General features: G+C 32.8%; 9 protein-coding genes across 12 annotated transcripts; 6 read left to right on the forward strand and 3 right to left on the reverse strand.

Moving 5' to 3' along the window:
* Positions 1–15,312: 15,312 nt before the first annotated feature.
* Positions 15,313–17,474, forward strand: LOC122601981 (protein DOG1-like 3). Of its 2 annotated transcripts, none has more exons than XM_043774712.1 (2): positions 15,313–15,785; positions 16,894–17,474. In XM_043774712.1, the coding sequence occupies exons 1-2, from the start codon at positions 15,318–15,320 to the stop codon at positions 17,224–17,226; spliced, it is 801 nt and encodes a 266-aa protein (XP_043630647.1). In that variant the 5' UTR covers positions 15,313–15,317; the 3' UTR covers positions 17,227–17,474. The 2 variants fall into 2 exon arrangements, 1 of the variants encoding a protein (XP_043630647.1); XR_006324133.1 differs by lacking the exon at positions 15,313–15,785 and adding an exon at positions 16,526–16,563 and having other exon boundaries at positions 16,894–16,956.
* Positions 17,475–21,179: 3,705 nt separating this feature from the next.
* On the forward strand, positions 21,180–22,876 carry LOC122600991 (protein DOG1-like 3). Its single transcript, XM_043773770.1, has 2 exons — positions 21,180–21,719; positions 22,232–22,876. The coding sequence occupies exons 1-2, from the start codon at positions 21,243–21,245 to the stop codon at positions 22,604–22,606; spliced, it is 852 nt and encodes a 283-aa protein (XP_043629705.1). The 5' UTR covers positions 21,180–21,242; the 3' UTR covers positions 22,607–22,876.
* A 731-nt stretch (positions 22,877–23,607) lies between these two features.
* Positions 23,608–26,948, reverse strand: LOC122602326. Of its 2 annotated transcripts, none has more exons than XM_043775022.1 (5): positions 26,085–26,948; positions 25,885–25,998; positions 25,194–25,361; positions 24,539–24,631; positions 23,608–24,090 (listed from the first exon to the last, which is right to left on the reverse strand). In XM_043775022.1, the coding sequence occupies exons 1-5, from the start codon at positions 26,826–26,828 to the stop codon at positions 24,004–24,006; spliced, it is 1,206 nt and encodes a 401-aa protein (XP_043630957.1). In that variant the 5' UTR covers positions 26,829–26,948; the 3' UTR covers positions 23,608–24,003. The 2 variants fall into 2 exon arrangements, with proteins under 2 accessions (XP_043630957.1, XP_043630958.1); XM_043775023.1 differs by having other exon boundaries at positions 23,608–24,095; positions 26,085–26,947.
* A 2,482-nt stretch (positions 26,949–29,430) lies between these two features.
* On the forward strand, positions 29,431–33,395 carry LOC122601554 (polynucleotide 3'-phosphatase ZDP-like). Its single transcript, XM_043774307.1, has 10 exons — positions 29,431–29,661; positions 30,501–30,560; positions 30,986–31,039; positions 31,451–31,504; positions 31,651–31,836; positions 32,019–32,078; positions 32,242–32,295; positions 32,379–32,432; positions 32,569–32,772; positions 32,962–33,395. The coding sequence occupies exons 1-10, from the start codon at positions 29,431–29,433 to the stop codon at positions 33,019–33,021; spliced, it is 1,017 nt and encodes a 338-aa protein (XP_043630242.1). The 3' UTR covers positions 33,022–33,395.
* Positions 33,396–34,167: 772 nt separating this feature from the next.
* Positions 34,168–40,211, forward strand: LOC122599175 (polynucleotide 3'-phosphatase ZDP-like). Of its 2 annotated transcripts, none has more exons than XM_043771632.1 (14): positions 34,168–34,623; positions 34,963–35,022; positions 35,583–35,636; positions 36,138–36,191; positions 36,330–36,533; positions 36,719–36,778; positions 37,522–37,596; positions 38,125–38,181; positions 38,274–38,350; positions 38,491–38,572; positions 38,992–39,108; positions 39,206–39,327; positions 39,795–39,864; positions 40,000–40,211. In XM_043771632.1, the coding sequence occupies exons 1-14, from the start codon at positions 34,303–34,305 to the stop codon at positions 40,045–40,047; spliced, it is 1,401 nt and encodes a 466-aa protein (XP_043627567.1). In that variant the 5' UTR covers positions 34,168–34,302; the 3' UTR covers positions 40,048–40,211. The 2 variants fall into 2 exon arrangements, with proteins under 2 accessions (XP_043627567.1, XP_043627568.1); XM_043771633.1 differs by having other exon boundaries at positions 36,165–36,191.
* LOC122599173 lies at positions 40,184–42,347 on the reverse strand. The gene has a single exon (XM_043771631.1). The coding sequence runs from the start codon at positions 42,178–42,180 to the stop codon at positions 40,348–40,350; it is 1,833 nt and encodes a 610-aa protein (XP_043627566.1). The 5' UTR covers positions 42,181–42,347; the 3' UTR covers positions 40,184–40,347.
* Positions 42,348–47,895: 5,548 nt separating this feature from the next.
* Positions 47,896–53,076, forward strand: LOC122600176 (rab3 GTPase-activating protein non-catalytic subunit). Its single transcript, XM_043772847.1, has 8 exons — positions 47,896–48,485; positions 49,924–50,061; positions 50,163–50,354; positions 51,128–51,189; positions 51,282–51,436; positions 52,022–52,170; positions 52,247–52,378; positions 52,680–53,076. Exons 1-8 carry the CDS (start codon positions 48,132–48,134, stop codon positions 52,848–52,850), a joined length of 1,353 nt encoding a protein of 450 aa, XP_043628782.1. The 5' UTR covers positions 47,896–48,131; the 3' UTR covers positions 52,851–53,076.
* Positions 53,077–54,152: 1,076 nt separating this feature from the next.
* Positions 54,153–56,148, forward strand: LOC122600065 (peptide-N4-(N-acetyl-beta-glucosaminyl)asparagine amidase A). Its single transcript, XM_043772721.1, has one exon. The coding sequence runs from the start codon at positions 54,194–54,196 to the stop codon at positions 56,009–56,011; it is 1,818 nt and encodes a 605-aa protein (XP_043628656.1). The 5' UTR covers positions 54,153–54,193; the 3' UTR covers positions 56,012–56,148.
* Positions 56,149–62,549: 6,401 nt separating this feature from the next.
* On the reverse strand, positions 62,550–68,957 carry LOC122600779 (protein LIGHT-DEPENDENT SHORT HYPOCOTYLS 10-like). Its single transcript, XM_043773540.1, has 2 exons — positions 68,132–68,957; positions 62,550–62,803 (listed from the first exon to the last, which is right to left on the reverse strand). The coding sequence occupies exon 1, from the start codon at positions 68,752–68,754 to the stop codon at positions 68,158–68,160; it is 597 nt and encodes a 198-aa protein (XP_043629475.1). The 5' UTR covers positions 68,755–68,957; the 3' UTR covers positions 62,550–62,803; positions 68,132–68,157.
* Positions 68,958–71,358: the final 2,401 nt, after the last annotated feature.

A 71,358-nucleotide genomic window follows, 5' to 3' on the forward strand; every position in this document is an offset into this window, starting at 1 on the left:
CAAAATAACTTCGTAAATATTTAAATCATAACATCTTAAAAAGAAAATAAATATTATATAACTAATACCAATATTAGTTGAACTTCATTATAACATTTTGCTCGTTAGAGTTTAATATGTAGATATAATATGTTTTGTCAAGAAGATTCTTTGTTATATTTAAAGTAACAACTTATTTACATTATTTTTGTAAGGTAGCTACTTTTAAAATAAATATTTAAATGTTTTCACCCCATTAACAATAATGATTCAGTTACACTATCAATCTTTTTTTAAAAAAAATATCTTTATAACTTTTTACATAAATTATTTACACCACCCGACTCCGTCTCCACCACCAACAGTCGCCCCCATCATCACACTATCAATGCCATAATTACCACTGCATTGCACGAGTATCGTACTAGTTACCATGAATATAAATGAGATAACAAAATTATCATTATCAGAATTAAAGTCTCATTTATTGTAATAAAATGAAATTCGTATAGTTGATTTTGTCCATAGTCTATTATATAATGGTAACATATTATACTATATGTATATAGTAAATCAGGTTTCACGTGCGAGACCAAGTTTTATTGGTAATATGTAACGTTCTATCTATTGATGGGTTATTTGTAACACCACATAATTTTAAGCTATTATAATAATGGTTATAATATTAGTATTACTATTATAAAATGATTGTGTTATTATTTTAGAAATAGTAGATGACTGTGTATATGCTACATATCGTATTATATAAAAGTCAAATATTTTAAGTATTGAGACTTATGTTTGAAAGTGTCGGGTGTTTAAATGATTGAGACTAAAGGGACTAGTAGTGTCAAAACTCAATTAATTATATAGAAACCGACTTATGATGTATATATATATACACACATACATATATCTATATTTCTAATTCTACCATTCTTAAGCTACTAGAAAGAAAAAAAAAAAGAAGAAACCAGATGAAAGAAAGAAAGAATAGCAAGGATAGCTTATTTCAAGTCTTAATTATTCTCTTGAATCTTATTTCAAGTGTTAATTCAATCCATAATCCAAGGTGAGTATGTGTTCTTGAATGATTAAATTAAAAGTTAGGATTTCTGGTGATTTTTGATTAAAGTAATGGAACTAATTAATTAAATCAGGAGTTTTGCTATTATGATATTACTAAACATCAAGGAACCATTAATTTTGATTTTAAAGAATACTTTTTAAAAAAAGATTATTTTTGTTAGTGATAATGATTATGTAAAAGATGAAATTGAATAAAAGGTTATTAACCCATGGTGGTGGTGGTTTGAACAACTTCATTTAGATGTATTAATTCTAAATTGAAGCTTTGTTTTGGTAAAAGTTACATAAGTTGAATTATAGCTATTAGTTGCTAAATGGTGAAGTTTGACCTTAAAAGTCAAACCGATTAAATGAGTCCAACATGGATAAAGTGGTGTTAGGAAGTTAGTTGTGAATAAAGTAGGGTGGTAATTAAAGAATCGACAGAGATAGAAGATAGATAAACTAGTAGTAATATGTGATTGTTTAACTTAAAAAGTCAAACTAGTTTTGTTAAGTTAAATTGATTAAGAAAAGTTGTTGATGTGTTTCTATTGATAATTTTATATGCTAATGTGTATAGGTGACGAGTTGGAAGCATTTTTGATGATTATTGCTATTGGTCTAAAAAGGTGAGTAATATGAGGATTAGACAAGTTCGATGACTTTATGACCCCGAGGTGTCATATAGTCATGGAACAATCAAGTTGATGTTGGAACCACGTTAGTATGACCGTCACTGATCATTTATCATTCCTGATATGATAATTGCCGATAACTGAAATCCCTATGTCTAGTAAATATATAATGGGCTTATTTACTCTTAGAGACTGTCACACCCCGACTAAGGCGGAAAAATCGGGATGCAAGATAAAGTACACGCGCACATGGATGTTACATAGGAATAACTAAATGTATGCATAGATTAAACAGAGATAAACAAACACATAGTTCAAACAAGTAAACATAGAGTACAACCCTAAGTTTTAGATGCAATCAAATAAAGTACGAGATAAGCTCTCACGCAGGGGAAGAAGTCAGGCATGTGCCATCAAACACATAAGTACACATGCAACACCAAAATCCTAGCCTGGTCTGCTACAGGACATCATGCTAAGCTCCTTAACCTCCTCTAATGCGATTCACATGTTCACCTGAAAGGAAATACTCAAAAGTGTCAACACAAAGGTTGGTGAGTTCGTAGGTTTTGTAAACAAGTGTCAAGTATGGTGCCATGCCGAAATATCATCAAGATCCACACCGCAATATGGCTATCAACTTACTTATGATAGCAAGAATCAAGTATCTCTATGCCACCAGCACTTACGGTATACCAGGCCTAACGGTGCAAGTATCAAGTATCTCAACTGGTGCCTCCATCTCCACCATAAGTATCAAGTATCAAGCATCTCAATCTCCAACATAAGTATCAAGCATCAAGTGTCAAGTATCAAGCATCAAGTGTCAAGTATCAAGCATTAAGTATCATGATGCACATCATACAGTACAGTCAAATAGCCATAAATGATGATAGACATAAAGGCACGAGTATCCTTTCACCCCAAAATTCGATATATAAGTAAAAAGGGGCTACGAAACTCACAGTGATCTGGTACAAGCACAGTTTATAAGTACAGAGAACAAACACCAAGCTAGATAGGTTTTATCTATCAAACTCCAAGTACACCTTGAAGAAAACCTAAATATAAATCATACACATATTAATTCATGTGGTTAATTAATCATTGAAATAACCTTGATGAACTGATGATTTGGTCCATTGAAGATCTTTGAACGTTTTAACTCAAAAAGAGTTTGAATGAACTTTAAATATATGAACTGGACGTCTATAAACTCACACATATATACCTTTAAATGTTAATTAGTTGTTTCATATCTTTATTAATGGTCCTTCGCTTTAAGAACTCAATTAGGGTTTGCACAATGTTGTTTTAGATCGATTCATGAACTAGCTTTGAGGTTAGGAAATAGCCTTAGGTGAGATTAAATCGTGTGATAATGATGTTATGAAATGATTTGATGATTACGGATCAAGTGTGGTATGATATAGAACGAGTACAAGTTGTTTAATGAATGCACAAGGTCGTTCTAGGGTTTGGAAGTACTCAAGATCGTCTCATGTTTTGATCAGGATCGTCCTAGGGTTTCAGAGGCACCAGATCGTCCTAGCTGACACAAGATCGTCCCATTGGACTCTTAGCAAGATCGTTTTAGCAGACAATAGGTCAAGATCGTCCTGGTTGCACTTCAAGATCGTCTTAAGGGAACAAAGGCTCAAGATCGTTTTAAGTATTTTGGACAAGATCGTCTTAGGATTTCAATGCCAAAATCGTTCCATTTGCCAGCCAAGATCGTCTCGCAAGATCGTTTCAGGTTCACAGGACTTAAGATCGTTTTAAGTGATTCAAGAGCAAGAACAAGGCACATGATCGATTCACGATCAAGTGTTTGAGCTAAACCAATCCAAAGGATCGGTTACCCATTAAACGTTCCAACACACCACAACATCACACAAGAACAAACGAGCAAGAACCAAAAATCAGGGGGGCTGCCCGGGACGATCTTGACAAGATCGTCCCAGGGAGATCGTATCATCATCCAAACAAGCTGAAACAAGAACTTAATTTATCATGAAGATCTAGATCGATTCCGGGACTTGTTTGAACATCAAACTAGTACATATATACATAATAACACTAACCATTAACACTTTTAACGATTTCAAGACCATCTATAACATGTTTAAGGTGTGGCACATCAAGAACAAGTTTTCCCTTATTTTCAAAAATGCATTTTGTAGATTAAAGCATGTTATGACCCAAATTTGTTCACAAAAAGATTACTAAACACATTTAGACAATAAACCCATTAGTTATTAACACGTTTTTCATATCAGAATCGGACCAAATCATCAAGAACATAAAAAAAGTACACTTTTATTTTGATCAAAAACTCAAAATTTGTTGTTGTTACCTGAAATCTGATGCTAGAAGTATGTTTTGATTATCACAAGGATGCTAAAAGTACAAGAAATTTTGGTTTAACAACTCAAAATCAAAAGATGATTTTAGTGTGTTTATGGTGGCTGCACTATGTGTTTTAGAGAGAGAGTGAAGAAAGATGGAGAAGATGATGAATGAAGCTCTCTCTCTCTAACCCTCTATTTATAGTTTTCCATTATTAAATGATCTTAGTAAGTTTAGGGACTATTTGTGAATATTTTAGGACTAGAACTTTCATAAATACGAACGTTTTCGACTTGAAACCTAGTATTTTATCGTATTATATCCTAGACTCGTCTTATAATTCAAGGTTTAAGATCAAATTGACATTCATGTGAGCACATATCTTAAGTCTAAAGCACGTCAAGAACTTAGATGAAATTTGAGAAAGTTATTTACTACATTTCTAAGACGGTTGTTACAGAGACGTAGTATAGGGTTTCTCATTAGATGATTAGAACTATGAGGACTAATGTTACACACATTAAACACCAAAGGGGTTGAATGTGTAAATACCCTCATTATAAATAAAGAGTCCTTAACCCTAAGTTAAGGCTAATCCCTACACACATAATACCGAATTTATCATCCCATTATTACTCAATCATCTTGTTATGAGAACCCAAAATCAATAGCAATTATGCTATGCTCTTACAGGTTCCCAAGACGATTGGGGATGTTTTATCACTCGAATCGAATCATATTTATTCCAAAATGTGGTATCAGAGACAGGTTACGAACAATCAATCGTGATTTGGTTCGAATTTGATGAATTTCGCGAACTAAAAATCTGCAGAATAAGAACTCCGTGCTGATGTCATCACGAACTAAAGCCCACTTCGTGCTGATGTCATCCTCGCGCTGGCATCATCTCGTGCTGACGTCATCATGGCTTCTGTAGCTCCTCGCTTACGTCATCATGAATTCGCGCTTAAGTCATCGCGAAGTTATGCTTATGTCACCACTAACTTCAGCTTAATTTCATACATGACTTAAGGAAAACCCGTGCTTACGTCATCACGAGTTTATGACTTCATCGTGCTGACATCATTACGAATTTGTGACATCTTCGTGCGTACTGTTCACGACTTACTGATGTCTTCGTGCTTACATTATCACGAATTATTACATATGTTCATGTTATAGTAAAGATGATCTTAGCTGATAAATGTGTTCGTGCTTCCTATTTTACCCTATAATTATGTGGCTAAATTTGTCTCTCATTTTTCAAAATAATTTCTTCTAAGACTTTTTTGCCATAGGACTTTAAGGGTGAAAATTTCTGGCTCTGCCCCTTGGACCCCGCTTCCAGGGGCGCTGCCCCCGGACCCCCGTAATATGTGGGGGCTTCGCACTAATGTACATGGTTTTATCATTTGTGCCTAAAGGTCAAATGTGATTTTCATAGTGCTATCGTTCTTTTCCTTTTGCATAATGAACACTAAGTATATTGATTATGCCCAAAGGTGATTTAATACACTTTTGTGTGCTTAAAGGAATATTTTCATGCATAATATACACAATTCTTAATTTTGTGCCCAAAGGTCAAAAGACAAGCGTTGTGTTGCATGACCTAATGCTCATTTGTACTTAGATATTAGTTACTTCTGCCCAAAGGTGATGTAAATTCTAAGTAGAGCCTTATGTTAACTTATTGTTTTGGTGTTTACAATAGGTTTACTTATCACTAGCTTCATTAGTATAATGGTCTTAGTCTCATTACTTTTAGAAACATTACTTTAGCCTCTTACGTATTTTTAGGCATTACTTTAGTTCCATTATGTTTAGAGACATTATTTAGTCTACCTTAGTTATCTAATTATGTCATTATGAGGAACATTATTAATAGCCCTTATGTATTTTAGGCATTACTCTAGTTCCATTACTATTAGCATTAGTTGGTTTGCCTTAGATAGCTAATTATGTCACTATAATCTTTTTGCCCTTAGTTTTAGGCATTACTTTAATAATCTTTTATTGCTTGTATCATAAATTAATATCCTCGTTATTTCCACTGTAGTACCTAACTTAGGCATTAAGCCACTTATTGATGCAAACTTTGCTTCATGAAAAGATTGATTACCTATAACTTTGGAGATGCTAGACCTTAACTATGTCATTCGCCATAATAAATCCACTGCTATTACTGCTAACTTTTCCGCAGCTCAGAAAGAGAATTTTAAGAAAGTGGGAAAGGGCGAATCGCTTGTCACTAATGATGGTCAGGAACTTCATCAATTAAAGTATTTGTATAAAGCGTATGCAAGTAGCTTAAGAACAAAGGAAATAGCAGTGTTTGTGAAAACATAATGAATATGACTGACACAACTCATAAGTTTAAGAGTCCTAAAATGGAAGTCTCTGACAATTTTCTTATGCATTTTATGATGACCTCATTGTTTGCTCATTCCGACACCTTCAAAAAATAGATATAATGCTATGAAGGATAAATGGTCGATGAATGAACTAAATAGCAATGTGTGTGCAAGAAAATGTTCGTCTTAAGTTAGGCCAACCTGTTCACCTTACTATCGCAGCTAATTCCATTAAGAGGAAAGATATGACAATAATAATACTGCAAATAAAGTTCAAAAGGCTAATCATGGTGTTGTTGCTTCTAGCTTTAATTTCTTGACGAACAATCTTAACTGCAAATTTTGTTTGTGCCCAGATTGCCCTAATATCAAGGAGTGGCTAGCTTATAAAGGTAACTTATTTCATGTAATATTTGATTCTTTTTATATTTGATGTATCTATTAATACATGTGTGAGTGATTCTAGTTCTATGGTTCATGTGATTAACCCAACATAAGGATTCCATACAATTCAGAAGCTATCAAATGACCAAAGAAAGCTTAGACTTAGAAGGGTTGATCTCTTATATGCGAAACTGTGGAGACTTATGATTTACATATAAACACTTGAAAGCGTATTAGATTAGTGAATACCTTATGTGTACCGAGAATTTCTCGAAACATTGTGTCTATTTTTTCTAGTCTAACACCTTGAAAGTTATGTATTAATTCATGGTTACGACGAGATTACCATTACTCATAATAATGAATTTCTTGGTCATAGTTTCTTTGATGGATTGTTGTATCAGTTAGAACTAGATCATAATGTGTCACAGTCTTTGTTGTTTTCTAATATTGATGATATAACTAAAACAAAGACAAAATCACCTAAATAATTTGACAATTCCTCCATGTTGTGGCATAACACCTTAGCCACATCTCACGAGTTCGCATGATACGACTCATAAAGGATGGAATATTACATTCTCTTGACTTTAGTGATTTTGAAACATATATTCAATGGCTTAAGGGATTAAGAAAGGAGCCATTAGAAGTTCCAACTTGTTGTAAATGATTCACTCTGATGTTAGTAGCCCCTATCCCGCAACCATCTCAGAACATACATCACTTATTACATTCATTAACGATTATTCATGTTATATGCACCTATATCTAATTTGAACCCTTAGAGACTTTTATTGATCTTAAAATTTTGGTTTTAAACCAACTTGATCATAAAATAAAAGTTGTGAGATCAGATAGAGGAGGTGAGTATTATGGTTGACATATTGATATTAGTTAAGCTCTTAATCCTTTCCATAACTTTTGAAAGGAACAAGACATAAGTAACCAATATACCATGTTTAGTTCTCCTCAACAAAATTTTATGTTGCTAAAAGGAGAAATAGAACCTTAATGGACATGGTGAAAAGTATGTTTGTCAACACTAACTTACCTACTTTCCTTTGGACTGAGGCCTTACGCACAGTTGTTCATATACTCAATAAGAGTTCCATTAGAATCTGTCCTTAAGACTCCTGGACAGAAAGGAAATTGAGTCTGAATTATATGAACGCCTGAGGCTGTACTGCCAAAGCATAACTCTATAACCTAACTTAAAGAAACTGAATCCTAAATCCCTTACCTGTTTCTTTATCGGTTATTAGTTTTATTGTCTTTCCTACTCTACTAGTATTATTGACACGCAGTATGTCACATTTCATGAGAACTGAGAGAACAGTGGGAGCACGACAAATCATAACTTAAGATTTGCTGGAAGTACAAGAAGCGGGGGGAACTTCTCGTCGGTTATTATTACTCCTTCGATAACTCCTCTTGTACCCAACGCTGCTCCTAATATCACTGATCCACTTTCTCCTAATAAAAATAAAAAACAAACCTAATCCTTCTAATCAGAATACTACTAATGTTAAAGCATCTTCATAATAATGCTAAAGCATCTTGGAAAGCTTACTGAAGTTGAGGACATTGGAAAGCTTACTGATCCTACCTCTTATTAAAAAGCCATTAATAGCGATCATGCCACTTAGTGGAATTAAGCCATAATTTAAGAGCTTAGTTCCATATAGCATAATGACGTTTGGGACTTGGTTGAATTTCTTGAAGAATCCAAACCTGTAGGTTGTAAATGTATCTTCAAAACCAAATTAGACCCGAATGGGAACGTCAAAAGCTATAAGTCCATAACTAGTTGCGAAAGGCTTTACTCAAAAGGAAGGAATCGATTATCAAGAAGACCTTATCTCCTGTCTCATAATGATTAATTCCTTAAGTATTGTCATGGCATTCATAACTTATTATGATTTAGAGTTACATTAGATGGATGTCAAGACTACTTTCCTAAATGCAAACTTGCATTAAGACAGATACATGTGAACCCGAAGTTTCATAAAGTAAATAGCACATGATCTGCAAGTTGAATAAGTTCATATATGGGTTGAAGCAAGCATTACTAAAATGGTACCTTAAGTTTATCGAAGTCATAAAAAGGACAAGACTTCCTGAAGAATCAAGTGGATTAATGCACTAATCTCAAGATCAGTGGGAGTAAATTTACAATCCTTGTTTTGCACGTGAATGATATTATACTTGCAAATGACAACTTGGATATGTTGCATGCATGAGTCAAAGCGTTTACTTTTCGCAGAATGTCGACATAAAAGATTATGGTGATGCCTTTAATGTCACAGGTATCGAAATACATCGGGATAGGCGTAATGATGTTCTAGTTCTTTCTCAAAAGACTTATATTAAACACATCTTAGAACGCCATAACATGCAACAGTGCACACCCACTATAGATCTATTAGTAAAAGGAAACGTATGTGATTGTTTCCAAAGTCTGAACATTGAGATTAAAGAAAGGGCAAATTAGGATGATACATTACTCGTAAGTAGTTGGGAGCATTATGTACGCTCAGGTCCATACTCGTTCAAATATCACTTACATTACCGGTATGCTTAGGAGTTAACTATTTAATCCCATAATAGCACACTGAAAAGCGGCTAAAAGGTTCTACGATATCTACAAAGGACCAAAGACTACAGATTAACTTATAGAAGAGGTGATAACTTAGAAGTAGTAGGATGTTCTAAATGCAATAAGAAATCTACTTCTGGATGTATATTTATGATTAGCTGGCAAACCTATCTTTTGACGGAGTCATAAGTAGAAACTGACTACAACCTCTACCATGATGGTTGAACGTTCAAAATTTCATGTCATGAGATGTTGTTAAAGAACCTGGTCAGTAGACTCGAAAGTTGTCAACTTTATTAGACCATTGAAGCTTTACTGTGATTACTCAGCTCCCGTTATTCTTTGAACAGTAACAGTTCAACTGGTGCTGAGATGTATCTCGATACAAAGTTTCTGTTTTACGTTAACGGAATGAGGAAAATGTTCTTTGTATTGAGTACATAAGTACACATAATATGCTAGTGGATCTAATGACCGTAGGTCTTCCTCCTAAAATCTTCGTAGGACACGTGTCGAAGATGAGACTTACTAAAAGACCCATTATGATAGCATGTTGTACTTATTGGTCATTAGTATTATCTTAATGAAAATTTTACTCCTTATTCAAGTTTTGTTTGTCTATTAGTTACACTTCGAGCTCATAATACTGTATAGACATTATATAACAAAATTTGTCTTAGTCAATTGATCATTGCTTATTAGTTTTAAATTTGAGTCATAGTTTGACTAGTGGGGGTCCTAAGTTGATGTTCTTCTCTACGACTGTACTTATTGGCTATGATTTCGGTTTAAAACAAAATGAGTATTATCCCAGCCGGACTTACTAAATACTCATAGATAAATGATCGCTTGGTCAAGTGGGAGAATATTGGAACCACGTTAGTGTGACCGTCACTGATCATTTATTATTCCTGATATGATAATTGACGATAACTGAAATCCCTGTGTCTAGTAAATATATAACGGACTTATTTACTCTTAGAGACGTAGTATAGGGTTTCCCATTAGATGATTGGAACTATGAGGACTAATTTTACACACATTAAACACCAAAGGGGTTGAATGTGTAAATACTCTCATTATAAATAGAGAGTCATTAACCCTAAGTTAAGGCTAATCCCTACACACATAATACCCTAATTTTCGTGTGTCTCTCCTTTCTAAATTCGTGCATCAAGTTACAGCCGAATTTATCATCCCTTTATTACTCAATCATCTTGTTATGGGAACCCGAAATCAATAGCAATTATGTTATATGCTCTTACAGGTTCCACAGGACGATTGGGGATGTTTTATCACTCGAATCGAATCATATTTATTCCAACAGTTGAGACTATATGACCCCGAGGTGTCATATAGTCATATGATAGTTATGTTACATGTGTTGTGACTAATTGTTATAGTTGTTTGCATCATAGGGATATTCTAGCTTCATTGCTAGATTCCAGTTATTATGTGCTAAGTTGTTAGTTGTTGCATATGCACGGAACCGTTGCAAGATAAGAGTTGTAAATCCCTATTTTTGCATTGATTAAGATGTTGTTAAGTTGTTTGGTTGATGCTTATATTACTCTCTAAGCTTTGTGCTTATTCCTTTAGTTGTTTTATTCTAATAGGTGCAAACGAGTCGGGTGTTAAGAAAGATCAAAGAAAAAGAAAGTGAGGCAAAAGAGATTAGTGTGGATTTACTTGGGATTTATATGTTTTAAGTTTCTCTAAATTACCGACTTGATGCATCACTTGAAGTAAATCGCCCATAAAAGAAAAGATTAATTAGTAATGCATCGTTGAGTCATTTGGTGGTTTGTAGGAAATGATTGGGATACAACCATGTTTTGTACCCGATGTATGAGTTAATGTTGTTGTGTCATTTCTGCAAAAAAAAAAAAAAAAAAAGTAAAGAAAAAAGGATGTATAATTATGGTCAAGGGAATGAGGAGTTGTAGTTTGTTAAAAGAATGTGTTGTCTTTTACCCGCTTTGCACCCTAGTTGGGTAAACGACCCATTCGGGTCGTCCCGTGGACTTAAAGGTATAAGATATGATTAGGTTGTCCAAAGAAAAGTAGTACAAACTGGGTCGTAAAACAACCGCTGAGGGTTATTTTCTTGCTAATTCAGCAACTTAGTTTTTGTTTCAGCAACCTGAAATGTGTCGGGGCTGTTTTTGAATGGTTGTAACTTTGTGTGTGTTTTGTTTTGAGTAAAAATAAAAACATGTTTTGAAAGTGTGGTCATAGGTCTTTCGAATGGCATAAGATTCGTGCAATCGGATGTGTTTGAGTGTGTCAAATATATGTCACAAAACAGCTCGTTGGAGCAATTTGCTTGTAAAAAACTGAATTTAAAGTGGTCATATCTTTCAAACAGTAACTACGTTTTTAACAAATGAGTTGTCCACAAAAAGAGAAAGAAGTCTACTTTCTAATGGTCCTTGTACAAAAGTCTATATCAGGTCTATATATAACTTATATAAGCTGTTGAACGACTGCTGCTAGGGTTGGTTGACCGTTTTTAGTTTGTTCAAAAGTTTGGGACCTATTTTACACGTATGTATTCATAAGAACACATATGTTTATGTTATTAAGCAATGTTTTTATTAAAAAAAAAAAAAATCAGGCGTTTCATTATTCGGTTTAAGTATACACGAATGGGGATCAAGCTTAAATGATGAATGTAGTTTTGGCGAATATTTTTTTCTATGTCTTGTCCGAAACTCCATTAACTCAAAACCCAACTAATGGCAATTTCTTAAAAGGTTTTACCTGAGTCCTTAAGGATTGGACTCGCTTATCTCAACTTCACATGTAGGCTCAAACTCCACTAGTAACATGTACTGCTCTATAACACGAGCTAATCGAGCTCGAGCTCGAGCTCCTAAACATGGAAACAAACTCGAACTAAGTTAATCCTACAAGTATTCAAATAACTATACGGGCTTCGAGAACACTAATCAGTCGAGTAGAGCTCGATCTCGAGCTCGATCTCAAGGTCAATTTTAAACATTTATATGAACTCAAGCTCAATTCAAATAATAAATAAATAAACAATCCTAAATATTTTGAAACTCGACTTTCATTGCCACCCTTACCAACAAATAGGAATTGGGCTTCAAATACGTTTAGTGTCAAAAATCAATTTTTAATATCAATATATAGTTGAAGATAACTCATAGAGCTAAGCACTTGAAACCCAATCAGCTTTAGATCTATAATGTTGGAAAGTAAGTGCAAGTTCCACTTGACATACAATTTATAGTCTTTGAATACGGATAACATTGAGAATCGGAATTACTTTAGTGAATCGATTGACTTAAATATATCATTTATTTTTCCTTTTCTAAATGTCGACAGACATACATACATATCTGATAATGATAATAAAGATAAAACTGCTAATCGGAGCAGCTGACGCAGCTGTTAACGGACTTTCATATATTCGGTACCAATAATGGCGGAACTAGCATTAAAAGTAACCTGTGTCCAATTTGATAACACTTTTAGTCGGGTTTTTTTTTTTTTTTTCCAAATTCTAACATTTTGTGTCTATATAAAATTAGATTAAGATATTTTAAATTGAAAACAATTTGAAAGATAAAAAATAGTAAGATGTTAACAATTTGATTAAAAATAAGATAATGATTTGTAAGCGATTATTTTCACACGGTCGTGGCATATTTGAAAAGTCACAAACAACGACAAGTATCACAATGGTTCGAATGAAAGTTGTGTGGATACTTTCAACACCATCATTCCGACATTTTTTTATGGAACTCGACTCCTTTGGATTTTTCTCTTTAATTTTGGTTTATTTTTTGTTTTCTTAGAACTTGTTTGGGGTTACAACAAAAACATCATGAAGTGAAAACCGGTGGCTCGACTTTTGTTGATGGGGTTTTTCTTATGTCTCTCCTATATTTGGCATGGGAGATGATCTGTACACCACCTGTCTTTGACTATACACCACTAAATGTGCTTAAGAGTATTGTACAGTACAATACTATATAGCATGTTTGGTGGTGTACGATCAAAATCTGGTGGTGTACAGATCACTTTCCATTTGCCATAAGTTTTTCCACCCTTTTGTAACCTTAGTAGTTAAAGTTTCAAGAAAGGTCTAGTCTATGTAAAATGTTGTATTTCTAGGTGTTGTACTCTTGAATGCTAGTGCCTTGCTATTATTCTCTTTTTTTTTTTAACTTTTAATAATATATATATAGAGAGAGGTTAGGTATTGTAAAACAAGTATTAAAGTAAAACAAATAAGACAAGATCTTGACTCTTAGATCATAGTTAAATTGATGCACGAAGATTCACGAATCAATTGATACACGATGATTTTCATGATGCACGGTGATATTCAGGGAAGAAAAACCTATTGTTTTATTTGTTTTACTTTAATACTTGTTTTATTTTACCTAAAACCTATATATATATATATAATATATCTCTTTATTGCCGTTAAAAAAATGGCCATTAAATCATAAGTTTATAGCTATTGATTTTAATTTAAAAATTATGATTTTTTTTATTTGACTAGTTAAGTTGAAATAACGTAAGATAATCTTAATTCATAAAAAATATCAAATATTTTATGTAGATTTGATCCATGAACTTAGTAAATCCGTTTTATGCCAATGCATGATCGAAAAATCAAGCAATTTTTTTTTTATCGAAACTTGATGATGTTTTATTAAAAAAACATGCATATATCTTTTTAAATCTTAATTAACTTGTATAATTTATTTGTATATTATTGTATGTAATATTCAACTTGATTGGTATTATATATGTCATAATGTCAAAACAAACACCGAAGAGTTTTTATTTTTTTAAGTTTTTTTTATTTGATGCATTTGAACATCAACTTGACCTCACTATATAAGGTCACTAACCAACTTGAGTTGGGTGGTTAAGAATGTCTTTTAAATCCATTATGTGGGCTTGGATGTGAGTTTTTCATAAAATCTCGGGTTCGAGTCTTGGGTTTCTCATCTTAAGATATTTTCCATGAATAGAAGGTTGGAGGTCTAACAAATCGTTGGTTAAAATTGCCTCCAGCATGTCTGAATCAAAACTAACTTAAAAAATATATATATAAGAAGGGTCACTAGAAGGTACATGCGAGTGTCTATACTATACCCCGACTATCGCATATTCAAGAGAACCCACCAAAGACCCATTTGAGAACTTATAACTGTGTCTTGCAAGTAAAACTCCATGACTCTTCAAGTCGTACTCAATTCGTTGTCTTAAGGATTGAAGAGTTAAAAGTGGAACTGTAGCATCGACATGAGTTTAATTAATATCCTCTGTCCCATATAATATATTAAGTGTTATAATTTGACTTCTTGAGTTTTTTTATCTTAACTTTGACCGTAAATATTTTTATTTATATTATACAATACTTGATATAAAATAAATGAATTGATTAAGTTTTAAATGTACTTTTCATTGATATAACTTTTATCAACTAATATATAGACATTTACAATCAGAGTTATATAAAAAAAAAAATCTTTGAAATAGTGAAAATAAAGACGATTAAAATGGAACAGAGTCAATATGTTTTACTAGAAGATATCCATGTATGCTCATTTGGATATGATATTAAATTTAGGACATCTATGCACTCACAAATCAACTAGCTAGCTATATATATATATATATGGGAAAATGATCCGTACTGCAAATTTTACCTAAGCTTAGATACTGTCACATTAAAAAAAGTTACATATTAAACCTTTGAATTTAATAAACATACATAACCCCCCTGAATTTTACATAAACTCCCCCTGAATTTTACATAATCATCCCCTGTTTTACCTAAGATAGGTACTGCATGCTTTACCTAACCTTTCCCATATATATATATATATATATATATATATATATATATATATATTGTACGTACGTGTATGTGAATTAATAGTCATTCCTAAAGAATCATGTAAGATGGACAGACAAGTGCACCGCGAACGGTCTAAATGTTGTTATCAGAATTGGATGGCTCAACAAGGTCTAGACCTCGATGAATTACTCAAAGCACACGCCCAAAACCCAACCAATATCGACTACCTCCAACTCATAACCAAAAAAGTCATCACTCACTTTGAAAACTACAACTTGGCTCGAGCCGAATTAGCCAAACATGATTTGCCCGCCTTCTTGGCTCCAACTTGGGGGTCCACGTTTGAGAATTCGGTTCTTTGGATTGGTGGTTGTAGGCCTTCCTTGACTATAAGGCTAGTTTACGCGTTATTCGGGTCCCAGACTAGTGATGGGTACTCTGAAAATGATCAGTTGCTTATAGGTGTTGGTCATGGAAAAGTATCGAGCTCTCAGCTTAAAAGTATAGATGATCTTCGGGATAAAGCTATCAAAGAGGATGATAAACTCACTTCGCGTCTGGCTAGCTTACAGGCATACACAATTCGAATTCAAATATGTATATATAAATATTGAATATGCGCGTAGTGTAAAAATATAAAAATATTGTCGTCCCTATTTGGGCTCATCATCTAAAATTGTTACAGGTGGGACCTAGATCATCTTTAGATTGAAAACAACATAATACATGTATGGGAATAATGGGATGGTTATGGTAGGAGATATATGTCTAAAAATGTGAAGTGTGCAAAACTCTTGTACAAAATGGTAGATAGGAAAATATACACTTTTAACTAATTATTTTTCTATTCATGTATGTTAGTGTTAACTAATAAACATATGCATCTTAATTAGTTAGCATTAACATGTGAGTATGACATGCATCTTAGTTATCATTAATAGACAGTGTCACTAAAATATTTGATAGTTAAAGATACATGTTTTCATATTGACACTATATATTATGTTAGTAATATCCTACACCAACTTAGAACTATATATATATATATATATATATATATGGGCTACTGTGGCAACAAGATAAATTGGTTGCAACGGGCATTATGTAAATTTATAAATTAAAAAGTTTAATTTGAAAAAAGAGATTTAAAAATTTCTACCGGTGGATGCAGCCCGCGCACCTTGCCGGTCTTGGTTTTGTCTCAGCAGAGTGCGTGGATGGGACGCCGGGGATGGTGCTGCATATTCGATTTCCCATATTATATATATATATATATATATATATATTCCTTTCATGTAAGTGATATAAGCGTGAAAACAATGATGTGTGAAAAATATTTACATTTGTAAGGTGTAAAAAAATAGTCAAAAATCATTATAATATATAGTTTTCACTCTTATAGTAATTACATATACAAATAAATTAATCCTTATTATAAACAAATATCAAATTAAACATAATATACATTTAAAAGTGTAGATATTAGTTTGTAACATCAACTTATTTCAGTGTGAAGAATTTGCTGTTACAAACTACGTGACTTTAGTATCTTTAATGCCAATAACTAATTTATATTTACATGTTATTATACAAGCGTGAATAAATGATACTTTTTCTTAGCCATTATAACACTAAGTAATTTATATTTAATGTTGTTTGTGTGTGTATTGTTGTGTGTAGGAAGGGAAATGGATAACAAATTTGTTGCTAGGTAAGGATGACAGTTTACAAGTAGGTGAATTAAACAAGATTATGGAAAAAGCAATGAATACTCGTGACCAAGAATTTTATAATGTCATGATGGAAGCAGATAAGTTGAGGTTGAGTATTCTCAAGGATGTGATAGACATTTTGACACCTTTGCAAGCAGTTGAACTCTTAGTGGCAGCCAAGAAATTGCACCTTTCTTTACATGAGTGTAGCAAGAGAAGAGATATCAGAATGGGTTATACTCATCTTCTTGATTCTAACTCTAATAATCCATCGTCGTCTTGCCAGTCACCTGACCCGTGACTGGCTAGATGATGGATTGATTGAGGTCATGAAATTATGCGTTCTGTTTAATTTCTTTCATTAACTACTCACGCCCTACGATCTTTTCCAGCTTGTGTCAACCGCCGACATGATGGTGGTCAGTCGGCGAGTTGGTTTGAAGTTGCTGGGAAGAGAGGTTAATTAGTCTGAATAAGTGGTGCTGGATATGTATAAATGTTTGTTTTGAATTCCTATGTTGTTTTTTTTCTAATAAATTTATTTGAACACATGTATGCATGTACGTATATATATGTTAGAATTCCTCTTTAACTTTTAGAAGTTCTTTTTAATAGATACACAGGTTTAACTAGTCAATCATCTGGTCAAACCGGTTTATGACAACCAAATCTGTTTTTAAAAAACGGGTTGATAAAACATTATAAAATATTAGCCAGTCCTGTTGCAAATAATAATGGAATTATGAAACAAACACATTTTAAACAAATTGGATGATCTTTCTGGAGAAATTTGATACTGGAACCAGTCTAGAAATTGCACGATATTTTGCTCTTACACATATCCGACATACTATACATCTTAAGTGACGCACCACCAACTACACGATCATATCAAATCTCTTATGGAATTGTAATTCGATTTCAGATGATCAGATAACTCGTTTAATTGACTATTTAAGTCTTATATACTCATCGAATTGGCTTAGGATTAAAAAATCACACATGATCACTTTTGAGCTCTTAGCACCTAAACAAACAAGATATACAACAGTGGCTTAACAATGTGCTAAGAATAGATTTTCAGATTGTTAAGCATGATGATAGGTTTGACTTTGAAGTCAAACTTCACAATTAGTCACTAATTAGAGCCGCAATTCGTAGTTGGTGAGTTTCTAACTCAATTAAACTTTAATCCAACTTTAATACATTGAAATCACCATAATCCTTTGCTAATATCCTTGTATCCATTTCCTTCATTTACATAATCAAATGTAGTGTCACAAATTAAATACGAAAGTTCACACTAAAACATATGAACTTTTTAAAATAACACAATTTTAAGTGTGAATAAATTTTTACATACATTTAGTTCTCCATATTTTTACACACATTAAAACGTGACAAAATTTATAAATTTGTTCATGTTAATTAAAAGTGTAGATAAATACAATATTATTTATAGTGATTGTAGATCATGTTTATTTCTAGATCATGACTGTAATTGTTATTATTGTACTATTGGCAACTAATGTCTTGTTGGTCTATCTTTTTTGTTAATAATATCATTCTTTTGTCTTTCAAAAAGAAAAAAGAAAATGAAGAGAAAATGTCACAAATGGTCCATGTGATTTGTCACATTCGCATTTTGCTCCATGTGCTTTTTTTTTGCAACTAGTCCCTGACTTTTTCATTTTCGTTGCCAGAAGCATCTAACACTAATCTCAGTTAAATTTCGCTGTTAAAACCCTTCACATGCATATCACGTGAGGGTATAATCATCATTTAACCAACCACAAGGACTAAATGTGATGAAACAATAATAACATCAAGTCAATCTAACCTACATACATGTAGATCTATATCTATATCTATTTATATACATTACAACAGTTTATCTGTTAACTATACACTTCCAAACACGCTTGCAACAAATTTATTGAAATAAAAAAAAATCCCATCAAACTTATCTCCGCAATCTTTAACAAAAAAAAAAATAAATCAAATCGATAATATATAATTTTTTCCGAAACAATGATAACAACAAAAGCAAATCTAAATAAAAACATTAAAATATCAAATATGTGATATTAGTATAGCAGATACTGAATGAAAATTGAGGGTCTTTTTTCTCACAGTGTGGCTAATGAAAAGAGGTAAGAAGAAGGATGATGTTGGTGGGTACGGTGGCGGTGATGGAGTTTTTTTAAGAAGGATATATTCGATGGTGGTTTCATGGTCTGTGTGTGTTTTTAAAAAGAGAAAATGTTAAAGTCAGCCAGGACCATTCGTGTATCACCATCCATCAGAGTCGGCCGATTCATTAATACTACACCCAAATCCATAGCCCCATTTAGAGAAATTAAAAGTTTGGTGACATTTTCAACAGCGTGAGATGAAAAGTTAAGTAATTAAGGAGGAGTGAGTACATATGGAATGGTAATTTTATTCATTTTATCTTTTTAATATTTTTTTAATTGCCTTTGATTTAATTACTAAACTGTTTAGATTATCATTTTGTTTGTATTTTAGTTTGGGATATATTTGGATCATACTATATATATGTATTTGTATATATATGATAGATCCATAGATATGACTGCGTAATTGAATTCGAAAGAGAGAAATGAAAGAAATTTTAGGGAATTCTTAAGGTTAAGATTTGTGAAATTAGGAATGAATAGAATATGGAGATCCCGAAAAAACACGTGTTTGGCCGGATTTTGGTGGTGGTGGTGGTGGTGGCCTGAAGAAGGAAGAAGAAGGGAAAAAAGAAGAAAGAAGAGGAGTATTTTTCTTTTATGCAAATGGACAATTATACCCTCACGAATGGCCTTAGACTAACAGAAGTTAGTGTGAGGAACTGCTGGCAATGGAATTGGAAAGTTTAGGAACCGTTTGCAACTAAAAAAAGCACAGGGGACAAAATGTGATTATGACAAACCACATAGATCATTTGTGTGGATAAATACAATATTATTTATAATGATTATAGATTATGTTTATTTTTAGATCATGACTGTAATTGTTATTATACTATTGGCAACTAGTGTCTTTGATAATCTGTTTTTTTTTTAATCATATCATTCTTTTGTCGTTCAAAAACAAAAAACAAAATGAATATCACTCCGTGTATTAGACGCCTGTGTGGTGGGGTACAAATTAAAGATCATGATGCCTACTTTGTTGCATATTATTTTAACACCTTCTTTTTTATATATATTTGTCATTTGTTATATTTTGTTTTATTTTTAAAAAAATTGGGGAAACGATTGGGAGCAATAAGCATACATTCCATAAAACTGGTGAAAAATACTCCGTAAGCAAAGTGAAAAATAAAGAGAACTAAACAAACACTCCATCCATTCCTAATAGCTAGATGCCAAAAAGCACCGTCTCTTAACAATTAAATAATGTGCCATATAAAAGTCTTTTGTCCTCGCTATGTACGTGTCCAAAAAAGTATTAGCTGTAAATTACGTGGTAACGTAGACCCACTTGACAGCATGCCGCATATGTAAATGCCAATTTATGACATCAGGTCCTATACGTATCAAAATCAAAGAATGAAATTTTACTTTAATAAAAAATGAGTGCAATCTATATTTATTTATTTTTCTTAAAAGTGCACATTATAAAAATGACGACGCATTTCTTACCTAACGTGGTAAGGACCTACTCAGTGTGGGTAGTCGGTTGTCTTAACCGGATCTCGCTACATCCAAACTAAGTCGACTGTTAAGGAAAAACTCTAAGAAACTCCCGCACATGAAAAATTTAATGGAGAGTCGATTCTGCACTTGGTAGGAATCGAACCCTTCACCTCAAAGATAAAACCTTGGTGACTCACCACTAGACCATTGAATCATTATCATCTATATATATGTTTTTAACAGCATTATTGCAATCTAGATTCTATATGTTATTTTTTTTTATAACTTTAAGATGATTTTCAAGAAAAATATAAAATAATTAATAATGTCATCAATGAATAGTGTCAAACGATAATTACACAATTGACACAATTAAAAGTGTCAAAAGGCAATTCCGTTGTCAAAATGACAGATGCTCTACAATTGAAACTTGAAATTTGAAAGTATGCGATACTATGTAATGTAAATAGATTTAAAATTACAAGATACTATTGTAGATATTTGGGATATTCTTCTTTGGCATTTTCTCCCCATTTCAGCAACTTTTGCTCAATATATATCCGACCACACCTTGTTACATAAAATAATTAACTTAGGTGGTGTGAAGTCAGTCAAAAGTCTCGTGTGAATTACTGTAAATTACAATATTAGCACAAATTAAAAACACATGTACAATAATAATCAAGTGCAACACCACCAACAGTCTTTATGTTGCTACCAAAACTGGCAGGCTCAACAGCAGCTAGACCTCGATGAATTACTCCAAGTACTCACCCAATACCCAACCGATATCGGCTACCTCCAAATCATAATCAAAAAAGCCATTACTCACTTCGAAAACTACAATATGGTTCGAGCTCATTTAGCCAAACATGATGGGCCTTCCTTTATGGTTCCCTCATGGGGATCCACCTTTGAAAACTCATTTCTTTGGATAGGTGGTTGCAGGCCTTCCTTGATCATCCGGCTTGTTTACGCGTTATGTGGGTCACAGCTAAATGCGCACTTTGATGAGTTTCTTGAAGGTGTTAGACATGGAAACCTTGGAGAAATTTCAAGCTCTCAGCTACAAAACATAGATGATCTCCATGCCAAAACTGTCAGAGAGGAAGATAAGCTCTCCTCTCGTGTGGCAAGCCAACAGGCATATTGTTAAACTTCAATATTGTATCTTCAATACCTTTTTGGTATACAACTCACCTCCTCCATACCCCACTCAGGGATTAGGTCTTGTTGTTGTTGTAATACCTTAATAGTATACAGGTCTGCTCGGTGAACAATTTTAGACAACATTAAAGATGACAGAGACGGAGCCAGAAAAATTATCTCTTATGGGGCAAATTTTAAAAAGTTAATCATCCTAAACTTTGTGTATTTCACTATATTTCTTTTATTCTTTTTTGCAGGGATAAAATTCTAAATACACCCTTTATAAATTAGGGGAAAATTTACCATTGTAACAAAATTGGGAGGGGCAGCTGCCTACACTGTCCCATGCCGTCTTTGTCCCGGAATTTGATGTATTCTAAAATAAATCACTTTATAATTCAGCGATTAATTGTTTCGGTAGTACATATACCTAGTGCCAATGCCTTTGTGTTTATATTTAATTTATATATGAATCGGATACAAATTTGATGTATGTGTATTATGCAGGAGAAGATAGCAGATGAGCCACTGGTTAGGCTAGCAAACGATTATCAAAAACGACAAAAAGTAGGGGAGTGTTCGAGCCAGGGTGGAGGAAGGAGACAAGTTGAGGTTGTGGACAAAGTAATGGACGCCCATGCCCTTGATTTGTATGATGTCTTAATAGAAGCAGATAAGCTGAGGTTGGATATCCTCAAGGATATGATAGATATTTTGACACCATTACAGGCTGTAGAGCTCCTGGTGGCAGCTAAGAAATTACACCTTTCTTTACATGAGTGGAGCAAGACAAGAGATATCCGAATGGGAGTCGTGACTCAGCTTCTCAATACAAATATCCCATCATCCTCCAATGGCCCACCATCTGAGCCGTGCCTCTGAGCCGTGAGAGGCACGGCTCAGATGCTGAATGTGCCACATGGTCGCAACAATCCATGTGCACGAAACTTGTTTTTTCTCTTTATGGTGTTTATGTTCTTTCTTCATCCACCCCTACCCTACAAATAGTACCCCTTATACAGCTCGCATCAGCCAAGACATAGCACTGGACATGCGAATTGGTACTTAAACCTGCTTGTATAAGATTAGTTTGAATAACTGGCGATGCATGTAGGCCAAGTTCATATAAAATAAACTATTATTAAACATAAATGATTTTGAGATAGAAGTTTATTATTGCAGTATGAGATGGATATTACAGAAACAAAAACTCATTTTAGATCAACAAAAAAAAAAGAAAATAACTAAAACAAGAACAAGATACTAAGGGTGCGTTTAGTTTAAAAAAACTCCTTTGTTTTCCATTTTCATTTTTCAATAAAACATGGAAAACAGGAAACGCGTTCAAATTGTAATTTTTTAGAAAAGTTTTCCTAGAAAATAAAAATTCTCTTTTCCAACTTTTGCACTAAAATTAGAAAACTGTTTTTTTCAGTTTTTGTTTTCACTTTTCTATTTTCTAAACCTAAAATTAGAAAACAAGTGAATTTGAACATGTTTTCTAGTTTCTAAAATGAAAAAATGAAAATTCCATTTTTTATTTTGAACGCGTTTTTAAAATTTTTAAGGGTTTTTTAAAAATGAAAAACCTTTTCATTTTCTAGAAAACTGCAAATGAAAAACTTAAAAACATTTTCTCCGATTAAACGCGCCTTAAATATTTTTGCACAAGAAAGGACACTTGCAACAAATTTTAGGCCACTTGTCTGTCTCTCAGAGTACAACAACCTAAGCATAATTAACATAGTAGCCAAAAGTCCCAAAACTATAACCGAAAGTTTCAAAAAATGGTACTATATCCTAATGGGCACCATTTCTACATTGCAAATAGAAACTTAAAAAATAAAAAAACACAACTTACAAGGATAATCTCTTGAAATTCATAGGTGCAACATCAGCCACTAGATCCGACACGTTTATTTCATCTAATTCTAAATCATGATGTTACAAAAGCTAAGTCAACGACTCAACGTTTTTACATAATCTGGGAATATTCTCTCCTAACATCCTAAAAACGAAAACCGTAGTATCAAAGAACTAACAGACCAATTCACAACACAAGGTTGCACAATGCATAACAAATTAACAATTATGTTGTCCAATTAATCTACAGTTCAATCTACATAAGATGTTCACAAGAGAATAAATTTTGACTTTTTTAGTAGAATGGTGGTCCGGAGTCTAAGAAGCACTCAATGCATTATTATGTTCTCAGCGACATTTGCTTAATTCACAGAAAAACCACATTTGCAGTGATCTGTTATGATTCTTAGGTCTGATTAGTTAGTCTGTATCTGCACAGGTTTCTCATTCTCGTCTCTTATGTCGCTGGTGTTGCTTCCAGCACCATTGTTGATGACAGGTTCCTGCACTATACAAAAGACCAATTGTCAAAGACCCTGGTATGACAATTCTAATAGGTGGGAGCCCTAACAGGTCTTAAAGATCTAGTTGAGGAAATGTACACTAGAGGTCACAAGATGTGGTATTGGGGGGGTTGCGTATAAGGTCAAAACTGGTATCTTCCTTGTATAGGTTAACTTCTTTTATAAACAAATAGTACGCCATATATGATTACAATCTAAGCAGATTTTGTCTCGTTGAATCCATTCAATCTTTTGTGTTTTACCTATCATATTTATGTATCCGTCTGACCCGTAGAGTTACAGGTATAAGACAAATCTAAATAACTATCAACAAGTAGGTCCAAATTGTGAATTATGATTATACGCTATATATGAATGAACATTGAAAAGAAGGGGTAAAAGGATGAATATGTATAACAATTTGTGGCAAAGGTAATCCAATTCTCACAAGATTGTTGACGACACCCCCTGTGTTCCCTTCTGTTTCGTCCGAGACCTTCTTCCCAGTATTTTCTTCTACATTTGCTACTACAGATGACTCCTGCAACAAACAACACTGAGATCATTGACAAAAGTAGCTTTATAGGACACAAGTGCTTGTTTACAGAATGCTGCACACGGCCAAGCAAAGGAGAGTGATCGTACAAAAGAGAGCAGAAAAGTTAAAACAATCTGCTCAATAGCGCAAAACGAGCATTCACTATATATAGTATACAAAGCCAACACAGACATATTAGTAAAATGTGTGGTTGGTTGCGCTCTTTCACTTTTACTAACGCTAGAAGCACATTCAACTTTTTTAGTAAAAACTACTATAAATTAACAATTTGTTATTTCCAAAAACAAATTGTTTGAATTAATTTTTAGTAAAAACTTTCACTGGTTCCACTATTATTTCTTTCATTAACAGTTTAGCCTCACAAAAGCATAGTTGGATCATAAGACGGATAATAATTATCAAGTACATATACATTGAAACCCACATTATCCACACGCTTAAGCCTATTTAATTGCTTACTCAACATCCAACCTCACTAATCTTTTCAAATCGAACTAGCACATATGTTCATTGATAAATATCACAATATACTAACATTACTAACCTCACAAACCATAGATTCACCAACATGTTCACCAGCATCATGACCATTTCCATTCGAATCCCTACTCTCCGCAACATTGTTGACAACACCCGCTGTGTTCCCTTCTGTTTTGTCCGAGACCTTCGTCCCAGTATTTTCTTCTTCTACATTTGCTACTACAGATGACTCCTGCAACAAATACTGAGATCATTGCCAAAAGTAGCTTTACAGAATGCTGCAGATGGCCAAGCAAAGGGGTGATCGTACAAAAGCGAGTAGAAAAGTTAATACAGTCTGCTCAATAGGGCAAAACAAGCATTCATCATATGTTATTTTAGTATGAAAAGCCCACACATGCATATTAGTAAAATGTGTGGTTGGTTGCCCAATTTCACTTTTGCTAAAACTAGAAGCATTCAACTTTTCTCATAGATACTATAAATTAACAACTTGTTAGAATTAGTTTTTACTAAAAATTATCATTGATTCCCCTACTAATTCTAACATTAGCAATTTAGCCTCACAATAGTATAGTTGGACCATAAACCGGATCTAAATGATCAATTTCATACACATCAAAACCCACATTACCCACAATCTTACTTGAACCTATTTTATTCCTTATTCAAAATCCAAGCTCCCTAATTTGTTCAACTCGAAGTAGCACATATATTCATCGATATATAAATCACAATATACGAACATCACTAACCTCACAAATCATAGATTCACCATCAACATTTTCACCAACATCATGACCATTCCCAACCGAATCCCTACTTTCCACAACCTTTTTCAAATCCTCATCAATCTTACCATCATTTCCCTACAAACAAAAAACTTACCAACTAAAATTCTCATCAAAAAATACCAACAAGTAAAAAAAAATCAAAACTTTACAAAAGATAATACCTTTAATTCACTAGCCTTATAATCTGAAACAATGGAAGAAGGAAGTCTATCAATGTCCCAACCAAGAACCTTACATATAACTTTTCCATAAACTCTATGTGAAATTTTCTTCTTCGTTTTCGCAATCGAAATCGAATGTTGAACTAAAGCAATACAATCTTTAAACCTTTTTTGTTTTTTCTCGTTTGCACTACCACATACTAAACATATAAATTCACCACCACCACTACAATGTGTCGCATAATATTTCTTAAGTTCTTCATCCCCATTAAACAATTCCCAAAAAAAATCATACCCTTTACCCTCCACGTCATCATCATCACCATCATCATCATACATGTCATCATCATCATCATCACCATCATCATCACTATCTTGAAAATTTTTTATATAAAAATCTTTAGTACAATTCAATGCCTTTTGTTGGACTTGATTCCAGTTATACTTTTCTAGCTCTTGTGGGGTTGGGACACGTGTCAATTTGGGTTTTAATTTTAGTTCCGGCCAGCCGGATTGGGTCGCCGGAGACTCTCCGGAGGTGGGTTTTACCGGCCATTCTTTGCCGGAAAAGTTGGCAACTTTTTTGGGATGTTTAAATTTAGGGACTTTTTTCTTGGGTTTTTTGAAATGGGTTGAATTTAAAGGGTGTAGATTTGTGGGGTGTATTGAAATTGGAGATTGGTGATATAAAGAATGGAGATAAAGTACTTCATCTCTTAGCTTTTGTTCAAGATATAGATCCATTGACAATTTTTAGGGTTTTTATTCAAAAAAAATTGATTTTGGGGATTGTGTTTAGTATTGGGCAAATGTTTGAAAGAAGATGGAAAAAAAATTTACAAGTACATTATGGTGATCTTTTGATGGAGAAATATTAAATCTTGTTAACAACATCCATCCTCCTCTATTGTTGTCCACGTTAAATCAATAATCACGTCCCTTTAAATGTTAAGATAACAGTTGTTTTATTGTTGTTAAGAGCGTATTAAACATCCCCTTGTTTGATTGTGAATGAAAAAAATAAGAAGTAAATGTTTTTTTTACTTATGTTTTGTTTCTCAAATTTAACTATTACCCAAATTAGTGATTAAACTAAAATGGCAAAGTTTGTCTACTCCCAATCTCCCATCCAAACCAAGGTAACAAGATTGACAACTCTTAAAAGGGGGGAAAAATCAACTAATTTTGTTTTTTTAGTGTTTGATGGTATTTTTTTAACGGCAAATTTGAGCTTAGCGGCATACTTCTTCATATATCAAACTCTAATTCCAATAATATTTTTTTACATGTGTAACTCATTAAGAATACTATTCGTTCCATTGATTGTAGTTGAGGTTATTGAAAATTTTTAGTCATGTAACATAAGAGATTAATCGAATATATTATAAATAGTCTAATATTCAATAACTTTTTTTATAAAATACGAATAGATAAATTATACATCATTTTTGTTTCATTAAGAATACAATTATTATTTTTAATCATGCAACATAAGATAGTAATCGAATATATTATAAACCGTCTAATATTCGATAACTTTTTTATAAAATACAAACAGATAAATTATACATCATTTTGCTACCCAAATACAATCAATAAAAATCATTGTTTTCCTTATTAGGACGATGGTAGTCACGCCTAGTCATCTACCAATAATATACTGTCACATCATTTCATGTTTAACTCATGCCTAACTTATGACAACTATGTCTCTCCATTCATCACCATCTCTCACTATTTTTCTCCAATCATACTCACTTTCTCTTACATCATTTCTTCAATCAATCCTTATCCCTCTCTCTCTCCCATGCCTGAGTGACAAAAATTGCTTAAAACGTCTGTGCCTAACTCATACCTAAAGCGTAGCGGTGGTGTTTGCCACTAGGCATGGCCATGGCCAGCTTTATACCTAGACCATTGGCATCGTTCTTAGGATCAAGTAGATTACTCGCAATGACAACAACATATTACTTCCCAAATAATTTTTGTTACTAAATTAGTTTTTGCTTAAGTGTATTATTTTGATTTTTAAAGTTTTTTTTATTTTAATATTTTATAATAATTAATGAAACTTATATCATTGAAAAGTATGTTAAAAAATCATTTCATTTATATATTTTATATTAACTTTTATATAACACATTAAAAAATAATACGATTAAAGTTAAAAAAAAAAAAAAACTTTGAAAGTCAAAATAAGACACTTAAAATGGGACAGAGGAATTATTAATTTTAGTCATATTGTCCTAAATGATAGTCATTGTGTATATCACATCTTCTTCATTTTGCATTCCACGATCATCACACACCAATTGAATGGGATAATCCAGTCTTACAAACATTGAAATTTGGATGAATATTTAAGACACTGATTTGAGTTGCCTAAATCCAAATTTTAGTCCGACAAATCCTCATTGATTACTATGAAAATAAATGTTAACCTTTCGTTTGGTTTTTACTTTTTGTATGGAAAGCAATATGAGGTCGATCGGAAGTGAAAGAAATTCATGTTAAGCTTACTATAAATTTGAATAAATGGTAAAACTTTGTTTTAGTTTTCATATATATAAATAGTATATGTAAAATTGTAAATTATGTATTATTTACATAATCATTTAAGCTAAGTTGGATTTTAAATATCACATAAACTTCTAGACTATATTGTTTTATACAAGAGGGGTACCTGTGCAATGTGGCGGCAGAGCGGAGACGACGGGTGATGGTAACATTAACGGCGTGGTTATTAATGTAAAGGTAATTGACGTAAAAGGATAACATAGTTAATGAAAAAGGTCACTTGTGAAATATGAGATATGTGTGACGATATTTGGTTTTATGTAGGGATGTTTTAAGGTTTATGGTACTGGTGTTAAAAGGTTAGGGGTAAAAAAATGTAATTCAAAATCTAAATTGTTTAAAGAAAAAAAAAATCTTTCACTTTATTAGATAGTATAGATACGTTAGATAGCCCAATACAGTATTACATGACATAACATACAGTATTACGAATACATAACAATTTTTAATTTATCAAATGAACAAACCGGATAAAATAAAGAAAACCATAAAGGAAAATAAAGTTTGGCTCTAGACTACCGTCGACAAACCCAAAACCCCACTCTACAAACTTAAATATTCAACACCATAAAGGAAAATAAAGTTGGCTCTACACTAACGTCGACAAACACCAAAGTCCCAAAAACTACAATAAAGAAAACATTTGCATCATTACATGCACCAACTATGTATGTTTTCATGCATTATTATTAATATAATATAATCACCAGATTCCATTCTTACAAATAAGGATTCATTAAACTCATTACTTTCAAATTCTACATACAAAATGTCATCAACAACAACAAAAATCGTAGCAGAATATGCAAAGTCAGGCAAATCGTCATGCAAAAAATGTTCTGAAAAGATCGATTCCAAGTCTTTGAGATTGGGTTTGAAGGTTTGGGACCCTCGTGGTTATGATAACACTAAATGGCATCATGTCAGCTGCTTTTTCGCTTTGGATTCCGAGCTCCCGGTTTTTGGTGTCGATTCCATTGAAGGATTTCAAGAGTTAACGGTCATTATCAACTACTCTATCATATATATTTATTGTTTAGCTTCTTTTTTTTTTATCATCATTTGATTACTCATTATATACACATGCACATAATAGCTATATACACACACACACGCACATAATTTTCGGTATTAATATTATCATATACATTCAACTCTATCATGTTTATTGTCTAGCCTTATATCGTCATCTACGTATTATATCTATACATAGTTATCATTCTATTTATATGTTTAATGTAGGTATTAATAAGTTTTGGACCGCCATTGCGGTGATAGCCCAGTTGTTAGGTAGTTTTATCACTTTGTGGGCTCAGGGTTGGAATCGTGTCACATGCAAATGTGGTGACTCATCTAAATATGAGAGAACAAACCCTTTAGGGCGTTATTAGGATTCGAACCCGAAGTAGATGCACCAAAGATGGGGTGTTAGCCATTTATCCACTCAACCTTTAGAAAAAAATAAGTTTTGAGCCGGTAATCAAGTAAGTTGTAATAATTATTTTTAAAATATCCAAAATTCCCTTAATAATATAACTAACATTATTTATCAGTCTATTGAATACCTAATATACCCTTAATAACATTAATTTACAATATTCACCCCTAAATTCCAAAAATGACCCGTCGTCGTTATCATCACGTTGCAATTATTACCATTGTCGCCGTATCACGCGCTAGTATTTTTCTTATACGCATTGAGTTGGTAATTAATTTTCACCTTGATTACACTATCAAGGATATCGGATATGTGTTTGTTTTGTTTTGAGTTATATAGTAAAGCTTTCTACTGTTTAGCGAGGTGGTTTTGAGGTGTGTATTGTTTTTTTAACTATTCAGGGAAGTGATCAACATAAGTTGAAGCAGATGGTGAGTGAAACGGATCAAGTATCTACTAAGGTATATTTCTTATTCAAGCTACTTTTATTTGTACAGAGGATGCCTTCGGTATTAACTTCGATAGGTTATATGTGCTATGGGAAATGGGAATCATGTTCACACTCCACAAACACAGTTCTGCCATACCAACTAGCTATCTTGTTGGCCACCATTTGGCTATAAAGTTTAAACAGAAATAAGGCTTCTTAATTTAGAGTAACACATCATTGGTCACTTTTACGTTGATTGGTTTTGTCGATTTATTGCTAGAGTGATCGTTCACTAAAGCTAGTCATAACATGTGAATCTTCTTAGGCAATGCCTCAACAAGTGACATTATGCAATGTTGCAAATTGTCTACATCATTCATGAGTACTTGAGTAGTATTTTCCAATTACCTGTTTAGTGTTGCATCTGCTTTCGTAACTGCTACTGTTCTGAAACAGAGAAAAGGGGATGATGAGTCTAAGTCAGAGAGAGGTGATTTGAAGAAACTAAAGGTAGGGAGATGTAGTATTTTATTCATTATGACTGTCGTTATTCTTTCCGATTGCGTATATATACAAAATGTTTCATCAGTAAAATAGCTAATCTCATCACCATCATATTAGTTACATCATTGTTTCTAACCCCCATTTGAAAATAACATGTCAAGTTCGATATTTGGGAATTCCAGTTAACTTGAGAATATTGAGATTGCATTTTCAAGTTGAAAGGAAAGAGTAATATATATGGCTAGCTATGAGAAATAAGTATATAATTAATAGTATACTATTCATAGGCATGTAATTGAAAACCCCATCAAAGTTTAATGACATTATATTTATATTGCTTTTTTATGATATATTTACTGCATTTTTATATCTTGAGGAAATGGTTGATATTCATGTGATTCTGCTTTGTATCTATAGACGGATGAAGATAAGAAAAATCGGCAAGATAAGAAGAATGTAACAAATGAAAAGGTATCCAATGCTGTATTATTTCTAATTCCTTGTATTCCTTCCAATACTTTCATCTTTATAAAATGAATAAAATTTACTTCCATGTAACTTTTTAGTACAACAACTTTACTTGTTTTGCAATATTGTTTTCTTCTACATGTATCAAGATTATTGCAGAGTATGCAAAGTCAGGAAGATCTTCTTGCAATAAATGCTCTGAGAAAATTGAATCCAAATCTTTAAGATTGGCACAAGGGTTTGAAAATACCAAATGGTATCACTTAGACTGCTTCTTTCCTCTAGATACAGACCTGGTTTCAGCAGATTCAATCGAAGGTTTGTCAGAACTGAAGGTGATCTAATTGTTTTTAGTTAAAGGCAATGTGTTCTCCGTTTTATTATGTGCAATATTATGAATTTCTAGTTTCTACCTATTAACAGAATATAAAGTCTGAATAAAGCACAAACTTTTGATTCAAGACAAGTACCTATTTGTTCATTTGTTTGACTTTTATTTTTTGCTCTCTTTGTCCAGAGCAGCGATGAAGAAAAGTTGAGGACATTAGTGTCCAAAGGAGGTCAATCTTCTAAGAAGGTACTGGTTACTTTCCAATTTATAATATAAACAAACCGGATAAAACCCCCAAAGTAACACAATATCGCAAATTTGTGTGTATCAGTCATGAGTAGTAAAATAGGATTACCAGGTTAGTTGTGCATCTGCAGTTCTGCTTGCCTAACTTATTGTTCTGAAACAGAGAGATGGAGTTGATGACACTGAGTCAAAGAGAGGGCATTCAAAGAAACTAAAGGTAGGGAGATGTGGTATCTTTCTCATCGAGACTTTCATGGTTTTTCTCATCGACATTCATGTGATTCTGCTTTGTATCTATAGACTGATGAAGATAAGGAAAATGGGCAAGAAAAGAATAATGTAACGAATGAAAAGGTATTCCAAAACTGTATTGTTTTATAAATCTTGTCCTCTTCCAATACTTTCATATTTATGAAAATTACTTCAAGTAACTGTTTGGCGCAACAACTTTACTTGTTTTACAATCTTGTCTTCTCCTACCTGTATCAAGATTATTGCAGAGTATGCAAAATCAGGAAGATCGTCTTGCAAAAAATGCTCTGAGAAGATTGAATCGAAATCTTTAAGATTGGCATTCAGTAGCTGGGACCCACGAGGGTTTGAAAACACCAAATGGTATCACTTAGACTGCTTCTTTACTCTAGATGTAGACCTGGTTTCAGCAGATTCAATAGAAGGTTTTACTGAGCTGAAGGTAATCTAGATTGTTCTCAGTTAAAGTCAATGCTTTTTTTTTTTTTAATATGTAAAACTAAATATTATGAGTTTCTATCTGTTAACAGAATATCAAATTTGAATAAAACACAAACTTTTAATCCAAGACCAGTAGTAGTACTATTTTTGCTCATCTGTTTGACTTTTATTTTTTCTTCTCTTTGTCCAGAGCAACGATCAAGAAAAGTTGAAGACATTGGTGATTGAAAGGGATCAATCTTCTAAGTAGGTACTTTTCTTAGAAGGTACTTGTTCGCCCGTGACTTGATACACCAGTCGACCCAGCCCAGTCACCTGATGCTCATTCTGTCCAGCGACGGGTCAGCCTGATTCAAAGTGGTTGAAGCCCAATTAAAAGGTCACAGTCCCATTTACAGCTCCAAGTTCTGTCATATAATCTATTTGAAGTATGAGAGTTTTTTTGTTTCCTTCTGATTGTATTTCCCTTTGTTTTGCTTTATTTGAAGTTTTCTTAGCATAGTTTATTTTCTGCGAAATATAGAATCATGGGTGGTTATTACTACTTTGTCTTGTAATTGTGAGTGGAATGGATCAGTTTTATCAATAAAATATTCTAAAGTCTCTACTTTAGAGAGTTGTCCATTGCTATCTTGATTTTGGCAGATTTAGGAGGTGATATTTAGAGACTGATTAGAGATCATTGTGTGGATTTGTAGCGCGGTAGTTAAGGTGAGAATTGCCCAACAAAGACTTAGGTGGTGTGACTGTAACTCGAAGTAATCGTTGCTGAATTTTTAATTGTCCATGGGTTAATTTGATCCTGTTTGCTAGACTCAGCCTACCCTATTGGTATGAGAGCCATGGATACTGTGGAAGCTGATAAGCGCAAGATGGCTCAACAAATGAGGGCAATCCAACAACAGATTCAATCAATGTGTGTGTCTCTCTCTCAAACTCAGGGAACTTATGGGAACGCCCCGTCAAATCCAATGGCTTTGTTAACAAGAACTAAACTAGTGAGTGGCACCCAACGACATCAAAGTCGACATTCCCGAGTCAAAAAACATAAACGGCCCGTTTGGATGCTTTTATCAAATATTATCTAGCTCGATGGATGAAGCATTTTGGTACCGTTTGGAATTGCCTATTTATAAACTTTCTTTTCTCAATAAAAACCTCTTTGTTCTACAAAAATAAACGTATGTTTAGTTTATTCGTTAATAATGTTATCAAATGGTCTTAGACCCCCCGCTGTCGAATCGCGACACGAACTTTCCAGCGAAATTCACCTTTAAAAAAAAATTGTTTAAAATCAAGTCCTCAGTCTTAGATAAAATAATTTTTTGATGGTCGGATTAGACTTTGTTATATCCAAAATAACACAATTAATCAAGGAAAGTAAAGTTGGCTCTAGACACAAGAATGGCGGGAACACATAGAATCACCGTCCACAAACCACAAGCCCAAAACCCCACACTCTCCTCCAAACTCCAATAAACAAAACATTTACATTACATTATAGAATAGAATATAGATACACCGATTATGTATGTATATGCATATGTTTTCATCCATTATTAATCACCGAATTCCATTCTTACAAATAAACCCTAAATTCATAATTTCCAATTTCTACAAAATGTCATCATCAGCAGCAACAATCATAGCAGAATATGCAAAATCAGGCAAATCGTCATGCAAAAAATGCTCCGAAAAGATCGATTCCAAGTCTTTGAGATTAGGTTTGAAGTTTAAGGACCCGAGAGGTTTTGATAACACCAAATGGCATCATCTCAACTGCTTTTTCGCTCTGGATTCCGATGTTTCGGTTTCCGGTGTCGATTCCATTGAAGGATTTCAAGAGTTAACGGTAAAGAAAATTAACTCTATTATATTTTATACATATACATATAGTTATCATTATTATTATTAATTTATATCTATACTACATTAGAAAGCATTTGGTGTGAGTCTTAAATTTTAAGTTCATATGTGTTACCCTAATATTTTAGCAATAATAACAAATTATTTTTTTTTTTAATTTATGCTACATTATGATATGAATGAAGTTGGTTAAATTCCACCTTGATTTGATATTGTCAATGAGTATTTTAATACCGAATCAAGTTCGTCCGGCCGCGAATGTATAGTTAGTTGATATGGCTTGATTACACTATCGAGGTTATCGGATTTGTATTGTTTTGTTCAGGGAAGTGATCAAGATAAGTTGAAGCAGATGGTGAGTGAAGCGGATCAAGTACCTACTAAGGTACTTGCTTATCGACCTACTTTTATGTGTACACGTGTACGTAGGATGCCAATTCCGATCATGCATATTGCATGGGATGCCTTTGGATTTGATAAATGATGATAGGTTACATGTGCTACGTGAATTATGTTCACGAGCAAGGCTCTGCGCGACATGTTATATGTAGCTGCTATCTCTTTTAGATCATATAAATGAAATAAAAAAATTGGTATGATATTGGTTTATTTTAGTGATTCTTAGGCTACGTGGTTGACCATTGATAACAACTAAGGTTAGATACAATTTGCTATCTTGTTGGCTACCATTTGCCTTTATACAGTAATAAGGTTTCTTAATTGACGGTTACACATCATTGGTCACTTGTAACTTGATTGGTTTTGTTGAATTTTTGCTAGAATGGTCATCAAAGCTTGTCATAATGTGTGATACTTCCTATAGAAAATGCCTCAACAAGTGACATTATGCAATGCTGCACATTGTCTGTATCATTCCTGATTAGTAAATAGGATCAACAGATTAGAGGTGCATCTGCTTGCCTAACTGCTATTGTTCTGAAACAGAGAGAAGCGGATGATGAGACTGAGTCAGACAGAGGGGTTTTAAAGAAACTAAAGGTAGGGAGATGTGGATTTTTCTCAGCGAGACTTTCTTACTTTTTTTGGATTGTGTATATATACAAAATGTTTTATCAGTAAAATACTTCAATCTTAAAGTCATATTAGTTACATAGTTAAATCATTGTTTCAAACTCTCATTTCAAAATAAGCTGTCAAGTTCAATATTGGGGCAGCCCACTTAAACTGAAAATATTAATATTGAGGGCTGTATACGCACCGAGGCCTATGGCTTTCTTGAAGATAAGGCGGAGCAGGTAGGCTCTTTGCAAGACCCCTTTCAACGAAATCTCCTGGTGTCAAGTTGAAAGTGAATAATAGATTTGGGCCTAAGAGAAATAAGTATATTATTGATAGTTTTGTGTGCAGATGCCTTTAGTTGAAAACCCCATGAAAGTTCAAATACATTATATTTATATTGCCTTTTTATGTTATATATTCTGAGTTGTCTTATCTTGAGGAAACCGTTGACATTCATGTGATTCTGTTTTGTATCTATAGACTGATGAAGATAAGAAAATTGTGCAGGAAAAAAAGAATGTAACGAATGAAAAGGTATTCAATACTATTGTTTTTAAATCTTGTACTCCTTCCAATACTTTCATTTCTATAAAAGTGACTTCCAAGTAACTTTTTAGGCTTTTAGCACAACTTTACTTGTTTGCAATTTTGTCTTCTTCTACCTGTATCAAGATTATTGTAGAGTATGCAAAGTCAGGAAGATCTTCTTGCAAAAAGTGCTCTGAGAAGATTGAATCCAAATCTTTAAGATTGGGATTTAGTAGTTGGGACCCACGAGGGTTTGAAAACACCAAATGGCATCACTTAGACTGCTTCTTTCCTCTAGATGCAGACCTGGTTTCAGCAGATTCAATCGAAGGTTTTTCAGAACTGAAGGTAATCTAGATTGTTTTCGGTTAAAGTCAATGCGTTCTCTGTTATATTATATGTAAATATTATGAGTTTCTAACTATATATAGAATATCAAGTCCGAATGAAGCACACACATCTGATCCGAGACCAATAGTGGTATGTATTTGCTCATTTGTTTGACTTGTATACTTTGCTTTCTCTTTTCCCAGATCAGCGATCAGGAAAAGTTGAAGTCATTGTTGTCCGATGGGGGTCAATTTTCTAAGGAGGTACTGTTTACTGTGAACTACTTATATAAACACAATGGATGCATCAGTTACCCAAAATATGGTGGTTTTCTGTAAGCTGGTCCTTAGTATATTTTAGAAGTATAATTGCTAGTTAACACAGGGATGGATGGTGAAGTTCCGTTCAAGAATCTTGTGTTTGAAGATCTAAAGATGATCAACTTATGTGAATTCTCTTAGTTTTTGTGTCTAGTATTTTTGAGGCTCTTGGATCCATGTTTATGTGTCTATACTTGAAGGATAACTTGTTTTTAAACATGAGCTTGTATATGAAACTTTTAACACAAATTTCATTCATTTAAGATCAGCCTGTGAGCTGTGACAGTTGAGTGAAGGTATTGCAACTGATCTGCGGTGACAATATCAGAATTGTGGAAAGCTATTGTGATCTCTGTATATTAAGTTTTTGTTATTTATATGATCGCACTTTGCCACGTAAATTTCGGGGTTTCTCTGCACAGTTTTTAAAAAATAAGAATTCGTTGTTTATGGTTCACTAGCTATTCTTTTTTCCTTGTGGTTCAGTTATTTAACCAAATTCCATTTTTATGTATTTGAAATAAGTTTTATTGGCTCTACACTCTACACTATATTGGGTAACTCCTTATATAATATGGATCATACCGTCTACCCAACTCTTTAGCTACTTTTTTTTTATTTCAAAGAGTCGTGTAATAATGTAAAGCAAGACATTCTAATGATAGCTTTTAACCATCCACTTTTAGATATCTGGTACACATGATGAGGTCATTGGATCAGAGATAGTATTTGAAGTTGGTGATGTCAAGGACAATTACAAGGTAAGATAAGTCAGCAATTTTTACTCAATTTGGAACCTTAACATGTTTGTGAGCATACTCTTGTATGTGTCATACTAAAAGATGCTGCTGATAGTGGTCTTCTGTTACTAATTTGCGACTGTAAATGCTTAGAGGTTGAAATTTTCACCCATATACTTATCAATGGATTAATTCAGTTCACATTTTATTTTTTGCGATTCGAAGGTTATAGATTATCTTTAAAAAGGAAACCAGTCAAACTAGTCGGAAGTTGCCTAAAGTGTATTTCTTATGCATGAAATCTCCTATCTAATCTAGAAAGTTAGATTATTATTGGAGTAATATTTTGCTTCTGTAAAAATATTTGACACACTACTTTACTGGTCAAAAGAGGTTTGGTATTTTGCTTCTGTAAAAATTATTTGACACACTAATCTATTGGACGAAAGGACCCAACCTGTCTTGCAGTTTTCTTTTTTTCTATTTCCTGCCCTTCTTGCAGGGCCCATCTTGTGGCATCTAATAGTGATGATTGTTTCCTTTTACTAGGGGGCTACATTGCAGCCGAAATGGAAGGCATTCCAGACCATAATATATCTTGAACGTGTGAGTTTTCTAACCTAACAAAGTCAGTCAATAACATGATAAGCTTTGAAATTTCTGGAATTTCTCAATCAAGCATATCATATAAATTGTAGGATGACGGCCTGCACGATTCAAAAAAAATTGCTGCCTTTGATTTTGATGGATGTCTTGCTAAAACATCAGTTCAAAGGTACTCGTAGCTTTAATCTTGCAAGTTTCTTCTATGACGTCTATAATGCAATGTCAGTTATTAACTGTACGGAATGTTTGAATCTACTTCTCTAGATAAATAGATAAACGTATTCTAAATAGCAGATTACCTTTTTCCAGAGTAGGAGCAAGTGCTTGGTCTCTAATGTATGCTTCAATACCAAAGAAGTTGCAGAGTCTGTACAATGATGGCTACAAACTGGTATGCAACTTCCCCTGCTATTTCTTCAAGGTTTAGAATCATGATGTGTAATAGTCAGAGTGGCAGCTTCTACCAATAATGGGTTAATATAGCTTATGTTCATTCCTTGTTAAACAAAATATTAGCAAAAAAGAAAAAGGTTCAAACGGACTGAAAGTCACCAGTGTATTCTTTTTAAAGTAATGCAATCTTTTAAATCAGGTTCTCAAGTATTTAGATTATTGTGGTAATAGTTTTTGATTACTAACATTACTATTTGAGGATTTAAATATTTCCGAAAGAAGTGTTTGGTGTCAACCGATTTCTCTCTGCACCAAACGCAATCTGTCTGACACACCTCTTTTTTTCATCTCTGCTTCTATAGTTATAGTGTTGACATTTGATTTCTTTATGATTTCTTGTATCTCTGATTTGAGTAGGTTATCTTCACAAATGAGTCTAACATTGAGCGCTGGAAGAACAAGAGGCAGGTAGCCGTGGATTCCAAAATTGGTAGGCTGGACAGTTTCATCAAGCTCGTGAAGGTCCCAATTCAGGTGATTGTTAGTGTGTATGACTACATATTCTTTAATAATACGAACATCTCTTTGATAATATCAACACACAACAGTAATCTAAGAAATGTGTATACAGGTTTATATTGCATGTGGTGTAAGTAAAGGTCAAGAACAGGACCCTTTTCGCAAGCCACAACCTGGAATGTGGCGCATAATGGAACAACAATTTAACTCTGGAATTCCAGTCGATATGGATCAGTATGTTATTTCTTTCTAAACGTTGTACTTGTATATTAGGCTTGGGCAGGTGGGTAAGGCAGGGGGGCAAAATGGGTTTGGATTAAACTGGTTGGTCAGTTTTTACTGACCCACAAACACCTCCTTATATTAAATCTTTATAATATGGAGTAATTTTTTTACTTGATATGTGTATGAAAATATTTAAGTGCAAAATTAATGTAACAGAGAATGCAAATTTGGTTTTTTTTTTATGCATTCGAAAATTGAAATACATCGGATATCTTTCAACCCGTTTTACCCATTTGATTTCTATTTAACTTAATCCTTTAACTTAACCCATTTGATTCCATTAGAGATTAAAGATAGCCCAAATTGACCCATTTATAGGAAAGGGGACAAAATGCAACCTTTATTATCTATCATAATGGGCTAATTTTTTTTTTTTTGATCTTAGTAACTTGTTGACAGTCGTTTTCATTTCTTAGGTCATTTTATGTTGGTGACGCTGCTGGAAGAAAAGATGACCATAGTGAAGCTGACAAGAAGTTTGCAGAGGTAATACACATCATCTCATTTTGTGCACCCATCTTTGCTTCTGCTAATTATAGAAGAATTCATAATTACATCGTCATTTATAATTTGCAATAGCATCATTGGGTGTTTGCTAATGTTGCACTTTTGTGGTTGCAGAATATTGGATTGAAGTTTTACCTTCCAGAAGAATACTTTGAAACATGAAGTTGATACTTTGTTAGGATCTCATCACAAGCCTACACTTATTCCTTTTGATTCGCTCTCACATGCATGGAGAGACCCAACATTAAGTAGAGACTTGTAACCTATGAAATTTGTGGTTGTTACACTTCTTAGTTCTAAATATAAACAAACTTGCTTATTCCCTATGAAAATTTTGTTTATCGTAATATTTTTCATACATGAGGTTCAAGACATAAATTCACATTCAATAATGCTCCAAAATTATTTGCAATGCAAATTGCAAGCTATTAAAGATTCCAGATTGTGCAGAATGAACAGACCTTATTTATTATTCGCACCGCCTATCTCACCCTCTAGTATTGCATGCCTTGTTAAGACGATCTCTTTAACAAGATTTTTATACAGAAATGGTCTCACCGCCGCTCTCAAGAATTGGCCAGGTGGAATTCTACTCTTCTTGATCTTCTTCATTTTCGGACCGTACCCCAATTGCTTCCACTCTTCTGGGCTAATTTTAGCCCGACTACGCCTCATTGTTGATTCAACTTCGCCATTCTCAACCTCTTTCTTTTTCCTTTGCTTCTCTTCCATCACCTGCGATTGCTTCTCATACAACTTTGTTGCCATTTTCGCACTGCGCCTTGCCACAACTTCCATCTCTTCACTGCTATTTACTGCCTTCTTGAACTCTTCTTCCCAATACTTCTCATCATCTTCCAAATCACCATCATCCTGATTATCATCGTCGTCATCACCACTGCCATCATCATCATCACTATCATCTTCAACCTCACTAAGTTCTCCATCCAACACTATATCATCATCTTCAACCTCACTAAGTTCTCCATCCAACACTATATCATCATCTTCATCCTCGTCCTCATCTTCAGCCCAATCCAAAACATCCATCTTTGCACCAATATCATCATTCTCATCAGGGGCGTCACAACCCAACTCCTCTTCCTCCAACTTAGCCTTCCATTCCTTAGTATACGGATGAAGTAACTCGATAGGATGATTCCCAAGCAAAAACTCCAAACACTTTGACTTCCTTTCATCACTCGCTTTCTCATATGCCTTAACCACATCATCCACAAAAGCTTTCGGGTTCACTCTCAAAATCTTGCACAACCCACTAAAATAAGTACACATTTCCACCCTACCATCATCACCTTCTAACTGACACATAAAATCTTGCTCAGTCTCAGGATCAAGCAAAGGCGTCATCGACTTAAAAAACTGACCTTGAGGTTCAAACCTACATTGATAAATCGGTCTCTTCACATATATAATATCCGGCCTCATCCACGCTGCACATTTTGTAATCAACGATCTCGTCCTGTTCCCAAGCCTACCCATCAAATTCCACTTATCTAACCTCTCATCTTTCCTAGCTTCAACCACAACTTCACTAACAAGAGTCCATTGCTCCCATGGCAGTTCCGAAACTCTCCATTTCGGATGCCTAACAAACACCCAAAAGTACCTTAAACCCACATTTTTATCCAACTGTCCCAATCTTTCTCCAAAATCTTGACTCATTTCAAACTGCTCAATCTTTTCCCACTCTTCTTGATCCCTAACTTCACCAATCAAACTCACATTCTCATCCGAAAACCTCCCTCTTATCGGTTCTCCTAAAACGACCCCACGCCAAGAATACGGCCCGAATTCACCATACTTATACCAATCATAAGGATGCTTAAGATTCGGGTCATCTTTCTCCATAAACCGAACCATTCTATCATATCCTAACCCAATCATTTGCAACTCATCTTGTGTGAAATTATTCGGGTAATTCCCATGAGGATTCTTAAGCCGATAAAACAAACTTTCAGCCAGTTTTTTACTCTTCCTTCTAGCGTTTCTTTTCGCTTCTCGACGTACCTCTGCATTGCCTTCAATACGACCACCCGAACTACCCCCGGGTTTTTTCTTGCTACGACCGGCATATGATCGAACATCTGGTCTGCAAGGTGGATTTTTTTGATGAAAAAATGAGTTTATTGATATGAGTTTTGGGAGTTTAGGTGATTGGTGAGTTGGGTTGTGAAAAGGGTTTGAGAATTTTGTTAAGGGATGAGGGGTGAAGGTGGAAAAATAAGGTGGTGGGTTGTTTAGGGTTTTAGAAATGGCAGGGTTTTGTTGAAACATTTTTGTAACCAGTTAAAAGCTTAAAAGAGATAAGCTGCTATTCAAGAGATGCGTATTAATTTGCCAAAACAAAATGCCCACAGGCATATTTGAAAGCATTCAATATTAATGGGTCCTCAAGGTCTAATTTATTCTTTTTCTTTTTCTATCTGCCTTTTTTGTGTATATATAAATATAAATATATATGTGTGTACAATATAATATATGAGATGTGTTTGTATGTACTCTGTGTGTTTGTATATATGTATGTATGTTTGTGTGAACTATGTGTTTGTATGTGGGCAGGGGTGTTTTAAAGAAGAAGATGATGATGGTGGGTGAGAAATGGGAGAAGATAATGTTTTCCTGGTATTCTTTTTTACTTAGCATATTTATTTATATACTATTTTATCTTTTCTCTACTCTCTTCTTTGCCATAACAAATTTTCGGATCCAATCTTAGTTTGGTTTCTAAAGACTGAGATCGAGCTTCAGAGTTTGAGATCGAGATTATTTCTGACTAAGTCTTCCACTCTGGTGAATCTAACCCTTTTTTTTTCACCCCGGGCCGAAGGTCCCTTCCACCTCGATGGATCTAAAAGCATTCTCTCTACCTTTGAGTAAGGGTAAGGACTGTCTACATCATACCTCCCCCATACCCCGACATAGACTTAAGTTGAGATTGGGTACCGTTGTTATTGTTGTATTTATTTACTATTTTACGTTTTATTTATATATCATTAATGTGGGTTTATTTTAGACTTTAAAACTTTTATGATTATTATTTTCATTATACTCTTAAAATGTTTACGGATTAGCTAGTTTTTATAAATTTTTAACAAAAAATTGATTTTATAAGTTTTAAAAATTAATGAAATGTAATGTTTCTATTATAGGTTTATAAAATCTAATATAAATGTATTAGTATTTCTTTTCAATGTAAAAAATAATTTTATAATTAATATTATTTGTTTTTTATATTAATATGAATGATGATGTGATTTTAACAAACTGAGTTTCAGTATATTGGGTTAGAGGCAAAATAAGTTCAGCATGTTGGTTCAGTATACTGAAACAGTTTGTTAAAATGTTGATGAGGTGGTTAGTGTGCTTAGGCATATTGTAAAAGCCATTGGAGATGACCTTATAGTATGTTATTTTTTTTCTTATTTTAATTTTTTCTTTTAATTAATTAAAGTGAAACTAGACTTTTTCTCATTTGTTATTTGCCACTAAAATTTGATACACGGGTAGTTTTATACTTTTAACTACCTTAAAATGTTGGAATGTAGGCGTAATTTGATTAAAAAAAAATCCTTTCTTTTTAAAAAAATAAGTTTAAATAAGGTTGATATTATTAAAGTGAATAGCTTATATGTAACACCCATCATTTTAATTAAAAACTTGGATTTCAAAAAAAACTTTGTCAAACGGCGTTTAGAAAGTAGCGGAAAATGATCACTTTAAAACTGCTTCATCCGTAACCGGATGGTACCTTATAAAATGGTGTTACTAACGTGCATCATCAAAACAATATAAGTGAAATACAAGTTATGTCACCAACATAAATGTCATCATCATTACATATTCATAAATCGTAAATGAAAGTAGCCAAGACATAAGGATAAAAGGGAAGTCTAAGCATTCAACAAACTATCCTAGTTTTCTTTATTGCATCTACCCATCTCACCAAGCTAATCATTTCCTAGCTCAAACTTGCTTATCTTGGAGGACACAACATTTTCATAAAAGCAAGTGTTGGCTAATAAAATTAGCTAAATAAGATACACCCATTTTGATAAAACGTTCTTCATTTTACTTTCATAAAACTTCGTCATATTTTACTTATCAAAATACAACCATATTACATATCATCCACAACAATCATTGGTCAACCCATACTTTCCTTTTTCCCACATTCCAACACATTTCACATCACATCAACGAGTACATACAACTTAATGAACATTTCTTAACATGTCAACATATATTACAACTTAGTCAACATCTCATATCATATCATCATATACCTTCAACATAATCAACATCTCATAACTTAGCATAATACACGTAAACATATCCCACATATACACGCTAACACAAGTAGGGTACATACTCCTAATTGTGCCTATCAATAATAAACCATTTGAACACCTAAACTAGTGATTAGGTGTTTAAGCCATGCAAACAATCATTTGAAATACTTTTGTGATCATAACATATTCACATAATAACATCATATCGTTATATCATAACATCGTCATACCATTACATCATTACAACATCATATTGTCATCACACTACTTATGCACGTAACTTCTTTCACTTTAAACGTCAACATAACAACATAGGTCACTTCAACATAGATACATTCCCATATAACCTCCCGCATAACCCGGGAAACCAAACACACATAAGATAATCCGATTAAGAGGTTAATTATAGAAAACTACATTTTGTTGTGCCTCCAGCGTGAGAAAACTCATGTATTTTACCTCAAAGAAGAGCACACCAATTGATAACTTAGGTTACCAAGCTTTGCAAGTATTCCTGACTACCTATAACCATTAAACGACTATTAACAAGTTAAACACTCGTTTACTTATGATTATAACCATGCTACAATGCTTAAAACTCGACTCATGTCAATGCTTGACTCAATAAAGATCCAACCATTAAGTTAGAGTTCACAAAACTCGATGAAACTTGACCTTTGATCATTATTTCAATCATTTGGACACTTTTAATTTTGATTCATCTTTAAAGAACATTAGCATTGGAAAATAAACTCTTCCACGATTTTGTGGATAGCTTACTTGTCAAAAATGGAGTTACGGTTTGAAAGCTATGCTCATTTCAAAATAGATACTTTTTGAGACTGTACAGTGATCTCGACAAGGGTAATTTTGATCTCGATGAGACCATCCAGCCCTCCCACCTCACTGACTTTTAATCTCGACGAGGGTCCTTTCCCCCCTCGACAAGATCAGATCACATATCCCTTTTCGCATGTTGTTTGCACCAATTCGACCTGAATCAAAGCCAAACACTACCCCACGACTTGTAGCCTTAAAATCGACATTAAAAACATGTTTCCAATGACCAATTGATGTCATCAAAGGATACGGAAATCAATTGCATCAAATCTATTACCGGTTGATTACCGAAAACCTAATAAACGATAATAAATTGAAATCCTTCATACCCAACCCTTAAGATCCGAATTGATTGGGTAAAAACCATTCAAATGACTCAACAACTGATCAATAAATCATATCTTACCTGGAAAGATGATTAAAGGATCAAAATATATGCGAAATCACTCCCGAATCGACCCGAAATTGCTCTAAGCTTGAAGGAGGAGCCTAGGGTTTTGTGTGTGAAAGTTTAATAGGGTTTTTGATCTGATTTTATGACTTTAAGGGTGTGATATGCACCCTATATCTGCTGGAACAATTTTATAAACTTTACATCTAGACCCTCGCACTTCCTTGTAACTCGTTACGTTACTTAATTGCTTGTTTAACGCATACGGAAACACTTAACGACTCTTAAATCCTATCGATAACACTTAATGACTTTATTATTATTATCAACTTTATTTTTATAATTACTTTAATCACTTTAACACATATCTCACGTTAATTATTTAATTCACATAAGCACATATAAAACACATAGCAACTAACGATCACTAACGACAAGTTAACGGTCAACGTCAAAAAGTTTTAGGATGTTACATTATATGAGGATAAGTTAATAATCCTCAACCTGTTGAGGAAAAGGTTTTTCCATTTATTAGTCTTGTAAAAAGCTTTAGAAAAAGGTTATTCCATTAGAGTAATAGCTTTTTAATATGTTGAAGTTAATGGATTAATTAGATAGCAAAATAAAAATCTTTCAAAGACTTTTTTGCATTGTAAATGCTCTTAGAGGGTATCCAATACTACTCGTTTCTCACTCGTCTGGGGATTAGTCCTTTCACGGACGAGCCCACGTACACCATTAGGTGGGACTTGTCCTTTGACTCGTTCTTTTGATATTAGTCCGTTCAGGGAAGAGTTGTCTTTTAAGAGTGTGTGGTGTTTGAGGGATTAATGGTAGGTCCAAGATTAGTCCTTTGTATTGGGTATGTTTTTATGGGATTAACCCTTGGAGTGTTTTTTCTTGATATGACGCTGACTAGGACTAGTCCTTCAGGGATGCGTCTTAACCATTGGCTAGCCTCTTAGATGATATTTGTATTTATTAGAATAAGAAGATTTGTATCATAACTTTTGGTTTTGGCCATCCAACAATTTATCTCCATAGATTGGTTAGCATCCCCATAGATTGGTTAGCGACGATATAAGTATAAAGATATTATTTAAGAATGACAAATAAACTCATATTCAATGTGGAAACCGAAAATCTGAGGTTTTGGGCCTGGTTCGAGTTCGAATATGTGGATCTCGAGCTTGAAATGGGATGGTTATATTCGGTTTTTTTTTTAAGTTTGGGTTCAAGAACTATTTTAGATGGTTATTAGAAAATATGACACATTCTAGTTTAAGAGAAACTACATAAATATTTGTTATAATTAAACGGATTTTAAAATACAGTAAAAGTTAGCAAATCCGAATTATCTGTGATGAAACCAATTACCCAACAGTTATTAAGTAAACCGATAATCGTCAAGTTCAGGTTTAAGATGTGGATATGTAATTATGTCCAAACAAGAATGCACTCCACCTATATCCAATCAATAAATTTAGTTCCAAATAAACTATACAAGAAAATGAGTGACAAATTATTTTAGGGAAAATCAATTATGCATTTTATTGCAATATTGATAGATGCAATTGCATACACAAATTAAATAGATAATTGATATATGACAAAAATGTTTCCTTGATTTTCAAAATAACTAAATAACTACAACAAAAAATTATGCAGTCAATATTATTCAAATGAAGTCCATTATTTTATGGTGAAAAATTTATTTTTTGAATAAACATCGAACTAGAAATCAAAACGAAAAAAAGGAAAAAGAAATTTTTTCTTTTTGAAAAGTAGACTTTTATTCATAACTTGTCAACTCCAAAAATGGGGAGTGACCGGTATTTACAAGTAATATTTACATGTAAACATGGAAACTATTCCAATCTAACCAACTAAAATTGCAATTTCTTGTTCTATTTTTGAACCATAAGAAACTAGTAGTCTTGATTTCATGGAAGACCTTTTCCACCTTCACGTTACCTCCGTTGAACCTTTTCTCATTCCTCGCTTTCCATAGGCACCAACACACCACGAAAACTATACCTTTGAACATCTTGCTGCTCTTCTTGCTTAATCCCGCATATTTATTGACTTCGAAGATATCTTTAACAGAAAAAAAGAAAATCGGTATTACCTTACACCATCGACTGATTCTGTGCCAAATCTCCAGCGCAAGCTCGCATGTACAGAGAATGTGTTCAATCGTTTCCTCTTCTCCTTCGCAAAAACAATAGTCTAAGCACCAAAGGGTACAGTTTCTGGTCTTGAGTGCTGCTAATATCGGGAGTCTATCCATGGATATCCTCCACATAAACATGTTGCATTTTTTTGTAACCCATTTAGATATTTAGACCATTTAAAAATGAATCTATCACTATAATCGTATCGAGTCCTTAGGAAGTCTTTGACACTTTTAACCGAAAATGTATTATCACAGCTACCATCCCACGTCCATTTATCCCTCTGCTGTTTCAAAACAACATTTCCCATCAAAAGGAAAAAGAAATAATACCCGAAAAGATCCAACAAGGACAGTTTAGTACTTCGAGTCTTTTAATCATATTGTTTGTCAACAAACAATTCACAAGCACATCATCACTCACAAAAGCTACAAATTACAAACATCATCATATGATTTAAGGTTTCATCCCAAATTCCATGATCATCATCATCGAAAAAACACAAAAAAATACCTTAAAAAGGTCAAAAACATGTCACGAAAAACAAACCACTTGATAGATCTAGGAACAATATCAACAGTCGATCTATCTGAATTAGGTGCAGGCAAAGAAGCCTGGCTAGACAACCCAAATCTCATTTGCTCACTTGATACCAATTGTCTTGCAATATCCAGCCGTTACTTTATTCTTGTTATTGAATGGTCTCATGGGTCGGGTAATGCTAGCTTCCGGGTCAAGATCCGACCCAATTTGTCACCCATTGAAGCAGAGTATATATCTGCTGTTGAATGGTTGGTTTTTGATGATATAAGAGTTATTGCTGCTGGTACTTCTTGTGGGTATTTGTTAATTTTCTCTCTTTCGGGTGATCTTATTCATAAACAGGTTAAAGTTTTGATCTTTCGTGTCTTTTTTATGTTATTTATGTTATGTTATTTATTTATTGCTTTTTGTATCGAACTTTTATATATTGTTGTTGGAACTTGTAAACTGATGACGTGACACGGGTTTTTGTGACGGGGCATAACTTATATGGGTGTCACATTAGCAGATTGGATAATGTTGGTTGCTTGTGAGCTATACGATAACAAATAATCGAAATTTTTGTTTAGGATAGTGAGTTTGAATGGAGGATATGTAAAGATAGATACATATAAGAACTTTCAAACATTGCAAATAAAAAAAATTATACTCCGTCTGAATGTAGGTGTCCGCAAGAAGAGAAAAGAGCATTGTTTTAGGAATGTGTAATTGATCTGTTACATACCAGGTTCATGTGTCTATTCTGTGGTTTGAATGCGCATAGTTTTTAAAAGAATTGTACTTACGGGTAGACACATGAACAGGCTAAAAGCTAAAAGCTACTTAATAAGTTTTCCTGTTTTATCTTATGTCTTACTTTCGCTCACAACTGATTTGCTTTAATGTGGTATGAAATGTTGATCATATTGTCAACTCACTTCACATTCTTTATCATCCATCTGTATAACCCCATTACCCCACCTTAAAGTAACTGAATCTATATTCAAATTTTCTGCCAAAATATACAATAGATTTGATGTCAATATTGAGGTACTTTACTTTAGATCACAACAGGCTAAATTATAGTGGAGAGTTTTACTCATCTCCATTGGATGGCTTTATAGCAATATATTTATTGCTGAGAGCCTGAGATCCAAAACAAAGATATCAGAGGATCTCCGTGTTCAAGTTACCTGGGGAGAGCGAGTCTTTGACTCAGATGGACACAACCCAACCAGGATATCTCAGTGATCGTCTCAACCCTTTCCCTAACTCCCAAGATGTTTACCTCAAGAGGTTTGAACCTGAGACCTCTTGTGAGGACATCTGGACGCCTAACCACTAGTAATAATATAAACAGAGATAAGCTAGCTTTCTTTCCTGGAGATGACAATTTTAAATCATTTACTCATGAATGGGTCTATCTGGTTTTGTTTTACTCACTTGGCTAACGAAGTAAATTAACTTAACGGGGAATGTTTCAAATGGATAGTGCAGGTCAAATCAGTTAATGGCTGTCTGTCTCACACTCTCACTATCATAACCTCTTAAATGGTTATATATGCATTAGTCAGATGATTATTGTAATCTCTTTCTTTCATTTTCTTTTTTTAATTTTATTTGCGATCATAATCAGCACATCCCTTATCTATAATTATGAAAAACTTAAAAGAAAAGGGATGGTGTTTTTGGGCCAACTACACAGGCATGTGTTTTGTTTACCGACGTGTTTCAACTTGAGTATCTAATCATCTCATCAATAAATGGAATTTGACTTTAAACTGCCATGATGGTCTTGCAGCTTGTATATCCTGAACGTATTATAAGGTTAAGAGTACGTGGAACTAAGCGAGATATTGCAGAGGATACATCATCATTTGAGGAAGTGTGTGTCATTATGCCAGGCATAATAGCTCGTTTCGACGGATCTGATATTCAGGTATGTCATATGATCTGCGAGGATTGATTTTGATATTTGAATGTTCTATGATACTTAGGCAAAACATCATTCTGGTGAAGTAAGTTTTGCTTGACATGCAGAGGGTACTCCAGCAATGGTATCAAGATACTCAAAATCGATTTTGGAACCAGTCATCAGCAGATAGAGATCCAGAAGAATCTGAAAACTCATTTGCTCGTATTCCTTACCAAGTTTGGAATGTTAATAAATATGGTTCGTGTGTAGATGCTTCTGTCACTGGTGTCATGCCGCCACCTCTTTTGGAACTACAGGTAGCTACTTACAAAGGAGCACTTTAGGTATTTTACTAAATTAAGATAGATGAAAGTTCACCAATTACAACATAGGAAACTAAATCTAAGAATCAGAGGAGGAATTTAACATAGACGATGCAAGTGCGGTTAATGTATCTTCGTAGACAGTAATGTGCAATTTAAAAATTGATTATTGTGGCTCAAAGAATCACTATTAAATAACCATGTGCTAAAAGTTAGGGATACTCTGGTCTGATACTCTGGCTCTGAAAGGGATGCAATAATCAGTTTTCCTACAACTTCTTATACAGGCATGATAATTTATAATGTTGACTCTAACAGGCTGTTTGAATTTTGCATTCCGAACGTCTTCTTATGTAGTCATTTTAAGCAGTTATAATGTTTGGATAACATATTCAGCATCTTGTATGATTATTTGGTTAGTTAACAGTAGCCAGTAGCCCAATAGGCAATTCTGGATAAGTAGTTTCCATTCTAGCTGTAACAAACTGATTAGTGAAGGTCAAAATATACTTAGCTTACCTAGTTACACTTTTCTTTAAGAACTAATAATGCTTTATCTTGAATCAAGTTAGAATGCAAATCCAAACATCCCCTTTGAATACGTTGGTACTTTCAAGTAAAAGTAAAATTACGATGATACTGTGCTTACGTATGTGTATGTACAAATAAATATTAACGAATGTTGCAAATATTTTATCAAATGAGTTTTGGAGTGTATCTGAAGGGTATTCTGGTATTTGAATTCAGCTGCTTTTATTGTTGAGCAGTCAAGCGATCGCTACTTTTGTGCCATCACCATTGGAGTTGATGCCGTGATATCAGCATTCAGGTTGGCAGCCAGTCATCAGTTTCTTATACAACACCTTCACGAGTGATTGACATTGTGATTCATTAGCTTTGTCATTTTTTTTTCACTATAAGGCTTTCTGAAGACCGTAGCAGGTCATTCGTGGGAGCCATTCTGTCAAAGGTTGTTCCTGCAACATTTTCAACGATAGCTTCTTTCTCCAAGTTGGTATGGAGGAGCCCACCACCAACAAAAAAGCCCGAACCAAAGCCACAACCATTTGCTCGAGGTCAGGATTATTCTTAAATTTCAGGGTTTATATAAAGATTGAACCCCTTCCACAATCAAATTAAGGTTTTTTATTTTATATTTGGTCTGAGTTTTTATGAAGCCTTTAGGAGTCTTATAAGTATTGAATAATTAGTCTGATACCATTCGGAGTATACTTTTTGTCTAGCCATAGAGAACATTACTTATGTCCTGAAATCATTAGTTGCCTTAACTAATTAAAGTATGGAGGCACTTAACATCATCCAAAAATGATTATTACAACTTCAAACATTTAAGACACTAGAGGTGGCAAGATGTGCTTCGTGGATTGGGTATTGGGTCAAAGCATGTAGTTTTTGGTATAGGTCAAAAAAGCTGTGTCAGGTTGATTCTGAAATAGGTCAAGTTTTATTAGTTATAAAATTAAGTTCGTGTGTCAAATACAATATTATTTTGATAATAATCTAATATGTAGTACGGGTCAAAACAAGTATTCGGGATCTTTTATTAATTAGAAATGCACTTTTGAGTCATCTTTGCTAATTATTTATTGAAATACATATCTGTTATAGTTGCTGACATTATGCCTTCCAAACTCGTGCAGCGTTACCTCTTACATGTTTGAAAGATCACCCGAGAAAGGGAGAGAAGCTAACCCTATCACCTAGTGGGACTTTGGCTGCAATAACAGACTCACTAGGTCGTATTATGCTATTGGATACTCGAGCCCTTGTGGTTGTACGCTTATGGAAGGTATTTTTCTATAACCCATAAACAGACACCCGCCACTTTTTTGTATGTTCCTTTTTAGACTTATGAATTCTTTCAGGGGTATCGTGATGCTAGCTGTCTTTTTGTTGAAAGAGTTGTAAATAAAGACTCTGCTGGAGCTCACGGACGTGTAAAGAACGATTATTGCTTATGTCTTGCCATTCATGCCCCTCGAAAGGGGATTGTAGAGGTAATAATATGTAGCATAAATGTATATATAATTGGCATTTACTTAATAGTGGGTTGGTGTAGGGTAATCTCCAAATTTGACGTATCAGACCGTCTTAAGTTTTTTTTGTTCAAGAAATAGGTTTATCACAGAGATTTTGGTATGTGTAAATCATATCCGACACACTAATCGTTGATTAACAAATCTATAAATATATGGACACAAATGTTTATGGTTACTGAAATACGACCTAACATATTACCCAACCTATCCAGATCGCCATGTTTACATTTTCACGTTCACGGATCCATAAACTTTGCAGATTTGGCAGATGAGGACTGGACCCAGGGTTTTAACGGTTCCATGCCCAAAAGGAAGCAAAATACTGCAACCTACATACAGATTTGGATCAACCGTTTCTGCATCATCTTATAAACCATTGGAAGTTTTTCTTCTGAATGGAGATTCTGGTCAACTTTCAAGACTAAACTGATGTTTTCTTCTTCATTTGAAAATAGTTTCTTGATTTTTTTCCTAGTAAAATTATACACCCCAATTGTGTAATGCTAGTGCAAATAGAAAACACCTTCCAAAAAACAAGTCTTCTATAGCCAATCACACTTATGGTCAACGTTTGACTTTTTTTGGATTTTTATATCGAACATAAAAAAATGTCCATACCAGTGAAATTCTGATGCTAAATTTTAGCCTTTTATGACTGTGCATCTTGTTTTACACCTTTATTTTTTGTGTTTATTATTTATCCTTTTAGTTTTTACTTTGTGGGTTCTTCCTTTGAATGTGTATGTTTATTTTTACGGTTCTATCCAATCAAGTGAACGAGCTTTTCCTAAACTTTTTTTTTTTACAACACCCAAGATGTTTTTGATTAAATAATTTCACTAATTATATCTGACATATATGTTTTAGGATTACTATTTAGATTCTATATATACTTTCTAGCATTCTTTTGAACCTTTCTTTTTTGTAATTGAAGTGTACTTCAGATTTAAGCTAAATGTTATATGATTACAAATTTATAAATAATCAGTCTTTCACTAAATAATTAGACATGTACAACAGACTCATTATAAAATATTCTATATTTAATTTGGAAAACTATCTGTTACTTTTAAAGGGGGTTATTGTGTTCTTCACTCTTCTGATAAAAACAATGATCTTGCTTATTGTATATCCAAAATTATTCAACTACTCAATGTTGATAAAAACAAAGAAATAGTTGATATTATATACATATAAATGAAAACCTAATTATATACTCCGTATTATATACATAAAAACGAGTTAATGGATGAAGTTTTTTCCATCTAAATACATTGAAAATACTGCTAATAATCGAGTAAATGAATGAAGTTTTTTCTTTCAGATTATTCGAAAAATGTGAAAGTTTTGATTTACTAGACATAACATGAATATTATATAAACGAGTGAATGGATGAAATTATTTCCATCTAAATTATTTAGAAAATACATGATATCATTATTTACATAGACCGTTTATAATCAAGTGAATGAATGAGATTGTTTTTTCATGCGAAAGTTTTGATTTACTTGATATAACATGAACCAAACCTTTCTCCAAACACTTTATAGATTATGCCTAACGAAGTTTGAACTTGTAGATGGATATATACTTACCTTACATATCTTTTTAAATATTGGCATCATAATAATCCAGTTTAAAGCATATATCCAAAAACCAACTGTAAAACTATATACTTATAAAGTCATGTTTTTTTCTGAACTCTTTTTAACTACTTTTTTATACCTCAAAAACACTCGAAACATACACATTGTTTTTGCCAATCACAAACAATGGCTTCTTCTTCTTCAATCTTACTCTCTCTCATCACCATCCTTACATTCTCACTCATCACCACTGCCACGTCATCATCTTTCAGGCCACATCATCTCACCACCAATGACCACCCACCAACCACCACCAATGACATCACCACCTCCACCATCAACAACCAACCAACAACTTTCTTTGAAGTTACAAAACCAATCTCACTCCCAAAAACAAAACCTTGTACAACACTTGTCTTACAACATGATTTTGGATATACTTATGGCAGCCCCCCTGTTTCTGCACCTTATTACCCACCAACAAAAAACAACAATTGCCCATCAAATAATTTTGACAAGATTGTTCTTGAATGGTCTGCAACTTGTAAAGGCAGACAATTTGACCGAATTTTCGGTGTTTGGCTAAGTGGAGTTGAGCTGCTCAGAAGCTGCACTGCAGAGCCTAGAGCTACTGGAATTGTTTGGAATGTTCAAAAAGATATTAGTAAGTATTATTCTTTACTTATGATGGCTAATCAAACACTTGATGTTTATTTAGGGAATGTTGTTGATAGTACTTATACTGGTGTGTATCATGTTAATGTTAGTATACATTTTTACCCTAGTGAGGATAATAAAGTTAGAAGCTTTTTGCCCGATTCGGGTCAAAAATGGGCTGATTTGATCATACCCATATCAAGAAAGTTCCCAGGGAATGATGGGTTATGGTTTGAAGTCAAGAATTCGACTAACGTACAGTCGGAACAGTTTGTAATTCCACAAAATGCATATAAGGCTGTTCTTGAAGTGTATGTTTCGTTTCATGAAAACGATGAGTTTTGGCCTACTAATGTACCTAATGAGTATATTTCGGATAACAACTTGACTGGTTTACCAGGTAATGGACCGTTTAGGGAAGTTGTGGTAAGTTTGGATGGCGGAGTGATTGGTGCAGTTTGGCCTTTTACGGTAGTTTACACAGGTGGTGTTAATCCGTTGTTGTGGAGACCGATTTCTGGCATTGGGTCGTTTGATCTTCCTACGTATGATATTGAGTTGACCCCCTTTTTAGGAACACTTTTAGACGGTAAAAACCATGATATTTCTTTTGGTGTCACGAATGCTTTGAATGTTTGGTATATAGATGCAAATTTACATGTTTGGATAGATAAAAAGAGTGAGAAAACAAATGGGAAGCTTTTGACACAAAATATTTCACCTCTTCATGTTTCTTTGGTCTCTAACTACACGGGTTTGAATGGTACATTTGTCACTAAAGTCAAGAGATCAATAAAGTCAAGCGGGTGGGTACAATCTTCCTTTGGGAAAATTGTAACCAAATCAACTCAGGAATTTCATTATAGTAATATTATGGTAATGGCGAAAAATGGGGACTCACAAGTTGTTGATCAGATAATTGGATTCAATGACAGTGTGAATGCCAAAGAGTCATCTTCTTCTGTTCATTTAACAGAATCTTTAAAATCGTTTTCCTTTTACATAGACTCGGATACGGTTGACAAAGGGAATGGAACTTATGCCGCGTTAGCAAATATTACTTTGGGTTTCAACGAGATTAAGGTTGATAATTTGGGGTCTAAATCTTCATTAAGCGTTCTTGAAAACGTACAAAATGGACAGGGCTCGATGCTTGTAAAGGGAAACTTAGTGGTTAGTGGATTGGGGAGTACACAGCAGATGTATAAATATGTTGATGATAAATCTTGCTACTTTAGGGATGTAAGTGCCTCAAATTACACGATTATATATGATAAAGAAGGCCATACGTGCAGTAAAAGAAAAAATTCAAGATTTAGTTTTTTATCTGACCGTCATGCAATTTAAAGGGTCTGTATCGTCTTATCGATCTTTAGGTGTTCTATTTTCCTTTTTTTATTCGACTGTATTGTTATCTTTCCACAAGTTATGTTTATTAGGATTTAGTGAAATTATAATAAGTAATGAAAAATTCATTGCAGATTTCTTGTGGTATTGGGTATATTTTTATAAAACAGCTGTTGGCAACACAGTTCTTATTCCTGGTTATAACTATTAAAGATGGCAAAATAGGTGGGTCTGGAAGGTCAGATAATGGATTAAAACATCGTTTCATGTCAGTTTTGATTGACCCGAAACTCTTCGTCTAAGTTTTTTATGAATGATTCGTATGTCATACATGGTTACAAAAAGAGGATACACTTTGGGCGAATTTTGACCTATCTGACCCATTTTTGATCTGCTTATTCTAATCTACCAGTTTGACCATATAGATTATAAACCATGACCAGATTCAACGCATTCATTCATAGCTCATAAGTAAGGGGGACAAAAATTTGAAATCACCACCTCTTATGGCAACTATATTACCTTTGGCTGTCTTTTGCAGATTACTTAATTGCCACTTGAAAGTGTCTTTCTTATGAAATACACTCCCGGTCAGTTTATTACTTCTGATACGTTCATGCTAGATATTTGAGAATCAGTATATACACGCTTCTATGTTTTGCTACTTCTCATGAGGCTACTTTCAGACTTCTGGTACGACTCAAAAGTTCATATTCCTATTTGGTCTTTCTTTTGCTTTACACAATTTGAATACTTCCTATTTACAAATTCATATAGGGTAAGAATGGTGGGTATGCCTGTTTGTACTTTTTTTTTGTAGATCATCAAAAAAAAATAAAAAAAATGACCCAGGTTATATCAGATAAATCATCATCTGCCTTTCAGTCTCTCAACATTAATTGGTTGGTAACTTGGTACTTAAATCGCGCTAAATATGTAGTATCGCCATCTTATTGAATATATTTATATTTTTCTCAATAGCTTTCTATTAATTTTCAGCATGCTCTTTTAGCACATAGTAACTTTTGCATATAAGATTGTTAGAACTGTAACTTTTTGTTGCATAATGTGATGGGGTTTTAGTACGGAAATCCTTCAAATGATTCTGTCCGTCTGCCACCTTATAGAAAGATTTCTACTGGAGGCTAATCTTTATTATGAAGACCTAGAGATAAGCTTATTGGACCGAAAGCCGAAGCCTTATTTCGACCTGAGCGAACCAGGCCTAGCCCGGCCATCCAGTAGCATTCTGGTGCGGTCCTCAGTTTATAAATTTAACAACATTCCGGGTTCGGGTCAGCCTGGGCAAAAAACCCGAAACAGGGATACCCGAAAACCCGGGATATGGTTTTTTTGGGGCTTTTCATTATGAGATCAAAGGATATAGGTCTTCAGAAGACCTATTAGGGGGTGTTTGGATTTGTGTTTAATCTATATATTGAGACTTCAAGTTGCAATAATTGATTTTTAAATGTTTGGTCAAAGTTAATTTTGATTCTGTTTATTGAATATAACATATTCACACTAGGACAAAAAGGTAAGAAGTTGTAAAAAAAACTGGTAGAATTGAAGATTGATCTCCCTTATTAGGAGATTCAAACATCATTCTTTGGGTACAGTCCGGCATGGCAGCCCATTACATGTTCATTTAGTGACACAAATGCTCTAATGATGTACACACAAATTCACATATATGGTATGATCAAAAGGTTGTATAGGGAAAATAATTTTGATTTCCCTCTTTATATTCTTTTTAAATTTATTTCATCTGCCTGAAGAGGCTTTATCTCCTGATGCAGTATATCATGTTTATCTCTTGACGCAATATATCATTTTCCTCGGTTATCCTAAATTTCTTGTCTGATTCAGCTTGCCGAGAGCTGGACCACGTTGCAACAGACCAGGAACGAGCGATCTATAGCAATCCTGTAAATCACTCTCTTCAATTAGATGGACTTTATTGGACAATATAGTACTAGTATTTACTACTTGAAAACCTTGAGAGTTGACAATCTTTTCAACCCATCTTCATCTTGGCTAGTGCCAGCCTCTTACTATTCTTATATGAGTACCCGCTTTCAGTTAGAAACTTCAATGGAATTAACTGTCTTTAATCATCCATTTGTTAGGCGATCCATTGCTTTAAGTTGGAGTCTTTGCAATATGACCGTTACTTAGCCTAAATCCAATGGACGATAGAAGTGTAGTCCATTTGTGGGGCATGGGTTTGCACAAACAGTTTGCCCGTCGTTTAGGCTGGTGTGTGAAATTTTTGTTTCTGTCTTTACTCGTATAATAGTGAGTTACTCATATAATAGTGAGCATTGTAACTGATACGGAAATCGCAATATCTAATCTTTTCTTCTTACGCCAACCAAAAGAACCAAGTCATTCTGTCACTAGCTAGCAATCGGTACATCGCTGGTAGCTACTAGCGCCTGTTTGAAAAAGGAAACATATCAAAAGTCCCCAATGTTATCTGATATTAGCCTATTAGGTGTCTGTTTGTCAAGAAAGCACTGAAGTGAAAACGAGTGAGTACCATATACATGATGACTTCCCGTAAAGTATTAACCTTTTTGCAACAGAAAAAGTGTTTGCTTCAATGATTAGCTTGAATTAAGGTGGCTTTAAAGGTAAGTTATAGTATATAATCATTATCTCTTTATTTTAGCTTCAGTTTCACAGATGCTTCATTATCTAATGTGCAATGTGAAGTACGAGTAGTTTTCTAGAAAAAGTTTCAATCCAACCCATTTAACACAACACAAATTCAAGGTTCTGTAGGGAACGTACTCAAAAACACTCTGGTATGAATGAGTCGGCCTTAACGCGATTTACATTCCAGTTGAAGAACAAAACAACAAAGAGATGTTAGAAATCTGTTATCACAAATACAAATAACTATAACACAAATATTTGATAATTAGACCGATCCAGGTTAAAACAACAGACAAGTATTACACAATTGATAATTATATCTTTTCTTGATGAGAATTTAAGAGACTTTGGTGGTATTCTTTGTGACTTAATACAACAGTGTCTTAAACTTGATGTAAGACGTCATAAATATATTTTGTTTTTGACTTATTAACTCAAAAAGTCAGACTTAACACTTTTTCTAGATAGCACTTGATGAAAAAAAAAAAAACAAAAAACAAACAAACAAGCCCTTAACTTGTTTTCTTGATTGTGGTTTGTTAATGTAAATCCAATTGGTGTCATTAGTCGATCGATGTTATTAAGCTAGACATAGACATGGTTACTTAACTGTAACCAGCAATATTGGATTAAATAGTTAACACATTTGCTTGTAGAGTTAGAGGTCAAGTGTTCGATCTTCACTCCCTGCAAGGCCGGAGAACCTTTATGTACGTGAGTTACTGCACTTGAGATCAGCCTCTCTACCTTACTTACTAATTACATGGTAACGTAAACTTACATTCATCCCAGTAATAAATAATTTAACCATGCCTTGTTAAGTACCCATCTTTTCGATATCTGACTACGACTGTGACCCATAAATCGTCCAAACTCTAGTTTAGCATCATTAGAAACAAGCAAGAAGCCAATGCCAACGTACAGTGTTGGCAATAGCAATAACCATATGCCTTGAAACCGAAAAAAGAAAGAACATGTATTAACTCGTATGACACAACATGTGTTAAGGAATCTTTTATTTCCTTCGATGAATGTATACATCGATAATGTGGTCCTCCTTAAAGACTTACATGTGACAATGTATTTTATCTCTTTTACCCACATTCTCCAACAAACAAGAAAAAATGATCGCCACATTCGGACCCCTCCTCCAACTCATCAAACAATCGTGCCAATATCGATTCTTTAAAAAAAATAGAACCGTCGTATGTTATTTGTATTTTGGTTTAGACTAACTGTAGATGAAGTTATTTTAGGAAAACTTAAATTGTTTTAGAGCTTGATTGATATGTGATAAATGAGGAAATTGTACTAGATATCATTTTGAGGACATGGAGGGGTGGGTTAAGACTTATTAGACATGGTTTGTCCAAATAAAATTATTTTGACAACCCCTTTCATCTTGTCATTTTCTTGGTAGGGACTCAAATGGATTTGATACATGAAAACATGAAGGTCCTTTGTAAATGTGCATTTATGCTCTTTTGACCAAATGTTGGCTGCTTATTCGTACTTTTTTGGTTCAAAATATATGTAACATTCTTTTCGATGCATGTATATTGTTTTATTAGGTTGTGTATATGTGTAACACAAGATAAAAGTGTAGAGTATGCATATATGACTATTAAGCAACTTGCTTGTAGTCAAAGTTAATATAATTCTGCCTTTAAAAAAATGAATATATGGGTTGTATTGTTTTATTTGTATAAATAATATACATAAAAGAATAAAAGGGTGCTTGGTTACAGTGATAATAATTGAGATATAAGAATGGATGTTATAAGCACAATGACTTTATCCGAAAAAGTTTTCATGTTAACATTCTACTTAGATATTGGCCTGGTAAGGAAATCATTTGGTAATTTTAAAGTCTCATGTTCAATCCTCATTTGTCATAAAAATCATTTTTTTAAAGTATCTGTTACCTATGAAACCTAGACTTACATGTAAAGTTCTAAAAACGCGGGTTTGATCCTTCGGAGTGTCCAGATCATGTGCAAGTTAGGATAGATCATGTGCAAGTTAGGATGAAGGTATTGTACCAACATTATACGACTTATACAGGGTGAGACAATGGGTATCCAATTGTGATATCGGGATTAGAGTTTCCCTCATTACCATTTTTTTTACTTGATTTCGAATAGTTATCATGATTCTATCAAAAGCAAATGAAAAAATCTGTGACAGATAAAATGACAATGAGAAAAATGAAGACCTATCAATAACCTTACACAATAACAAGTAACAAACATTTCAACTCAAAACTCAATTTTTATCAAAATTCACCAATTTAATGACATTGACCACCAAATTTGATGAACTTTACGAATTTGCAACATCACATTCTTTCATAGATTTTTAATACACAAAGTTATAAACTATATATAATTAAAATATACATATTTAAAATAAAAACAAATATATGTAGATTTTAGAAAAAGTTTCAGATTTTATATATCATCACATTTAATTAATAATAAAATAAAGGTATTAAAAAAAGCCCACAAAGCTCTTTTTCCCTCAAACTGTGCACACACACATACATACATAAGTAAATGCATACATATAGGGATGATGGCGGCGACGGGGTCTGATGGTGGTGGCGACTAGTAGCTAGAGAGGCAACAGCGACGTTGAATTGTGTTGGTTAATGTCAATGTAATTAATGTAAAGGTAATGGTGGAAATGATAATGGTTTAAAGTGTAAAATAAATTCATTAAGGTCAATCAGGTAATTTTTTATAACTAGTAAAGAACTAAGTGTTTGTTCAAATATGGCCTTAGTTAATTACTTTCTATATAAACACAATCCTATCTAAGATAGTTGGTCAATATTAAGTTATAAAGATTATTGTATAAACCATATAAGAGACATAAGATAGTTGGTCAATATTAAGTGGAGTTAAAATGTTGATATAAATAAAGTAGTAACTAGTAAGCTTAAAAATCATGGCAATATAAAGATAACATGACTTTTTTAGATTGTTTATAATTAAATAGTACATCAAATTTATTCGTATCTTATAGTTATCTCAAATATATATCAAATATATCTATACCAAATTTTAAATCTTTTCGGAAAAGACATAATTAAATCTTTACCAAATAAACCAATCAAAACAGTACTATGAACATCAATAAAGTTCATCGTCATAGATGTCTAATTTTGAAGAGTTTATACGTGCACGTGCACTTGACAAATCAATGAACCAAAGGACATGTATCACTTAGCTAGGCGACCATAATGATGTGTCAATATATTTTCAATCGTTTAAAACATTACAAAAACATATTATTTATTTCTACTTACCTTTTACATTTACAAAATACTTAATCTATCAATTCCACATGATTAGTGTTTTGTAGGATTTGTATCTGGACACGGTATCGGGTAAATATTCTCCAAAAGCCGAAAGATTCCAATACTACACTATGAGTACTGTAGTATCGGTACTGGTTCATATGAAACCATTATCTGTATTATATATTGGTGATCTCCAGAACCAATATCGTCGGTATCAAGACCGTCAGTCATATACTTATCCCAAATATCATATTCCAACATCACTATATATATATATATAATCGAATTAAAATGTATAATAAATATTTAAGCAAATATACATTCCATATACTGTAGTTATAACTATTTTGAAACACAATTGCCAAAACCTTTAATTATGAAATATATTCACATATTATTAGAGTCAAACAGAAATCTAACTTATATAAAAGCTTATGCCATAGATCTTTAATATTTAAAGTACACTTAATTATACATAAGTATTTATATTAGTTTTATTCATTAATTATTTGTACCTATATATTAAACACAAATTAAATGGGTGTATATATAGTTCAAATCCCATTATCAAAATGAACAAGAATGAAAAACATTTAATTTAGACAACATATGTTGATAGATATTAACTAATTAGCTTTACTTCCCTGAATGATATATAAATAATAGTAAATTATCCTTGTATGAATCTTATATATATTTCACCATAAGCAAACCAGGGGCATTTTGGCATCCTTGGAGAACGTTCCACAGCTTAATTTATCCACTCCACTGTTGGAAGTCGGTGACAACAAGTTTGAGAGCTTCGAATTTGTCATGTCCATTTCAGCCTAAAAATGTAGAATTAATTAACAAGCTTAAAAGAATCAGTAGACTTTGCTCACCATTATCTCCTACAAAAATATAGCCCTAAAAGATCGTCGTTAAGTTTTATCATATATTTACTAGGTACATTATAAATAATCTAATTATAAAGAATATAGCTATTAGCTAACGTGTGTCTTAAAATACGAAATTTTGAAGTATTTTTGTACATATTCTACCTAATCATTTTCATTTATGAAATTTGCCAAAGATCAGAATTTTTATATTCTTGTATGCTAGACGACTCAAAGGAGGCAGCTCTGAAAGCGTTCGCCGGTCATACTACGTAAAGAACAAAATTTATTAAGACACTACATCACAAAGACTCAAGCCGTAAAGAAACAAAATTGTAGCACTTATCGACTCGGGTTGACTCTAAAGTGTGTTGTTTGTAAGTGTTTAATCTCTAGAGTGTGCAGTGTATATGTAAACGTTTTCTAGCTAGTTGTAAGGGTTTCCCTACTTGTATTGTTGTAACTTAAACTACTTGTATTTTGCTAGTTATTTTTTCAAATATATAATTTTTGTTGTTTTTTATTTTTTTAAAAAAGTAGCACTTGTGGAATTTTAGCTTTTTATTTTCACTTGTGGATCGAATAAGTGTATGCAAAATTTGGTATAATCATTTTCAAATAGCAACGAACAAGCTGATGATCCCTCAATACGATCAATCAGTTTGCATAGGGTACCTTTTATATATAGTCGTGTTTTTAAATGAAAGTTTTTTATTCAATTCACTTTAATTTTATTCGATATTATCTATATTCCCTTATAATACAAACTAGGTATCTTATTTTTAAAATATCTTAATTTCTTAAAACATTTATGACATACATCTTTTATCTATAAAATTACCTTCATTAACCCTTTAAATCACATTAATTATTTTACATCAATTATCTACTCGCCGCCATTGCCACTACAAGTCGCCACCGCCGTCACCGACAAGCCCGCCGCTTACACCACCGCATTGCACGGATATTCGTCTAGTTTTAAAAAATAGAAAGGTGTTTTCATCGACCCATAGAAACAATTGAAAAGTATTTCTAAAAATACATTCAAAAAGTGCAAAACTTTTGAAAATGGTATTGGATCGAGTGACGGGTAGAAATCAGAATAGGAGTTTTATAAAATATAGAAAATATCGAGAAAAAAGTTTTCTAATTTCAAGTAGGGTGAATATGTTTTTCTAATTCTTAAAAGAGCTCTATAAAGACACGAATGTGATTAGGGGCATTCAAAGTCGGATATCTGAAATTTTGGATATCCAAATTTTTGATATATGAACTATCAGGACTTTTAAAAATATATATATGTTTCGGATATTTTCGGATAATGAAAATAAATTTTTTTTGGATAGGTTCAGATATTTTCGGATGTTTTCGGATAATTTCAGATAGTTTTGGATATTAAAAAACAAAATTATGAAACTTTTTTAAAAATAAGGCTTTCGGATATTTTTGGATATCCTTTTCAAAAATCACTATCCGAATCCGAAATTTCGGATATCAAATCTTTGAATAAAGTTGGATCAGATTTTCATGTAACAAATTCGAATATGGTTAGTTTTGAACACCACTAAGTTTGATTCCATTTAATGTTTTCTTAATAAAAAAAATTGATAAGAAGGAAAGTTTTCTAAAATTAACACAACCTTGGAGTTTTAGACATGGATTTAGGATATGTTTGGTACAAAAGCTTCGGACCTAGTTGTGGTTAGGGTTTGTGGTCGGAGCTTGAGCCTCGGGCTTTTGGGTCTGTTTGACAAGAGTTTTTTTGGGGCTTTTAAGAGTTTAAAAGATCTAACTTATGAAAATAAGTCTTTTTTAAAATGGTAGCTTTGTTTGGATATACAGTTGAAATCAAAGGCCTCAACCCTAAAAAGATCTTAAAATAACTAAAGGTTTTAAAATAAAAGCTTGTATAAAAAGGGTTGAAATAATTTAAAAAATAATTTTCAAACTTTTTCTTACAAAAAGTAAAAGAAAAACCGGTCAAAACCGGTCGGTTCCTATTTCGTAATAAACTGGTAAAATTAAAACCGGGCCTAAAATGGATACTTCTTTAAAACCTAGTACAAACGGGATTTTTAAAAAACGATCAAATTTCAAATCACCTAAAATTAGACTTTATTGTTTGGAAAGGTTAAATAAATCTTTAAGGTTTCACTTAACGTGCATAAAAATATTATATTATTCTATATCAAAAATCTACCTCTTGAATTTTATACTAAATGTGTAATTATTTAATGGATCTTAACTAAAGCCATTAGGGCATCGTGTAACAAAACTCTTATTTTATCTTAAAAGTCTCTACAATATATAAAATTTCATTTATGTGGACATTACCTAAAATTAACTAGATTTTCATATTTGAAAAATCTTTATATATATATTTACTAAATTAACTTAGCCAAAATTTAAATACTAGTTTCATATCTAAACATTCTCTACAGTATACGTTGAGTATATCTATAATTTATATAAGTTAGAATAAGATTGATTTTAATATATAGCTGGATACGAATTATTTTTCTTTTTCGAACATTCAGTCTAGATAGGACATCAAAGAAATTTCACTGTATAAATGTGAAGACATTCACGTATCCTAGACAATGAAATGTCAACCATGGGTCGTTTCAAGTATTCGGAGAGAAAAACCTCAAAAAGTATCATTCCTAATGATCGAATTCAATACTTTAAGTAAAACAGATTCCAACCAGCTGGGTTGGTCATCATTTTTTTAAATTATCATTGCTTATTATGATAATTTAGTAATCTCGTATTTCATTATATAAGATAGTATTTCCACTATATAAATCATCTAAATACTAGCTTATAACCCTCGTAATACGCGAGATTTGTATATTTTTTTGCATTAACGAACTTTTAATATATGATATTGATTAACATCTAAATAGATATTTACATACTTTTGATCAATAATTATAATATCATATTCATTGTCAAAGAAAAATGTTAACAAATCATGTTTTCAACCATAAAACTAAACTATATACATGAAATATCAAAGAAATAGTTTTATTAACACTAAGTTGTACTATACTGCTACTCTTATCAATGATACCAAATGTGTTATTTTAATTCATGTAATTAAGCATTCACATAAAAACCACGTGTAATATAAAGATTTTTGAAAAATATTTATAGTGTCATTGAAATAAAACGTTATTAATGGAAATAAAATATAATTGAAAATTCTCATATCAATATAAAAAATCATAATTAAATTAAATAGAAAATTATACAACTAAAATTCTTTACCAAAAGGTAATTAGTGAAGAGTGGTATATGCTATCAACAAATAAATAACATAAAGTAAATTTATCAAAAGTTTTTATCAAAACTTAAATCTCATATTCAATTTATCAACCCATTTTAAATTGAAATTTTGTTAATTATTCAATTATACGACATTAGAAATACAAATATACAATATATAAAACTTTGTATGCATGACAGTATAATATATGTTATTTATAAATACATTTTTTTATTATATAAGTATTAACATTAAAGAATAAAGAGTACCATTATTATAAAGATTTGGTTAATAAAATTATTGAGTGGTATTTAATTAGGCCATTTACTAAACTAAAGTAAATAAAAGTAAATTGAAATAGCTAAAGTATGAAGACTAAAAATGTTATTGACCAATTTTTGGGTTTATGATGATGTCATCATGAAAATCTAAAGATGGAAAATAAAAGTTAAAATATAATTAATGGTTCATACTTTTTCAATTTTGAATTAAGGGTTTTGTTTTAGTATATATTAAAGATGAGCTAACGTATAGTATTTTAAAAACTTTAATCAAATACGTACATATATACAGATATTATGGAGTTAATAAGGCATATATTTCAAATCTTTGATGATAATTTAGATTTTCGATTAATACATTCTAACATATAGTATGATATATAGACAGAAGTATATATTACAGATGATATATAACTATTCAAGAATTGTATGTGAAATATCAAACATGTAATTAACATGTATAAAATTTTGAATGATGTCACTATTTATTAGCTTAATTAATCGTAGGTCGTATATATATATGTGAGTTAAAAACTTGTGTATATATGTATGTGCATATTAGATGTATAGTTAAAAAAAGATATTATCATTGTTACCAAATTCCGGTTTCTTAATTAAGGTATACTATACGTCATTATATTGATCATGGATATCTAGAACTATATTCAAGAAATGTATATATACTCGTATATATAAACTGCTCAACGTAGTGTGTGTTTTATATATTTGTTGGATCAAATATTGAATATATACTAATTAAGCAAAACCAGATTAACTTGATCCAACAAAAATTGAAACATGCGTACGTCACAAAGTTTGGATTTTATAGATTATATATGCTCATCATTGCATTATTAGTTCTGAATTCTTTCGATATCACTAAATTAAAATGAACCTTGCCTGTCGGGTATCTATGTTTAGTGAGGATTATTTTTCCACTCAAGCTAATTTAATATATATCAATAATGTATATCATTTTTATTGAATGTATAATAGAAACAAAATTATTATGGTTGCAATTGCAATCACTAGCTTGTTTCTATTCTCAAATAATATATAGATCGTCTAAATGTGTATTTATAAAATGTTAAATTAAGCTTGTTTAATTTATGTATCAAATTCTAAATCTAGTTAAGAAAATATGTCACGTATTGCAGCAAGATTAAAATGTTTACGAATTAATGTAAATTAAATCATAACACATATACACACACACACACTGTTGATGTATATTAATTGATGAGTAATAAGTACTAATAATTAATTAATGAAATGTGTTTTATTTGTGGTGATGTGATCAAATCCTGATGGCCACTCTATATAGTGCAGAATCCTAAAAGAGACAATACTACCTATTTATAAATAGTAGTAGTTAAAAAGGGAGAATTTTTTAAAAGACAATAACATTAAATATTGATATTAATAAAAATTAAATTTATTTTAAATTTTTTAGAGAGGGAATTAGATATGCAGCCAGCAGAGTGAGAACTAGCTCATGAAGTTTTTTCCATGCAAATTAGGGTTTCTTAATTATATTGCTTTATTGATTGTCAATTTAGGGTTTGTTTCATATGCATATGCAACTATATATACTAGTATAATGATCTATTATATATCTTTATGAAAAACCCTTTTGCTACAATCATAGTATAAGTTTCAAAAAATATATATATATATTAATAAATTTAATTTTAGCATCATATACTAATTGATTAAGAGATATATAATTACCAGATTCTTGAAGAAGCAAATATAGATCATGATTGTTGCATACGAAAACTCGACGATTCTTCGTTGGCCTTGAGGATCGGAGTAGTAGTATTTCTCTTCTTCTTTTTCTTCTTGTAAGGAATCCCTCTAGCTTTAGCCTGTGAATCGCGAATTTCGCGAAGGTAAACACGTATCGCGCCACTAGCAAAAGGGTTCATTTCAGGCAATCCACCATTTTCTTCATAAGCTGCCCGAAGACGGCCTATGAGTGCATCAAGGCTGCCCCACGCTTGTCTAAGAGGACAAGTACAAGGACCAGCTGGATCAGGTTGACCGAAAAACACACAACCTTGTAAGTGAACCTTAGTTTTTCCAAATTGGTCTAGGTATCTAAGGAAATCTAGTACATGGCTGTAGTTGCAATGAGACATAGCCACTGGTGGTCTTTGGTTCTTCAAGTACTGACCAAAAGTGTTCCAATCGCGTCGTTTTTGTGACTCATACCGGCTTAGTTGTGGCGGTCCTGGTGGCGGTGGTTGGGAATCAGCTGGTACCTGAACCCCAGCACCGCCACCGCTACCGCCACCTCTTGACGATCCTTCACCTATTTCTGATCTTCCCTTATTTTGATGATCACTAGACATTAGGAAAGAATTTAGCAAGTGATGATCAATTTTTTCTATCTTTTATGAAGAAAAAAAAAATACAAAATAGTGATAAGTGGTTTTAGAGAGATGAAAGAAATGAATTTCAAGATGATATATAATTGAAGAGAGATGTGAAGTGAAGTTAAAATGGAAAAATGGAAAATTGCTAAAATCAAATCATGGAGGAAGAGAGGTGTTGAGAAGACAAGACATGGGTCCATTTGAAAGTGCTTTAAGGCAATTAGGCTTTATTTTCTTCTATCAATTTGTATTATTCTCATCCTTTAATTGGCACTATTAGCCTCGCACAGAATAATTTTCATGTACTGATATATACTTTTTTTATTACTAGCCTAAACTATGTATATATTATATGGCTAGTTTTTTATTTCACTTAAAAACCAACAAACATATAAATTCAAAAAATATAAATTGTTGAAAAAAACTATAACGAAGCGTTTCTAATACATATCTCTTCTTATATTTCTAATCAAAGATATCATATTTTCTAATTCTAATAAGCGACTTTAGATTTTCTTTTACTAGCAAGTTACTCGCTTATGTGGCAGGGCAATGCTGACGGATAAAATATGGGAGTTGAATAACGACGGTTGGTAATAGCGACGGGATGAAAGTATTTTAGGTAATATTCTATCGGGCAATCCTTTACGCTTTAAAAAAAAAAAAAACAGAAAACCTAAGTCTTATATATTATCCAAACAAGACTTTGTTTCTTTTTAAGCCTAATCTCCTAGCCTTAAGAAAACCTTAAAATTCTCTTGCCAAAGAGCCACTAATGTAATTATTTTAGTCTAATTAATTATCCATAGTTAGCACGTGATATATAAAAATCACCTAACAAAATCTAACATTTTTCTTTATTTAATTTGCATATTTTGAACTGTACGTGCATAGCCATCAATTAGGGGGAAATCCTATTTATTAATTGAACATATATGCATAATATATAAGGTAATTATTTAACTTGATTAAATATGCTAACCAAACATTTAACCAGCGTAACTAACCCAAGTTAATTAATCACATGTCATATCCAGGTGTTTCTTTTTTTTTTTTTTTTCTCCTTAATTTTCTTTTTATTATGTCGGCTCTTTTGAAAACTTTAAAGATATATATATCCATTCACATACCATATACATAAATATTTTCACACATATGATCCTAATTAACAAATCTAAAATCACCATATTTTGATCGTAAAATCACCTCAAATATCACTAAAACGAATGCCGCTTTGATGGAATTACAATAAGCTAAATAGCTAATAGTAACCTTTCATATAAAACTTTCATATTACTCCATTAATTAGTGGCGGAATCTAATTATAAGACCGTACTAATAGCAGAAATTAAAAATATATATCATAAACATCGAATAACCCACAAACTTTATGTGATTAAGATCTTGTCCCCTGGTAATCTTCTTCTATCCTTTCATGTTCAATAATGTCTATTACGTTATACTTAAAACATTATTAAGAGTCTTATTAGCAATAATATACATATACATAATATACTATATATTTATAATAATAATACAAAATCCCTTGTTTTTTTTTAATATTCGTGTCACGGGATGACTAGCCGTTACATCCATACGGGCAAAACAGTCATTAGCGACCGATCCACGAAGTCAAAGACCATAGGGGAGGGAAAACCTACCAATTTAACCTCTACAGAAAGCATGACGTTAAATTGGAGGTAAAACCTTGTCTACTCAGACTCGAACCCTGGTCTCCTAGGATCCAAGCATCATTGCAGAATTTCAGAAATTTACGTGCTGGAAAACTTAATAAATGCGATCATCCTTATTTGATATAATTTGGTCAATAATTTATGACATATTCTTTTTTTTTAAAATTCTTGAAAATAAATCGGTGTACATTTGAAGCTCTAAAATTATCGATTCTCGGAAGTTATGGATTTTTATGAAAGTATAGAACTCGTGAACATAATTAAGAGTTCTCAGTCTTTTAAAATGGAAAATTATCCTTACACAACACAATTTTACCATACACAACAATATATGCATTAAAATGTTGTATAGTACAACTGTTTGATGCATGTATTGTTGTGTATGGAAAAATTGTGTTGTGTAGGGATCATCTCCCTTTTAAAATGATAAGCACGTACATTTTCCTCGTCTATCATAGTCACAATCACCATGCATCTCAATGACCTTTTAAGCTATCACAAAAACAAAAAAATTGTATTATTATATTGTATAACACTTAAAATGTAGCCAATTATTAGATTGGTGACGCATTCATAAGGCTTTAAACCTTGAAAAAGTCTACTGGAATTCGAATCTCATTTTTTACATTTGTATGAATAAATTATTAGGTTTCGATATATATATATATATATTGTAAAATTGTATGATATATTTATATGTTGCATGTATGTGTATCATATCGAAAATAATTATTGTATACTATCATCTTCTTTTTAAATTGGTTCGTCATTATATCATCATCGTCAATTATCTTTTTATAGTATTCTTGTCAAACTATAATGTAATTCATTTTAAATATCAATATTAATCAGAAAGAGACTTTTAATATAATTGGGTGTTTGATAA

The sequence above is a fragment of the Erigeron canadensis genome, chromosome 5 (assembly GCF_010389155.1).
Source record: "Erigeron canadensis isolate Cc75 chromosome 5, C_canadensis_v1, whole genome shotgun sequence".
Taxonomy (NCBI): domain Eukaryota; kingdom Viridiplantae; phylum Streptophyta; class Magnoliopsida; order Asterales; family Asteraceae; genus Erigeron; species Erigeron canadensis.

Excerpts from the sequence above, each read along its gene's own strand:
- LOC122601981 (XM_043774712.1), top strand. The coding sequence starts at position 15,318 with ATGGACAGACAAGTGCACCGCGAACGGTCTAAATGTTGTTATCAGAAT. Across the intron at positions 15,786-16,893 it reads CGCGTCTGGCTAGCTTACAG|GAAGGGAAATGGATAACAAA; the intron begins GCATACACAATT and ends TGTTGTGTGTAG.
- LOC122600991 (XM_043773770.1), top strand. The coding sequence starts at position 21,243 with ATGTACAATAATAATCAAGTGCAACACCACCAACAGTCTTTATGTTGC. Across the intron at positions 21,720-22,231 it reads CTCGTGTGGCAAGCCAACAG|GAGAAGATAGCAGATGAGCC; the intron begins GCATATTGTTAA and ends TGTATTATGCAG.
- LOC122602326 (XM_043775022.1), bottom strand. The coding sequence starts at position 26,828 with ATGGATCTATATCTTGAACAAAAGCTAAGAGATGAAGTACTTTATCTC. Across the intron at positions 25,362-25,884 it reads GTGAATCTATGATTTGTGAG|GAGTCATCTGTAGTAGCAAA; the intron begins GTTAGTGATGTT and ends TATTTGTTGCAG. Across the intron at positions 24,632-25,193 it reads GTGAATCTATGGTTTGTGAG|GAGTCATCTGTAGTAGCAAA; the intron begins GTTAGTAATGTT and ends TGTTTGTTGCAG.
- LOC122601554 (XM_043774307.1), top strand. The coding sequence starts at position 29,431 with ATGTCATCAACAACAACAAAAATCGTAGCAGAATATGCAAAGTCAGGC. Across the intron at positions 32,079-32,241 it reads GAGGTCAATCTTCTAAGAAG|AGAGATGGAGTTGATGACAC; the intron begins GTACTGGTTACT and ends GTTCTGAAACAG. Across the intron at positions 32,296-32,378 it reads GGCATTCAAAGAAACTAAAG|ACTGATGAAGATAAGGAAAA; the intron begins GTAGGGAGATGT and ends TTGTATCTATAG.
- LOC122599175 (XM_043771632.1), top strand. The coding sequence starts at position 34,303 with ATGTATATGCATATGTTTTCATCCATTATTAATCACCGAATTCCATTC. Across the intron at positions 36,534-36,718 it reads AAGGTTTTTCAGAACTGAAG|ATCAGCGATCAGGAAAAGTT; the intron begins GTAATCTAGATT and ends CTCTTTTCCCAG. Across the intron at positions 38,573-38,991 it reads ACAATGATGGCTACAAACTG|GTTATCTTCACAAATGAGTC; the intron begins GTATGCAACTTC and ends TGATTTGAGTAG.
- LOC122599173 (XM_043771631.1), bottom strand. The coding sequence starts at position 42,180 with ATGTTTCAACAAAACCCTGCCATTTCTAAAACCCTAAACAACCCACCA.
- LOC122600176 (XM_043772847.1), top strand. The coding sequence starts at position 48,132 with ATGTCACGAAAAACAAACCACTTGATAGATCTAGGAACAATATCAACA. Across the intron at positions 50,062-50,162 it reads TCGACGGATCTGATATTCAG|AGGGTACTCCAGCAATGGTA; the intron begins GTATGTCATATG and ends CTTGACATGCAG. Across the intron at positions 52,379-52,679 it reads CTCGAAAGGGGATTGTAGAG|ATTTGGCAGATGAGGACTGG; the intron begins GTAATAATATGT and ends TAAACTTTGCAG.
- LOC122600065 (XM_043772721.1), top strand. The coding sequence starts at position 54,194 with ATGGCTTCTTCTTCTTCAATCTTACTCTCTCTCATCACCATCCTTACA.
- LOC122600779 (XM_043773540.1), bottom strand. The coding sequence starts at position 68,754 with ATGTCTAGTGATCATCAAAATAAGGGAAGATCAGAAATAGGTGAAGGA.